At 45.5% G+C, this 72,089-nt stretch overlaps 3 protein-coding genes and 1 pseudogene across 3 annotated transcripts in view; 1 reads left to right on the top strand and 3 right to left on the bottom strand.

Annotated features, from left to right (window-relative positions):
* Positions 1-14,948: 14,948 nt before the first annotated feature.
* On the bottom strand, positions 14,949-27,812 carry LOC119431235 (lysozyme c-1-like). Its single transcript, XM_037698715.2, has 6 exons — positions 27,668-27,812; positions 21,846-21,987; positions 19,954-20,045; positions 17,185-17,248; positions 15,716-15,791; positions 14,949-15,066 (listed from the first exon to the last, which is right to left on the bottom strand). The coding sequence occupies exons 1-6, from the start codon at positions 27,737-27,739 to the stop codon at positions 14,952-14,954; spliced, it is 561 nt and encodes a 186-aa protein (XP_037554643.1). The 5' UTR covers positions 27,740-27,812; the 3' UTR covers positions 14,949-14,951.
* Positions 27,813-29,157: 1,345 nt separating this feature from the next.
* LOC119437902 (U2 spliceosomal RNA) lies at positions 29,158-29,301 on the top strand (annotated as a pseudogene).
* Positions 29,302-29,900: 599 nt separating this feature from the next.
* Positions 29,901-52,511, bottom strand: LOC125944167 (uncharacterized). Its single transcript, XM_049664458.1, has 7 exons — positions 52,466-52,511; positions 45,581-45,728; positions 41,854-41,953; positions 40,787-40,877; positions 36,343-36,466; positions 30,738-31,014; positions 29,901-30,269 (listed from the first exon to the last, which is right to left on the bottom strand). The coding sequence occupies exons 1-7, from the start codon at positions 52,509-52,511 to the stop codon at positions 30,108-30,110; spliced, it is 948 nt and encodes a 315-aa protein (XP_049520415.1). The 3' UTR covers positions 29,901-30,107.
* Positions 52,512-57,724: 5,213 nt separating this feature from the next.
* LOC119447251 (uncharacterized) overlaps positions 57,725-72,089 on the bottom strand; it is a 17,149-nt gene continuing 2,784 nt past the window's right edge. Inside the window, exons 4-6 of the mRNA XM_049664383.1 lie at positions 64,284-64,529; positions 59,294-59,504; positions 57,725-57,852 (exon numbers count right to left, since the gene is read on the bottom strand). Coding sequence (XP_049520340.1) covers positions 57,729-57,852; positions 59,294-59,504; positions 64,284-64,529 — 581 coding nt within the window. The 3' untranslated portion in view covers positions 57,725-57,728. The remainder of the gene's footprint in view (positions 57,853-59,293; positions 59,505-64,283; positions 64,530-72,089) is intronic.

Genomic DNA, 72,089 nt, shown 5'->3' with positions numbered 1-72,089 from the left:
CACCTACGACAACGACGATACGACTGCGAGGGTGTAGCCGAAACGACAGACGGACACAGCAAACCTAGTTTAAGATATCCTGGTGTTGAAGTAGGTTGGCGGTGCATCAATTTCCTAAAGGAAATGCCCCAGGATATAATTTTTGTTATTATGTTGAAGACGACATTATGATGGTTTTTGCGGGATGATCTCGGCTGGTGGCAATGCCGCGAATGCAGCGTTTGCTCATTGCACTGCAACGCTCATACTACTGCCAGAGTTTTCTTAATAAAAAAAAGAAAAGAAAAACGCGCCAGTGCCACTTCACTATAAAGTCGGCGCTGTCATTTTTTATAGTTTGCGCGTGCACTCTCACTTCGCGAAGCGCAAACGCAGTAAGTAACTTGGCACACATCTTCATGTGTCCAGGAGCAGTCGGTTATCAAGCTCGGTTTCTCCAGAAAGGTGCTCAGGCCGTCCTGAGCTGCGGTCGAGTGGGCATCTGGGAATCAAAAGAAAAATTCTAGAATGCGACAAAGCGGCAAGAAAGAAACGGCCCCTCCATTTCGGCTGTGTAGCAAGACTAGCTATACGAACCTGCGGCTCGTAACTAATTGGCCGAGTGGTCTAATGCTCTCCTTTCCAAATCGGTAAGTGGGGTAGTTCGAATACTAACGATTGCAAAACGAATATTCATGGCGCGCGATAGCAACGCTCAAGCTGTTAGTTTCTGTGTGTCTGTCTCCTTTTAATTGTAGTTCATGACGCTCCATCCTTCGTCTCGTCAACGTTTGCGTTTTTTACAAGCCAGCGAGGATGCATTTTCACTTTCACTTACCTACGCTGTTCAAAGTGTACTTTTATCGGTGCCTGCTGGAGAACTTGCCTATCTGTGGGATTGGCAGCTGTCAGATGACAGCTTCCAATTCCACAGATAGGCAATTACATTAGCAGCTGCTAATATTAAATTTTCGAGTATATTACTCTCGTTGTTTTGTTTTGGCCTTGCTGTGAGGGGGTCGACGGGGAGGGGGGGGGGGGGGAGGAATTGTAATATTGTTTTCTGTATGCCTTTTTTTACATTGCGTGCACCTGGTCTATTGATCACTTCATTACGAGTTCCGGGTATTGCGTTCGTTCTGCTTGTGTTTTCAGCGGACTCTTTCTTTTTGTATAGTCCAAAAATTTGAGAATGAAAGCGAGCAAGGAGCACCGAGGAGGACGGAATGTTGATAGCACTTAACCTGGTCGGCGGGAACCAACATGGAGGTGCTTTGGCTGTTTTGTCGTGCACGTGATACCTGCGACTCGCCTTACAAGTTTTCCATGCTCGTGTGCGTGCGAGCGTAACTGAATAAAAGTGCTGTCGAAGCTGGCTTCTCCACAATGGCGGTCTTTATGAGGAGAAGCCTACATCTGGGATCTCCCTTCGTTGTACAAATGACGCAGATCATATAGAAGGTATATTATGCCTAAGGGCAACTTTCGGGCGGAATATATATATATATATATATATATATATATATATATATATATATATATATATATCGAAAGTCTACAAGTGCGCGCAACCTAGTGTTACCAGTGTAAGATGCGCATGACGCATACTAACGCCGATAGCGGTTTGCAGCGTCCGGTAACAAGGGACAACCATGAGAAATGGGATGTGTCAATACATAATGCACGCGGAACGAATGCTCATACGGTTGAGTGGAGGTGAGCAGAAAATTACTTGCCCAAGTAGCAAGGCGTATCCAGGCCTTGCGAAAGCAATCGGAAGATTGCCAGACTACCGAATGCAGTGGATGCGAGTCAAAGGTTTTCTAAGGCTATGAAGGGAGGTTCTGTGCAGAGGGCTGGAGTTGGAAAGGCATATGCTACGCTGTCCATTATTTTGCACAGGTGTAGTGCGAAAAACTGGCAGAATCTTATAGGTTAGATCCGATTAGATTCTGGGGGTTTACGTGCCAAAGACACAATCTGATTATGGGGCATGTCGTAGTGCGGGGGACTTCGGATTAATTTAGACCACCTAGGGCTCTTTAACGTGCTCCCAATGCACGGGACATGGGCGTTATTGCATTTCGCCCCCATCGAAAGGCGGCCACCGCTGCCGGGATTTGATCCCGCGACCTCGCGCTTTGTAGCGCAACACCATAGCCGCTAAGCCACCGCGACGGATGGTCTTACAGCGAGTAGCTTTATGTGGTTTATGACTCGTTTTTTTTTTCGTGCGCGCGCAACTCATTTCGCTGGTTTCAGGTTACATCGATCGCACTGCTTTCGATAGTGGCCCGTCATGGAATGATGCGAGTCGTTGAATCTTCGTGCCGGTATATGGTTATGCTTAAAGGAGAACCATCCTTGGTGGTGATGCAGTGTACCTTTACGTATGCCTTATGCATTAATTACTAGCCAATCATCACCATCATCATCGTCATCATCATCATCGTCATATCTTTATGTCCACTGCAGGACGAATGCCTCTTCCAGCGATCTCCGATTACCCCCATCTTGCGTTAGCTGATTTCAACTTATGCTTGCAAATTTTCTAATTTCATCGCACCACCTAATGCTCTGCCGTCTTCGACTGCACTTACCTACCCTTGGCACCAGTTCTGCAACTCTAATAGACCATCGGTTAACTGTCCTACGCATTACATGGCCTGCCCAGTTCAAATTTTTCCTCTTAATGTCAACTAGATATCGGCTACCCCGTTTGCTCTCTAATCCACGCCGCTGTTCCTGTCTCTTAACGCGTTACGCCTAACATTTTTCGTTCCATCGCTCTTTGCGCAATCCTTAACGTATTCTCTAAGTTTCTGGCCCATGCGCTAGCACCGGTAGAATGCATGATTGCAGACTTTCCTTTCAAATATAGCGGTAAGCTGTCGGTCATTATTTGGTAATGCCTGCCGTATGCGCTTCGAACTATTTTTATTCTTTTGTACAACTCCTTTTCATGATCATGGTTCTGTGTGAGTAACCGACATAGAACGTATCCTTGTACAGACTCTAGAGGCTGACTGCCAATCATGAATTCTTGTTGCCTTGCCAGGCTATTGAACATTGCCTTCGTCTTCTGCATATTAATCTTCAACCCTACTCTTACATTTTCTCGGCTAAGCTTCTCAATCATTTGTTCTAATTCATCCCCAGTGCTGCTGAGCAGGACAATGTAATCTGCAAACCGCAGGTTGCCGATTTATTCGCCGTTGATGCCCCACTCCTTATCCTTCCCAGTCTAATAGCTTAATTACTTCTTAATTCTAAGCAAGCAGCGACTAGCATTGGAGAGATTGTGTCTCCTTGCCTGACCCCTTTCTTGATCGATATTTTCCCGCTTTTCTTGTGGAGAATTGAGGTAGCTGCGGGGTCTTTATAGAAATTTGCTAAGATACTCACGCATGCTTCCTGTACTCATTGATTACGCAATGCCTCCACCACTGCTGGTACATCTACTGAATCAAATACATTTTCGTAATATATGAAAACCATACAGAGAGATTGGTTGTACTCTGCAGATTTTTCAATTACCTGATTGACGACATGGATGTGGTCCATTCTAGAATACCCCTTCCTGAGGCCAGCCTGTTCTCTTGGGTGATTGAAGCATCACCCAAGAGTGGGCTTGGCAGCAGCACCTCAGGCACAATGCTCAAGAACCATTTTGCTTCATTGCGCAGGTTTTGACCCTTGCCCGCACAACCGTTTTATCTCGGTGAGGGATTCTGCCGATCTCCTCCTTACGAAGCAAATGACGTTGGCTACGAGCATCCTGCACGAGCTGATCTTTGCTTGATCAACGACCTCATCGTGACTTCCGTCAGCGTGTCTGCGTCTGCGCCATCAACAGCAACGTCACATCACGGGGACACCATGGCCTATATAAGAAGCTTCCGCATCGCCGCTTGCAACCATGGGGCTTGCAGCAGCACCTCGGGCACAATGCTCAAGAACCCATTTTGCTTCATTGTCGGCAGGTTTTGACCCTCTTGCTGCCCGCACAACCGTTTTATCTCGGTGAGGGTTCTGCCGATCTCCTCCTTACGAAGCAAATGACGTTGGCTACGAGCATCCTGCACGAGCTGATCTTTGCTTGATCAACGACCTCATCGTGACTTCCGTCAGCGTGTCTGCGTCCTGCGCCATCACAGCAACGTAACATCACGGGGACACCATGGCCTATACTAAGAAGCTTCCATCGCCGCTTGCAACCAGTGGGCTTGGCAGCAGCACCTCAGGCACAATGCTCAGAACCCATTTTGCTTCATTGCGCAGGTTTTGACCCTCTTGCTGCCCGCACAACCGTTTTATCTCGGTGAGGGATTCTGCCGATCTCCTCCTTACGAAGCAAATGACGTTGGCTACGAGCATCCTGCACGAGCTGATCTTTGCTTGATCAACGACATCATCGTGACTTCCGTCAGCGTGTCTGCGTCTGCGCCATCAACAGCAACGTCACATCACGGGGACACCATGGCCTATATAAGAAGCTTCCCATCGCCGCTTGCAACCAGTGGGCTTGGCAGCAGCACCTCAGGCACAATGCTCAAGAACCCATTTGCTTCATTGCGCAGGTTTTGACCCTCTTGCTGCCCGCACAACCGTTTATCTCGGTGAGGGATTCTGCCGATCTCCTCCGTACGAAGCAAATGACGTTGGCTACGAGCATCCTGCACGAGCTGATCTTTGCTTGATCAACGACTCATCGTGACTTCCGTCAGCGTGTCTGCGTGCGCCATCAACAGCAACGTCACATCACGGGGACACCATGGCCTATATAAGAGCTTCCCATCGCCGCTTGCAACCAGTGGGTTGGAAGCAGCACCTCAGGCACAATGCTCAAGAACCCATTTTGCTTCATTGCGCAGGTTTTGACCCTCTTGCTGCCCGCACAACCGTTTTATCTCGGTGAGGGATTCTGCCGATCTCCTCCTTACGAAGCAAATGACGTGGCTACGAGCATCCTGCACGAGCTGATCTTTGCTTGATCAACGACTCATCGTGACTTCCGTCAGCGTGTCTGCGTCGGCGCCATCAACAGCAACGTCACATCACGGGGACACCATGGCCTATATAGAAGCTTCCCATCGCCGCTTGCAACCAGTGGGTTGGCAGCAGCACCTCAGGCACAATGCTCAAGAACCCATTTTGCTTCATTGCGCAGGTTTTGACCCTCTTGCTGCCCGCACAACCGTTTTATCTCGGTGAGGGATTCTGCCGATCTCCTCCTTACGAAGCAAATGACGGGCTACGAGCATCCTGCACGAGCTCATCTTTGCTTGATCAACGACTCATCGTGACTTCCGTCAGCGTGTCTGCGTCGCGCCATCAACAGCAACGTCACATCACGGGGACACCATGGCCTATATAAGAAGCTTCCCATCGCCGCTTGCAACCAGTGGGGTTGGAAGCAGCACCTCAGGCACAATGCTCAAGAACCCATTTTGCTTCATTGCGCAGGTTTTGACCCTCTTGCTGCCCGCACAACCGTTTATCTCGGTGAGGGATTCTGCCGATCTCCTCCTTACGAAGCAAATGACGTTGGTACGAGCATCCTGCACGAGCTCATCTTTGCTTGATCAACGACTCATCGTGACTTCCGTCAGCGTGTCTGCGTCGGCGCCATCAACAGCAACGTCACATCACGGGGACACCATGGCCTATATAAGAAGCTTCCATCGCCGCTTGCAACCATTGGCAGCAGCACCTCAGGCACAATGCTCAAGAACCCATTTTGCTTCATTGCGCAGGTTTTGACCCTCTTGCTGCCCGCACAACCGTTTTATCTCGGTGAGGGAGGGATTCTGCCGATCTCCTCCTTACGAAGCAAATGACGTTGGCTACGAGCATCCTGCACGAGCTCATTTTTGCTTGATCAACGACCTCATCGTGACTTCCGTCAGCGTGTCTGCGTCGGCGCCATCAACAGCAACGTCACATCACGGGGACACCATGGCCTATATAAGAAGCTTCCCATCGCCGCTTGCAACCAGTGGGGTTGGCAGCAGCACCTCAGGCACAATGCTCAAGAACCCATTTTGCTTCATTGCGCAGGTTTTGACCCTCTTGCTGCCCGCACAACCGTTTTATCTCGGTGAGGGATTCTGCCGATCTCCTCCTTACGAAGCAAAATGACGTTGGTACGAGCATCCTGCACGAGCTCATCTTTGCTTGATCAACGACATCATCGTGACTTCCGTCAGCGTGTCTGCGTCTGCGCCATCAACAGCAACGTCACATCACGGGGACACCATGGCCTATATAAGAAGCTTCCCATCGCCGCTTGCAACCATGGGGTTGGAAGCAGCACCTCAGGCACAATGCTCAAGAACCATTTGCTTCATTGCGCAGGTTTTGACCTCTTGCTGCCCGCACAACCGTTTTATCTCGGTGAGGGATTCTGCCGATCTCCTCCTTACGAAGCAATGACGTTGGTACGAGCATCCTGCACGAGCTCATCTTTGCTTGATCAACGACATCATCGTGACTTCCGTCAGCGTGTCTGCGTCGGCGCCATCAACAGCAACGTCACATCACGGGGACACCATGGCCTATATAAGAAGCTTCCCATCGCCGCTTGCAACCAGTGGGGTTGGCAGCAGCACCTCAGGCACAATGCTCAAGAACCCATTTTGCTTCATTGCGCAGGTTTTGACCCTCTTGCTGCCCGCACAACCGTTTTATCTCGGTGAGGGATTCTGCCGATCTCCTCCTTACGAAGCAAATGACGTTGGGTACGAGCATCCTGCACGAGCTCATCTTTGCTTGATCAACGACATCATCGTGACTTCCGTCAGCGTGTCTGCGTCGGCGCCATCAACAGCAACGTCACATCACGGGGACACCATGGCCTATATAAGAAGCTTCCCATCGCCGCTTGCAAAGTTGGCAGCAGCACCTCAGGCACAATGCTCAAGAACCCATTTTGCTTCATTGCGCAGGTTTTGACCCTCTTGCTGCCCGCACAACCGTTTTATCTCGGTGAGGGATTCTGCCGATCTCCTCCTTACGAAGCAAATGACGTTGGTACGAGCATCCTGCACGAGCTGATTTTTGCTTGATCAACGACATCATCGTGACTTCCGTCAGCGTGTCTGCGTCGGCGCCATCAACAGCAAACGTCACATCACGGGGACACCATGGCCTATATAAGAAGCTTCCCATCGCCGCTTGCAACCAGTGGGTTGGAAGCAGCACCTCAGGCACAATGCTCAAGAACCCATTTTGCTTCATTGCGCAGGTTTTGACCTCTTGCTGCCCGCACAACCGTTTTATCTCGGTGAGGATTCTGCCGATCTCCTCCTTACGAAGCAAATGACGTTGGCTACGAGCATCCTGCACGAGCATCTTTGCTTGATCAACGACATCATCGTGACTTCCGTCAGCGTGTCTGCGTCGGCGCCATCAACAGCAACGTCACATCACGGGGACACCATGGCCTATATAAGAAGCTTCCCATCGCCGCTTGCAACCAGTGGGCTTGGAGCGCACCTCAGGCACAATGCTCAAGAACCCATTTTGCTTCATTGCGCAGGTTTTGACCCTCTTGCTGCCCGCACAACCGTTTTATCTCGGTGAGGGATTCTGCCGATCTCCTCCTTACGAAGCAAATGACGTTGGCTACGAGCATCCTGCACGAGCTCATCTTTGCTTGATCAACGACATCATCGTGACTTCCGTCAGCGTGTCTGCGTCGGCGCCATCAACAGCAACGTCACATCACGGGGACACCATGGCCTATATAAGAAGCTTCCCATCGCCGCTTGCAACCAGTGGGCTTGGCAGCAGCACCTCAGGCACAATGCTCAAGAACCCATTTTGCTTCATTGCGCAGGTTTTGACCCTCTTGCTGCCCGCACAACCGTTTTATCTCGGTGAGGGATTCTGCCGATCTCCTCCTTACGAAGCAAATGACGTTGGCTACGAGCATCCTGCACGAGCTCATCTTTGCTTGATCAACGACATCATCGTGACTTCCGTCAGCGTGTCTGCGTCGGCGCCATCAACAGCAACGTCACATCACGGGGACACCATGGCTATATAAGAAGCTTCCCATCGCCGCTTGCAACCAGTGGGCTTGGCAGCAGCACCTCAGGCACAATGCTCAAGAACCCATTTTGCTTCATTGCGCAGGTTTTGACCTCTTGCTGCCGCACAACCGTTTTATCTCGGTGGGATTCTGCCGATCTCCTTACGAAGCAAATGACGTTGGCTACGAGCATCCTGCACGAGCTATCTTTGCTTGATCAACGACTCATCGTGACTTCCGTCAGCGTGTCTGCGTGCGCCATCAACAGCAACGTCACATCACGGGGACACCATGGCCTATATAAGAAGCTTCCCATCGCCGCTTGCAACCAGTGGGCTTGGCAGCAGCACCTCAGGCACAATGCTCAAGAACCCATTTTGCTTCATTGCGCAGGTTTTGACCCTCTTGCTGCCCGCACAACCGTTTTATCTCGGTGAGGGTTTCTGCCGATCTCCTCCTTACAGAAGCAAATGATGTTGGCTACGAGCATCCTGCACGAGCTCATCTTTGCTTGATCAACGACATCATCGTGACTTCCGTCAGCGTGTCTGCGTCGGCGCCATCAACAGCAACGTCACATCACGGGGACACCATGGCCTATATAAGAAGCTTCCCATCGCCGCTTGCAACCAGTGGGCTTGGCAGCAGCACCTCAGGCAGAATGCTCAAGAACCCAATTTGCTTCATTGCGCAGGTTAGTAACTACTTATCTGCCTACTGCTACCGTAGCGACAACCGCTTTTTGTTGCTGCTGCCCAGCCCACTATGTAAAGAGGTTTGTGCATACCTTTTTCATCCCAAGACGATCTTTTAAAATGCGGTGATCTTGAAGCAAACCCAGGCCAGACATGACTGATAGGGAAATGCTCCAGCGATCCTTCTGGGTCAAAATTCCCTGACGTCGTCTGTCAGTGACATTCTTGCAAAACAGCTCTTGAAGAAAAAATAGATGGCTTGACCGAGAGAATTAAAAGTTTAGAAGACGAGGTGCAACTATCAACACCGTAAAAACAGAAGTAGAGCATGAGGTCAACAATTAATAAACTTGAAGCCACTGTGTCACACCTTTAAATAAAACCGAACGACTTGCAAAATAGAAGCCGTAGGAATAACTTACTTATTACGGTAAAAGAAGAAGAAAGGGAAACAGAGGCTGAACTTACGGAGGAGAAAAAAAAACATCTTAGCGAAAAACTTGGAGTTACGATAAAGAGCATGCAAGATGCCACCGAATAGGGGAGATCAAACAGGAATCGTCCTGTCATTATAAATCTACATGGCTACCGAGAGAAGACTTTAATAATGAAGGCATGCCCGAAACTGAAAGGTTCAGAATATTCAGTCAGCGGACTACTCGAAAAGAATTCGGGATGTCAGAAAGAAATATGGCAAGAGCATCACAGGAAAAAATAATGGTGATAAAGTTAAGCTGGTTTTGATAAGTAAGCATTAACGGTGATATGTTTGGATGGGATAAAGCAAAAAACAAACGTATACAATGACACCAGAATGAGACCAGTCCGGCATTCAAAATCCTCAACATAAATTGTCGAAGCGCGTCAATAAAGCTGCAAAACTGAGGGCATGCTTTCTCCATGACACAACGTTGCCATGCTTACGGAGACGTGGTTGAGCAGTGAAATATTTGACAGTGAATTTGTTCCTAAGGGCTATAAGGTCTTTCGGTGTGACCGCGACAGAAGAGGTGGAGGAGTGGCCATTGTTTAAAATCGGCAATACAACTTTTTAGAATGCCCGATGCACAAGATATCGAAGCTGTCTTTTGCAAAACTACATCAACAAGGTCCGCTTCATCCTTGGCGTTTTTATAGGCCTCCAAACTTTCTGCTGCGGTACTTGAAAACTTGAGGGAATATATGCACTGCCATAAATCTGATGACAGAATACTACTTGCAGGGGACTTTATTTACCAAACATCGATTGGCACACCTTTCATTGTATTCTGCCCACAGTGTTGATAACACAATCTTTTGATATTGTATTCGCGTTTGACTGCTGCAAATGGTAAATAATTTCACGAGAGTACAAGGAGCCGGTAGGCTCAATTCTAGACTTATTTTTTAAGTGGTACTATCCGAAATGCGATAACCGTGAAGTCACAAATGGGATTTCTGATCACAAAGCTGTCCTGTTGAGCTTGTCAAATGTTACCCTGATCGCCAAAACTGTGTTCACTTTTTCCCAATTTTTCTTCGTGCTGATGATGAATCTATTCTAGATATGCTTTATTCTACGAGTACTTCAGAAACAGCACTTGTAATATAAATGAGTTATGGCTTTCCTTTAGGGAAATTGTCTCTGAATGTATTCACCGTTTGTTCCCAAAATTGCAAAACCCTCTGTGCACCGTAACCCATGGATTTCTCGTGAGACGTTACGCTTACAGCGAAGGCTTTAAAAGGTTAAAAAACGAAATCAAGAACAAGGTAACTTTAAAATCTATTGTGGAAGACACTTCTGAAACAACAAAACAGAAAATAATTTGCGACAAAGAAAAATATTACGGAACGATTCTGCCTTCATTTATTAAACATCTCCCGAGAGATTCTGGCGCCAAATCACACAAATATTCTTCCACAGTGGTTCATGATAGACGGCCAAATGTGTAAATGATGAGGCTGTCGTTTGGTTCTGCTTTTAACAAATTTTTCCATCGGTATTTACCAAAGATAAGTTTGGTTGGCCTTCCCAACTTTTCTACATCGCTTCTGCTATATCTGCGTTATTCTGAGAGCGGTGTTTTTAATTTGATCTTGAACGTTGATACTAAAAAGTAACACCAGGACCAGATAAATATACCAAATGCGTTTAAAGCGTTATTCAGAATGGTGTTAAGTACCTGTATGTCATATCACCAGATCTTACGCGATGGTTCCCTACCGGATGACTGGAGGACGGCCGAAATCAAACCTTTGCATAAATCCGGGAAAAAACACATAGAGAATTACCGACCAGTATTCTTACATCTACATCATGCAAAATTTTAGAGCAGATAATTCATAAACATATAATAGGTTTCTAGAAGAGCACAAGGTACTTACAGATTCCAACATGGTTCAGACATAGGTTCTACATGTACTCAATTAGTAAACTGTGCACGATCTCGCCTGCGATTAATGAAGGGAAGCAAACAGTATTGTGTTCATGGATTTTCGCAAGCATTTGACAAGGTGTCACATAACAAATTAATGCATAAATAGGGTATTATATAAAAAATGACCAGTTACTTACTTGGATCAGAGCCTACCTCTAACAGACACCAATTCGTCACCTTAAACAATACTTCTAACAATGCGGAGGTTGCGTCTGGCGCCCCAGGGATCTGTTTTGGGACCACTTTTTTTCTATATTTTAATTAACATTGTAGCAGATCTTTCAGTTTCCGTGAAACATTATGCAGATGACTGTATTTTGTATGAAAAGATATCTTCTGTTGATGATCAGGTGCGTCTAAATAAGACCTGGCAAAGGTCGTTGCTTGGTGCGAACAATGGCAATGTCTATTAATTTTGAAAAAACTGTTTTTATGAGAGTCACACATAAGAAAAAAACTCTTCAATTTGCATATAGTGTTGATAACATATCTCTATTAGAGGTAACAGAGTACAAATATTTGGGGCTATGGATAACCAATGAGCTTTCCTGGACGAAGCACATAGGTACTGTTATTGCAAATTCTTTGCGTAAACTGTTTTTCTTGAGGCGTTCACTAAAATCATCTACGTCTAGTGTTCGTTTATTGGCGTACAATTCCTACATTCGTCCGTTGTTGGAATATGCCGTAATTATTTGGGACCCATTCACTTTAACCAATATTAAAAAACTGGAACGTGTACAGCATAAGGTAGTTAGGTTTGTTTTTAATTCATATGGCCGTGCGTCTGTTAGTGAGCTCGTAAGACGCAGTGGATTACCCCCGGTGACTGTGCGCAACCGTATTTCCTCTTTCAACTTGTAAACGGCCATTATAACATTAACACTTCCAAGTTTTTCACTTACTCATCAGGCTATAACACAAGACGAAGGCACGCTTTATCAATAACTCCCTTGAACGCACGGAATAACGTTTCAAATATTCTTTTTTTCCTAGGACATAACAGACTGGAATAATCTTAATTCTGAGATTGTTACGCAGAATTCCTTATCAATGTTTGAAAAATGCTTGCAATATTATGAATTTATGTGAGTTATTTGCTTGTATATTCACTTGTATGTTTTTTTTGTGTTCTTCACCAGTGTTTGAAAAATGCCTGCATATTTGATGAATTTTGTATGTGTTTACATGCTTCCATATTTCTATGTACACCCACCCTGCTATGATCTGACTTCAGATCGCAGTATCTATAAATAAATAAATAATTAAATAATAAAGTCAAGCGTTGCCTTGTTTCTATTGGAAAGGTATCTTGGTGTTTATACAATACGGAAAGCAAACTAACTTGCCTATAATTCTTCAATTCTTTAACGTTTCCCTTCTTATGAATTAGTATGATGTTGGCATTCTTCCAACTTCTTGGTACACTTGAAGTCGTGAGGCAAATGCGTATAAACGGTCGCAAGTCTTTCAAGTTTAATACACCCTTCCCATTCTGTGATTAAATCCACTGTTATTCCATCTTCTCCCGCCGCCTTCTCCCGGGACCATTATTCACGCTAAAGTCCCTAGATTTCCTGCTCTTTTTTAAGTAGCGACATATATTCCGTCGGCCGCCATTATCTTCCTAGATAGCATGCGACTGTCAACGGACGCTGCTATCTACGCTGCTCGCAGCAGCGTGCAAGTGGAGAACAGTGTGAGGAAGAACATGGCTGCCGGAATGAGCGCCGCCCTATGAGATTCGTCGGCGGTGCTTCAAAGCCTATCGCTACTTAAAGAAAGCAAAAAAGTATCTAGGAGTAATTTTTGAGAGCTGACGCTACAAATGTTCTTCAGCCAACGCACGTGACTTTGACGCGTGCGCACGTTAACCGATAAGTGTAAATAAATACAGTTGGCTATCCCCGACTGAACTATCAGTCCGCGTCACCAAACTTGCTTAATTAATCACCCCAAATCGTTAAAGTGTGTGCTTCAGGGTGGCATACGTGCTTGCGGGTTTTATTTTAACCAACTCTCCTTTGGCTTGGCTTTCCTGCTGGCTACTTGCTTTGCGTGACTCGTAAACGTTAACGTGTGCGCAGATTTGAGGAATTTTTTTCTTTGTTAAATTTAGGCAAAAATGAGCATAAAAACGAACAAGCTTCCAGAAAAGAAAAAACACGTGAGCGTGAGCATAACATTTAGATGAATTTATTTTTATGAACACACAAACTGTGTGGAAACAGGTACACGTGTCGAGTGACATATAACACTGAAAATAGCAAATCGGAACGAAATGTGGGGAATACAACAAATATATATAACGCTATACGGTGCTTGCCATCGAAGACGCGCAACTCCACTATGCACAAGAAAACAGACAGCAAAAGCATTCTTCTCCCACAGTGAAAAAAATGAAAAAAGTTCTGATTTACTAAGATCTCGTAAAGGTGGTTCTACCATTTTCTAAATAGTTCTGGATAAAGTACCGTCCTTTACGCTTGGCCTGCAAACAATGCGTCCGCTCGAGTTTCTAGACAGAAGTTTCACTAAGGGGCGACATATGCATAGTATATCGTACATAAGCTTTGAAGAATAAAAAATAAAGAAGCGGAAGGTGAATGAACGTCTACGTTAATCCTGCACGATCTCCAACACAGCGAAAAAAAAAATTGCGTTACAGGATGCACGAGAGACAACAGAAGGGCATGTGTTCTTTGAGTCGTAACATCAGTCGAGAATGGTGAGAGCCCGTACATGCCAATGGGGGCACGGGCAAACCTAAGCACAAAGCCACAAACATCTTTATTTTTCGCATTCGACGCTCTCATTGAAAGCGATGCTTTCCGTAGGTACGTTGGCCTTCTTATATATGACGTCACAGTCAGAGCGCGCGGCTCTCCTGCTACCTGGAAGGTTAAATTCGATTCCGACGTCGCCGAACCGTTGCCATTGTCACCGGTTCATGCCACTCGGTGCGACGGGGGATAAGGAATACGAATACAAAAGAGACGCTAGCTTTGCAAATGCATGCTTGTACAGGTGACTTATGCACTTTGGCGGACACAATCTTAGCGAATCGGTGCAAAATCTACAAATACAGAATTCAAATTCGTGAACTTTTTCGTGCTAAATGTTTATATTTAGATGTTTAGATGCTTATATTTAAATGTTTATATTTATATTCATAGAAGCTCGAGGAAAAGGCAACTCCATTTTGTTTGATACTTCTATAGCACCCCTGTTACGGGATATTCATAATCAAATTATGCGCTAATTCAGTGCGCTAATTCTGCATACAGAGGTGCGGAGTCACTGAGAACTCTCGTGACGCAGCTTATTGTGGAGGAAATGAAAAATGGAGAAGCCAGTCTTGTTTTTGACAGCCGAGTGCAGGAGCGCAGCTGTTATCAGCTTCGCCCCGATTCTAGACTGGCGTATCAGAAGAGATAACATAATGGAATTGAAGGAGGTGAACCCCTACGAAATGTAGCCTCACAATACTGCAATTTTCACCTGCGTTGTGATCTTGAATATTTATAAACTTAATCCAACGGGGCAATCGGAGACAAAAAGCACTATGCCAAATTTGTTCTTCTGTTTCCTTTCGTTCGTTATTTTTTCAACCTACGTGAATAAACACTTGCGTTCGGCCACTTCAGTCACTAGAGCATAATCGCGAGGATTGACGATGGGCTCCTTTCTCTTCGTCAAGCAATACAATAAAGTGTTTATCAAAATTCACTGTGCGCCTTCAATTTTCAACACAGATAAATTGTTAAACAGTGCCACGTCTGGGTAAATGAATCGGTTAAAATAAGTTAAACGATGTCCTTTCTATTTCCTCCCGTAATTCCAGAGGACTGAGTTGACGGCTCCGACTTTGCCGGAAATGCATTCGTTTAAGTAATTGCTGTAGTTGACTCCTCTGCAGAGGCCCCTCCACACGGCCCTGCAAGATGTTGGGATAAAAACGTATTAACGTCGCAGACAGACTGTTTCAGTGCTTTATCACTTAGTAGGGTTGTGCGAATATTCGTAAAATGCTCAATAATGAATCGCATAATGTTCTATTCGGTCCGATATTTGAATCGAATAGTCAGTTTTTTAAAATACGAATATGTTACGATTCGTTTGCGAATAGTTTAAGTCCTCAAGTGCGCGCCATCAAACGTGGAATTTGAGCAAAAAGTACGATCAATTTTATCCCGGCGGCAGTATAGTAGACATAAAACGCGATAATTTGCCCAGTGAAGCCCGCTATACATCGCTCAGGGAGCTAGACGTTTTATTCTATACCGCGATCATTTGCACTCTTCGAAAAGTCCTGGGTGTGCGTACGAATTTCCTTATTTCGTTCCGAATGCTCAATTCGGACTTGTAATAAACAACGCTTCGTATAACGTACATTGTTATGACAGAAACTTGCGAACATTGTGAATACGATATAGGACGTGAACATCGCTTGATATTCGATCAGATTCGATTCTGGGACTATTCAATTCGTATTCGATGCAGTCTCAAAATTACTATTCGCACACCCCTATTACTCAAAATAAATATCTGAAGGTGCACAACTGCGTTAGGTGACACACACTTACCAGGCGGAGAATCCGTGCCTCTTATAAATGAGGCGCACGCATTCAACGTCGTCAGTTATGTCGTCATCCTCGAGGTCTGTTGAAAAGAAAATAGTTTCACATGAGGAACAAAATTTATTGCCATTCGCGTCGTATCTGAGATGCTGTTTGGATAAGTGCGGCGTTCATTTTTCACCTAAATCGGCGTTTTAAATGTTTTTATTTGTGTGTTGATACCTGAAATGTCGCTAATTTTAGTGATGTTCTGTAAAAAATGTGAGATATACTGGCGGTTATTGCGGCTATTAAGAAATAAAGTCTGCAGAAGGCCTACATCACGGTCGCTTGTTGCCCACAATGCGCTTCCGACTACACACATTTTGTTGTTGGTTTTTATTGCGCAAAAAAAGAACAGGAAAAGAGCGTAGCGAGGAGCACACCAAAGGAAGCAAACAAAACGCGCTATTGTCAGTACAAATGTATTTCGTACAAAATTTGAACAGTCATTAAGAAAGTGCTTTTCTTTAAACTTTTCGTTGCAGGTGTGGGTAGTTGAACAGGAGGAGCTGTCTAAAAGCATTAAGGAATAGCTGACATTAAATGAAAAAAACTCTCCTTTGATGATATAATGATCTATTTATAGCCCGGAAAGCGTCCACCGCGGTGCGCTGTCCAGAAGAGCGGCGTTCTCTCAACCTTCCAAGAACGTTTTTATGATACCAGCTAGCACTTTTGGCTCTGGGGATATCCTTATAATCGGTATTACTTAAATAATCACAAACGATATATAGTTACTGGTTAATGTAGTCGCTTATTTATGGTTAAAACAACGTATTGCAGTATAGCTTACAAGACGGCGACCGCCGTTGGCTTGAACATATCATCGGAAATATTTTCTGGCTACAGACCTGGGCGCACTGACATGGCCGCTATTCTTGCAAGCAACCTTTCAATGCTTCGAAACACTTCGAAACAAATTCATAAAAGTAGTTTTGTTGTTATTTCCGCGTTGAAACATACAGTGACTGCAAAGGCAGCGCTGCGTCACACAGGTATAGGAGAAAATATTTGAGTCCCTGAAATGACCGAAAACCGTGTATTTCTTTGTTTTTGTTTTCTTGTTGTTATAATTGATTTGGATAATTGAGTTCCGCTTGCCGAAAGGTCGGAAGCTAACATAATAAACTCAGCTAAATAACAAATAAAGTAAGCTAAGCAAAATATTTTAAAAAACTAACTAAATATTTATTTGTTTCTTTCACTCTGATTCCCATCATTTCGAATGCTCAAGCTATAGAAACATAGTTTGCGTATGTTTATTGCGACAGCGTGCTTACGCGAGTAGCCTTGTTCAATCGGCTGTAATAAATTTTGACTAACAAAAGAAATAGCAAAACTCGCTCATTTTTACGGAACACAAGGTCACTTATGATGGAGAGCTAGCTGCTGCATGCAAGGAGGCAGAGTGAATTGAGAATGATCTGCGTTACCGGCGCAGTCAATGTAGCATTCGTTCTTAGGTCCAGGCGGGCTGCACCAGTACCGGTCGTTGATCTGCAAGAAGGCAAAGAGAAGACGGCGTGTTTGTACCGCATATTATTTTTCACCGCCGGTACTTTCACTAGCTGTCACTGCTGTTTGAAGCTCAAAGTGAAACCTGCTCTGAAACGCATATCGTAACAGATGAGAGATTTCTTTTTCTTTTCGTCTGAAGATACACGATCTCAGAACATGGCTTCGGATTAGGCTGTGGAATACGAAGGTGTTTGAACTCCGGGCACACGAGTCACGTACAAGTGCGGATCGACGTTTGGAAGTCGCTGCGCGGCAGCTGTTTTAAGCGAGAAATTTAAGTTTTAAACGAACGTGAGTAACAAACACTTTCGTGTCACTGACCACTAATTACGTAAGAATCGACAGTTTGGGTTCTTTTGAAAGCCAAAACGTCAAGCACAAATAATTTTTAGACTTTTTTTTTCTGCCTTCGCTTCACACACCTTATGAAAAAAAAAAAATCCGTCTTTAGCGGCTAAAGAGGCTTATTAACAACTACAACGAATAAACTATGGAAGAAGGATATTCTGTCTCCTTGCACGTGAAATTATTTGGCCTTTTCTCGAAGCCTATAGTTTCTTTTACTTGATACGCCGCGCCCTATATATCCGCTTGGTTAGATTATACCAATCATTCTGGACATAATAGGAACGAAAGAATGACCCTCCCGGATCTCGGCTGGTCTCGTATTCCGCTCGTGTCTCGTCGACAGCGTCGCGTGATAGCATACAGACTCGCTGAGCCGCTCAAGTCACCACCGTCGACCTGAGTGCACCTTCGGGAAAGAGATTTTGCTCACAACTTGGGTACGTTGGCGCTAAAGAGACAAGTGCACTTCCCTATATATCAATATATTTCCAGACAACGAGAATGCTTCTTGGCGTCATAAGCCATGACAGGATTCGCTCTCATTATGTAGTGATTGCTACGGGTGTTTTAGTGCAAGCAGAAATAAAAAATACAGAATAAAACAGGTTGCACACACCAGCTCCCCTCAGAACGTAACGACTTTGATCTTCATTAAGACAGCGTGTCCTCAATGTGGCCGCTCATACTTTCGAGGAAATCTTAATCTTTCCATTGGAAGCAGATACAAGAAGAAAAAGAACGATCGGCCCATTGTAGACAAAATTCACTGTGATAACACCTGTGCTGGGCTTGCGCGTAATGTTGAAACACAAGAACGAAAAACAACGTACTACAGCTTGCCTCATGATCAGGTCGTGGTTTTGTGGGGTAATTAAAATCCCATAATTTAATTAATATTAGCAACAACCACCCACCTTGAATGACGCATTCAAGTCATGTTTCATCATGTACTCCACGTATTGGTGGAGCCTAACAATTAGTGTTATTATCAAGGTGTTCGAATAGTGAAATTTTCGAATCTAATTGGATATGGATGTTCGAGAAATACAACCTCAGAAAATCTACTCGAATTTCGTGTATTTTCTCATTTTTAAACAAAGTGAAATGTAATGATTTCGCGGGGTCAGTTTCGTTAAAAAAAAGCTAATATTGCATTATATAAGACAAGCATGTAATGCCATTTACATATGGACGTCCGGTCAACTAAGGAGCTTGTAAATTATAAACTGTTTTCGCGTATCTGGTGCTTCGTGATAATAACATTAATGAACAAAAAGGGAATAACATGTCATCTGATGCGCACAGTGTTGTGTTCGCTGAAGGAGATACGCGTGATACTGTGTACTGCACCACATATTCGCACGTTGTTTTAAATGAATATATACGCATGGTCAAAGTGGCCGAATGATAAATTGCCTTGCCTAAACCAAGACAACGAGTCGTATGCCGCCAAGAAGCGAGACATGACTGAGCAGAAGTTATGTGCCCGTGAGTTCACTCAAGAACTGGTGTCTCTGCGCAACAACCGCGGCTCCCCTGCAGTAAAGTCATTGGGAACAATCACCACTTGCACCAGTGATTTTCTCTGTGGACTTCTATAATTGTTGCATTGTTGGCGATCATTCATATTCGAACAAAAACAAATATTCGTCAGCTTCGAACAGTAAATCCTCGAATTGAGTACGAATCGAATTGCAAATACTATTCGATTCGTATTCGACCTTGCGAATATTCATACAGCCGTGGCTTTTACACTTGTAGAATAAATTTTGTTTACAATAGGTCCATTTGTCGATTCTGCATCTATACTTTCAAAACGAATTACTCGTTACTGGTTGTGTAGAGCTAGTAATTATCTCTGTTCTTGTAAGCAACGTACGGAAAGGGACTATAGTCTGAGGTGCTTTACTGTAGGTATCACGAGATCATATCGTACTTAACAGTGTCAAACACGGGACACTTGTCGGTTCTGTCTTGAACGGTTCTGTCTTGAAAGACAGAACCGACAAGCATCCTCGTTCCTAGTTCCCCGCGTCATGTTTGGCGCCAAAATACGATGTGAATAACAACCATCAACTCGATCAAACTTTCACGTTACCTAGGATTACTCTGTGTCGCCCTATAGATAGACCATATGCAGGATACACCAAAAAATGTATATACTTAAACAGGTATATGATGTGTTTTCTGCGCATACGTGCTTCCCATTCATTACGAATCGGCATGCGTGTGAGAATGACAGCAGCGATGACGCAGCTGGTGGGCGCCACTGGAGGTCATAACTCGGGTGTGTGCACCAAGTTTCTTAGCATTGGAGGAATAGTGTGCGTGCGTACCTGGAAGAGACCGTGGTCTGCGCTGCCGTCCCAGTTCATGTGGCCGACTGCGCTGCTGTTGAAGAGGCTCTCATGCTCGGCGATGCACACCCCTGCGACAGCGTTTCGACAGGCTTCACTGACGCCGCTATGTCGGACGAAGAACGATTAATTGCTTACATCTGTGAGCGAAACAGAAAGCAACGCTGCAGCCAGAAATTTATCCTGCTGAGGAGCACAGGTGTAGCCGCCATATCACCGTTACTGCTTCCCGCTCTTGGAATAGAGGACAAGGGATGGAGGAAATCTGGCCTTCCACCCGGGATCGGTCACATTAAGGCGAGGGGCGGGATGAGGGGGGCAATGCGTGCCTGACTTGCGCCCCCTCACCTCCGCCTACCCATCCTCCCTCTTCCAGCTGCGCCCCCCAGAAAGCATGCAGGTTGCATGTTTGCTGTTTGTGAGCCCGTGCAACGGCTGTTTCTTGCCGCTGCTCGGGCTTCTATACATCGTATCGGTGATCATGCACTGTCTCATGTGCTGTGTCGGTTTATTCCGGACCACCAATTCCATCATTCATTCTGTGGGCTCTGACAGCCCACGGAATCGCATAGCCAACTTTGATCTACAAACAACGCAATGCCGAGGTTGAATCGCTATCCAATTGCATCTAAACGCAGCAGTTTTCATTACTCGTGTATGGTAATCACGCTATACAATTGTTGATTTGCGGTGTCAAAACAAGAAGCTGCCCGATATTAACAGAGCATACATGATTCAATGCCATCCCAGCACGTTTTCTTATGAAACAAGAGGTCAAGAGTCCGTGCTAACTCGCCGTCGTAACGTTCCCGAAAATTCAATTGGCCTGTGTAATGCAAGGGTTATTTTGAACGATTATATTTCATCTTTACTATCCCCGCTCCGGTCTACCGTTCGATTCTGATGATAAGGTAGGCGGGGCGCTACTCGGGCACATGATGAAGCGCGAAAAGGAAAATAATTGAACCAGAATTGTTGCATTATTTCGGACAGCGTCAAACTTGGGCCGCTATTTTGTAGCGATGCCTTTCCGATGCTAATGCCTTTTCGCGCTTTTCGTGCTTGGTCAGTGGTCAGAGCGACGGTCCGCTCACGTTATCAACGGGATCAGCCGGCCGTGAGCGGTGGATGATAAGGCGTACTAGTATAGAATAAAGCATAAGGCATCGCTACAAAATACCGGTCTTGGAGTGCTTGGCCGCGATTCTGTACCAATGTCTTCTGCCCAATTCTGTCACTGTTATCATCCACCGCTCACAGCCGGCTGATTCCATTGAGAACACGGGCGGAGCGTCGCTTTGACTAGGGTGCCTTGCGCGCGCGCTCTGACGAAGCCCGAAAAGTGCGAAAAGGAATAGCATCGGAAAAGGCATCGCTACAATATCGTGGCCCTTACTTAAACATGACCCTCGAAGCTCTTTTATTGTCAATCAAGCACTCAACGCAAAAGTAATATACACCCACCTATTTCTGTACAGTCTGTCTCTTTTTAAAAAATAATTTAGTTATTATTATAAGTATTGCTTTTTTTTAGTATTTTCTAGTTTGTTATCTCCTCACACGTCGCCCTCACCTACACGTTGTAGCGCCTCCGCTCAAAAATACACCCACCAAGTTTTAACAGCGGCGCCCCATCAGCGATCGCAGCTTGACCCGCTGAAAGAAACAACGAATCCGGCGAGGGCAATCCAGCTTTATACGAGGAGACCATGTTTCGGAACCACGCCTTCGGCAACTGTAGTGTTAACGACCGCAACGACTGGTCTAATGTACTTACCACCAGCCCGGCTAACGGTCATCGCGCGTCAGCTCGGCAGCCACCTTTAAACACTTGTACAAGAGTGAAAAAGTAACAAGGGGCGTGGGCTCACACTGCGGTATCTGGTCTTCGGGGAATCCGTGCACATAGAGAAGCTCCCGTGCCAGCTCGCATTTCTCGAACACCTTTGCCCAGGAGCAGGGAAGTGCCACCAGGGCGGCCACGAGTGCGGCGTGGAACAGCATCTGCAAGCACTAAATGGAGACGATCGAAGTCGTGCAATGCGCGATCAGTGACAATCGCGTGCGCGCGTTTTATGAGCACGCAGGACGAAATGCCGGACTAACGGGTAGACCGCGAGGCGGACGTGTGCGACGTCTTAATAAGCGCGCTCCAAGTTAAGTCTTCCACGACTCATTGGTAGTCTGCGAGGGGCGAACATCTCCGCAATCGTCCCGGTAGCTGCGTGCCCGGCCGACCTTACGAGTTGCATCTGCGAGAAGGGAAACAACATTGCGCGCGGCGTCACTGGGACACCGTGCGGCACGTCGCGCGATATACGTATAGCATGGCCTGAGTGCACTTGCCGAGTCAGTGCTCGGGCGACCGCGACCGCAGGTAATCGGCTTATCCTCGTTTGAACTTGTTTCTACAGAAGCCGGTTGGGACAGGATGATGTATTGTCTTGTCTGGCGCCGATATATTTATACGACCGCAGGGCCTTGAGTAAGTGACTTAGAAACGGGGAGTCCCCTTTACGTGATCTGAGAGGCTGCATATTCCCGTGGATGTGATGAACGGAGAGGTGACAGGCGAGTCGTTTGCCTGCAGCAGGAGCGCCCTGGTGACCTACGACACTACCATTCATTGCGCCACGCACGCTAAGGAGATATTTTGCTTTCGCGACTACGAAGTAACGTTGCAGATCACCAGCAGTAGATCAATGTCCGCCGTTCTGCTACTGCGCACGTATAGTCGCGGGTTTGATTCCCAACAGCGGCCACCGCACATCGATGGGGGTGGACTGGGAAAAAAAAAAAAAAAAAAAAGTTCGTGTGCTTAGATTAGGCGTAATAAAGAAGAGGTCGAAATTATTCGGTGTTCTCCATTACCGTGCTTCCCATAGAAGAGCTAAGGTTGGAGCTAAGTGAAATGCGCGATTGCGCCACATGAACGAACATCGGAAATGACGTCGTGTATGTGTTATTTCCGTCGTTCGTTCTTGTACCTTAGTAGCGCGTTTCACTTCATCTTCCTATGGTCCATAACGCCATCAATCGATCATATATTGCAGATATTTGAAACTTAACACCCTCCAACAGGCACCTACGTGATCTTCACGATGTTGTTGCGCTGCCTTAATCGTGCGTGAGTAACGCTACTCAACAAATGAAATTTCTGAAGTCCTTGAACCTCACTTAGAGTGTTAAAATACGGCAAGGAGCGCCTCTTTTTCTATCTCCAGATTGACTCGCTGTGACAGTTTTTTTTTTTTTTTTCTTTCTTTTTGCCTCATGAGGACAAACCTTGAAAATGTCTGTCCAGGCTCTGAACTTGCCGCTTCTGTCGCGTGCACGCATACACAACTAAATTTCGAATAGCGCTTATTCTGCTCTGGAGATTTGCAACAAGTATTGTATGCGTTAGCACATCACACACAACTGGCGGAAGTGCCAATCCCCCCCCCCCGTAGTGTGCCAACAGCTAAAGAGCTTAAAAGTGCTAGAATATGACTCAACCAGAATTTACGACTCCAAACGTTGTCGCGACGAGCAACGCAGCTCGTAGACATACAATCACCTGGTTCTTGCCTCCGAATGTACTCGACCTCTGCCCGCCTTCCGATTGTCTAAAGTGACTTCAGATTGAGCTCAGCTCGCCAAACCGAGGTTCCTACGAAGACTTTCGTCACTCTATCAGTGGCTCAGCTAGCTTGAGTCACTTCACCGCAAGTTAAGCGGTCGCAAGTGTACACTGCGGAGTGCACCGCCGCCTCTTTATTTTGGCGAGTCGCTGTCAGCGGACCCCCCCTTGTGTGACAGACGCTTGCGCGGAAAGACCCGTATCACGAACCACGCACCATGTGGGCATCAAAAAAAAAAAAAAAAAGGGGGGGTCGTTGTCGAGGCGTTGCCGATACGCTGGCTGGACAAGTGAGACGTTTGCTTTGACGAAATTGCTTGCTTAGCTTAGGAAATGACTGCTTTCTGCCACGAATGCAGCCGAAATATAGCAACAAATAAACAAATACAGCCGAAATCGCGAGAAAAAGAGGGGGAAATATTAGAAGGTTGAAACATCAATGTGATCATTTCCACCCAGCCCAACCAAAGCTATTTGTGCCACTACGCACACAATTTGTCGAATACCGCTATTCAACTCATAATAATAACAAAAATCGACAGCTGCAGCTTCAAAACCGAGCTTCGAGAATGCTACTTCACAGGGCTCCTTCGTTACACTTTTTTTTTTTTCCTTTTACCTTTTTCAGATACTGCGATAAAATAAATGTCCCCATGCTTTAGGAAATATACCAACGGCTTCTGACAGAGTTGTGCATGTGGACATAACTATACTATTATCCTGGAAATTCATTTCAAGTGGATGCGTCTTGCAAACTCACCGGCTACAATCCGTAAATTGCAATATGTGTCGTCGTAATTGTTCTCAAGAAGTTCATTATCAATTCTTGTTAATTATGTGTTTCGATGTGGGTCAATTTCTCGTGCTACTAATGTCCGCCTTTTCGAATAACCCAGCTCAACGATAAGACTTATGCTACCTGCCACAGACGATTTTTAAATTTGAGTTTAATTTTGAACACCCGCTATAATATATGTTCGGTTTGAAATATTCCTCGCTTTCAGGGTATCATACCAGAACTAGATCGATAAAAGAAACTTGAAAAGAGAGAGGGAGAGAAAGAGAGAGAAAGGCAACTTTCTTTTTGTGAGAGCGGGTATAAAAACGGAATGTCGAATATTTTTTTCTTTCTTTTTTTATCTATAGCGATTTTCATTCACACAGACTGCACTTGTCGGAAACGCACAGCGATAAAAGTGGCAATGAACCGTCTGCACTACACCGATGATTTGCGTATATCATTGCCCTTCGTGAGACAAGCCACGATCAAATGTTTCGGATAAAGTTTTTCCTAGAGGGTCGCTTTTAACCATTCCGTTTAGTAAGCTTACTCAAGCGACCGAGTCGACTGGAAACTACGCTTTTTTAACAGCGGAGCTGTTTAAGCCGGGCGTAATGTGTCAACCGCGAACGGAAAATGTGGGCCGATCCTGGCGGTAGTGCAGAAAGGGTCCAAGCGCAATGGCCTGGCTAAGTCTAGATAAGCATGGCCGGGACTACTTAAGCTTAGTCAGTCGTCGATATCCAATCAATAGCTAATCGATAATCGATCAATAATAAATAAATACCGGAAAATACTGGGGATGACTTCGTAGTGCTTAGCTTAGCCCAAATACGTGGCCAATACCTTGCGATAGCCAATCGATAGCTAATCGATCAATAATCAATAAATTCCAGAAAATGCTGAGGATGACTTGGTAGTGCTTAGCCTAGCCCAAATACGTGGCCAATACGTTGCGATAGCAATCGATAGCTAATCAAAAGCTAATAGATCAATAATCAATAAATTCCGGGAAATGCTGGGGATGACTTGGTATTGCTTAGCCTAGCCCAAATACTTGGCCAATACCTTGCGATCGCCAATCGATAGCTAATCGATAATCAATCAATAATCAATAAATTCCGGAAAATGGTGGGGATGACTTGGTAGTGCTTCGCCTAGCCCAAATACGTGGCCAATACCTTGCGATAGCCAATAGATAATCGATCAATAATCATTAAATTCCGGAAAATGCTGGGGATGACTTGGTAGTGCTTAGCCTAGCCCAAAAGCCAGGACTAGTTAGGTGCCGACCAGCTCCGCTGTCTCTTTAGCATTGCGCCTCCAGTGCAAGCTACGCTATTTTTTTTTTTTCTTTTTTCTGTATGCGCATGCATGTGCAGTTTCGAGCATTTACTTTGTTGAATTAGGCTAAATGCTCACAGCGACGTTTCACGATGAGCACGGGCATAGCGCCCACAAAAGAAGTATAGCAGACAGTTATTGCGATATTTTAACGAAAGGTGATACGTTGATGCGCCAGAGCACTGCCATCCCCGATGTCACTTGGCCACGTTGTCGGGAGGGATGCTCCTACGAGCATGCAGATGTACTGTCTCACTGCGCGAACGTGAGATTGCTGCGGGGACTGTCACACTCGTCGCTTCTCAGTGCGCCGATTCGAGTTATTATGCCAAACAAAAGTGTATGCTCTTTTATTCCTGTCATTATTTGTCAGTAATACACAAGAACATTAACAGGTTCGAACAAGTTTGAAGCGTTTCTTTCTTTCTTTTTCGCTCAGAAATTGAACCGGAAGTGAATCTTTTCTAAAAAAAAAAAAAAAAAAAAAAAAAAACTAACGAAAAGGAAAATCTAGCTCAACAGCCTGGTTGCTTTCTATTGGTACAAGCTCTAGTGGAAGGAAAGGAGTCGCACTTTTAGCTTCAGAGACAAGAATTGTGCAAGCGTTGAGTCACACGGAAAACTCTTCAAACGAAAACGTCAGCCCTGCAAATAAGCCTCGCATCTGTGATATCGATATCGCTGGTCGAATATGCAATACTCAGTGGTTCACTTAGTTTTTTTTTTTCCTTATTTTTCTTTCTGTCTACCGGTCCATTGCGAAGATGTCTTTACGCAACAGCGTGAAGAATTCGACTAGTAGGTGACAAGAAATAACAAGGGGTGGGAGGGAGGCGGTGGAGATGAGACAAGGACAAGAAACATAAATATTTAAGTACTTCCCTCTCTGTCACCTTTTCTTTTCTGCGCAACTCGCACACTCGCCATGTTTTGAATAAAGTTACTTTTCTCACTACAGACGCGACAAAACTCTCGTACACACCACACACACACACACACACACACACACACACAAAAAAAAAAAAAAAAAAAAAAGCCGTACAGTGCACGTATAAGTAGCAAGAGACCCGAAGAGAAAGTGTGACTTATTTTGCAATGAACGTTACCTATGTATAGCTGCGAAGATTAATAACCACATGAAGGGTTTGAAATGTTCTCATTATGTGTGTTATTTTGTTATAAATTCTTCTTTCTAGCGGGTGCTAACCTTAGGTACTAGCTATACTCAATGGAACACAGCTACGCTAATATTACAATAAGTTAAGCATACTCACTCAAGCAATGAACTTCAGAAGAGTACAGACTTGGACTTGTGGGTGCATCATTACGGAAAGAAAACAGCATACAAGCAACAACGGGGACCAAGGCAAAGAGGACACCACAGCGCTTTTCATTTCTTGGTTGATTTCTTGTACTCAGCGCTGTGGTGTCGTCTTTGCTTTGTTGTTGTTTGCGCGCTGTTTTCTTTCAGCACTCAAGCAGTCAGCTTTAATTACATTGGTGTTCGAGAGGTCATTCGAATAATGAACTTCCTGGCACTCTTCGGAAAGTTGTGCGGACATACAGCGTCTTACTTGCCAGTAGGCATTGGTGTTTTATGAAGTACAAAGCGAAACCTTCCAGTCCCTGAAGAAAAAACTACAGTGGCGAACAGCGACCGTTTTCTTTCACAAATGTGGCCAAAAAAAAAAAAAAAAAAAAAAGGAAAGTGGCGCCAGTAAAGCACCACATGCTTAACGGCACTCTGAATCTATACGTGAATCGGCATGTAGGCAGCGCACTTCTTCCGATCCGATTAGCGCGCTTTGTCCAGTTACTGAGCCGTTACGGTGATAGCACTGCACGCCAATAACGCCTCAGGGTATCGCATATATTACAGCGCTGTCCGCTGCCCACGGCGGATTAATTTTTTTCTTTCTTTCTTTCTGAGCTGACAGGAAGCCCACCTTTGCCGAGAGTCTTCGAAGACGCGCGCCGAAGCCATCCTCCTCCTGCTGCCGGTCGCCCGTTTTATCCATCTTGGCAGAACCGGCTCGAGCGCGGGGCCAACGATGATATAAGGGCGCGCGGCCCGCGGGTTGTTTGCAAGGAGGCATCCATGCCCAATTCGCGTAGCGCGCGCTTTCGCAACGCGCGGGATTATCGGTTGGAATTGCGCGTCACGTTCTGCGCGTTGCAGCCCATCCCCTCCAAGGCCGGTGTGCACGAAGGCCTCCTGGTAGCGGCGTGGACGCGCCGGCGCACGGCCAGGATCAGTGGCCGCGACCGGCGCGGCGCGCCTTCCTTAAACGGGACGATGTGCATTGTTGACGCATCGAGAGCTTTAATCTCAAGTCTGTGCTTTCGCCGACGATATTTCGGGCAATAGGCGTGGGACTTCAACGAGTATACCGAGAGCCACCGATTGTCCCCTCCCACCTCTCGAGTGTCGGCCGGTTGCAGAACATGTGGCGGTTGCTTGAAAGGTCGGCGGAGGGATAATAATTACCACACGGCACAGATAGCTCGTGCGAGTCAGTGCTACACATGCGCGCTACTAAAGCAGGGCGTGTCGCGCGAGCCGGGTTTGTGTCGAGAAATCCTCGTATAGCTCTTGAAATATAACGCTACCTCCATTTTTCGATGGCAGATACTTGTTGCGCACCTCATAACTAGCGCACGAAGTGCCCTGATGCATGAAATTTTCATTCGGTTATGAACTTATTTGGGGCCTGTGATTGGATTTTAAAACCTTCAATGGTGGTATTTGAGGCCTGCGCTTACGTACTGTGGTGGAATCCCTCGCCCCTCGCCTCTAGAAAAAAAAAAAAATTAAGTAGCCATTCCACTCTGTGAAGGTTGATGACCAGCCAAGCTGTAGCGCATCACACAGGGTTAGACAAGGGTACATGTATTTATTTTCATCATTTGGTAATGGTAGTGACGATAGCTTTGTGATTACTGTGATATACACTGATTGGTTCTGTTACAACCTTAGACAGATTCTTGGCCAATGTTAAATCTATACACGACCGTTGTTGAGCAGTTAACAGACTTGGATTGGTGTATAGCACTTCAAACCAAACTCTTCTAGCACAAACTGAGTGAACCATTTCTTGTCTGGTTTTGAAATATCCACACTGAAGTCTCCAACAATGATCACAGGGGTAGAGTCATCACGGCTAACCCATGAAAAGTGCGTGTCATGGACTTCTCGATGTCACACTTGGGCGTGCCTTGAGATATATACACAGTGGATATCACAATTCCCTCTTTCATCTGTACGACACAGACATACCCACAGTCGGTGGCCATTGTATACTTTTGCGAGTCAAAGGCGTACGGTTTTACGTACATTTTGTCCTTCGCGTATATGGCAACGCCTCCTGCTCGTGAGTCATGTGTTGTTCACAAATGATTCCAGTATACCATTATTATTATTATTATTATTATTATTATTATTATTATTATATTATTATTATTATTATATTATTATTATTATTATTATTATTATTATTAGGGGCGGAGTGCTTGAAGCCTGCTTCACCTCCGCCGCGGGTCGGTCCGGTATTGCACATCCTCCGGGATCGGCCCACGATCACCTTTTTTATTGTTGACGCACAGGTACGAAAAACACATGGAACCCTAGCCATTGCGTGTCACTACCCGGGAAATGTCTCTCGAACACGCAGACATGCAAGGACGCAGAATACTATTAACCTTAACTTCTGTAACCTAGGGTCAGCAGAGGGATATCCTTAACACGGCATAGACACATCTGTGGACGTAGGAAAACACCGAATGCCCCGCTCTTTCTCTCATCGTAATTTATTGTCTCTCCGCCCGTACACGACTGATGCATCATTTCGTGTCAACGCACAGCTTCCCCTCGCGGGGCACGAAAACAAGATAAGTCATGGCATGCCACACGGCGACCCTAAACCCATCATTTATCGACGGCTGGCCAGACCAAGGATGCTACGTGGTCTCACGTTATTTACGACCTTCCGTCGTGGCCATATTTTGGCATCCTCCGATGAGGGGGGAGAGAGAAAGCGCTCTCCTTCGAAGACATTACGCGCGTTCTCGTTACGTAGGCGCGGCCGGCTTGGCTTGATCCCCTGCGTAAGTACACCGCTCGCTCAAAAAAAAAACCATAAACTTGCACAAAGCGGGATCCCGGAGTTACGCGTAAGCTGACCGGTTGCGCCAAGCCGTGGAGTTGGAGAAATTAATTAGGCAAAACAAGTACCCCTCGTGGAGTCGTATTTATTTACATGAGCGGAGCCGTACTGTCGTTCAGGAAGCGATGAGCGGTCGCCCATCGGCCTGTTGGGACGGGTTAAGCAGGCGGACGCGTGGTTAACCCACTTGTCCACAGCTTGCGCAACACGCATGGCGAGCGGCTCATCGACAGAAGAACCATATGCAGTAGTGCTTGTCGCAGAAGTTCTCGCCGATGTTGTTCACGCGGATCCAGAGGCGGCATACTTGAACTATTAGGCAGAGCACCGCCAACGCCAACAAGGCCACGGTCACGTGGATGGCACTGTAGGAACTGTTGGCTTCCTGCGGCGGAAAGCATGATTGAACAGCTGAGAGAAGGCAACAACGGGAGGTAAAGGGGAGGGTGCGAGAGTTCTTCGGACAGCATAAACACGCTTCTGCATGGTTGGGGATTTTCGAGTAATACGTTACTCACAGTATGGGAGCATCATGTTTTAAATGACATGGCAAACGAGAAGTGAAGACCCGAAGTTGCCTGCACGCCGTCCAACAGCGTGCACTTGTTACGCTTTCCAGTAAGATGTCGCGCGAACGCTTTCTGTGCAAGGTTGTGTTCTCTTTGGACTGTTCCTCGGCCATTTGAACGCGTGATAGGTGCTGTTGTTGTGGAGATCCACCTTGTGGCGCTCTTCGAACTCGGAAGACGTGGATGACGTGACTCACCCTCCGGCACTTTGGCGTATTATTAAGTGAACCGGAAATGGCCCGTAGTCATCGCTGGTCGTGCGCAGTTTCGTCTGCTATACGTACCTGTCGGGCTGGGACGACACGCTCAAGAGGGACATCCTGCGGTCGCGGCCGAGCTTCGGAGCGCGATCTCCATCGCTCCGACCAATCGACCGCGGGCGCCGCCGGCCGGTCCGCCTCTTTCCCGTCCGCACGCCGTTCCTCCGCACGCCGGTCCTCCGCACGCCGCTCCTCTGCATGCCCAGAAGTCCGTTCCGGGGGCGTCACGTGGGGCACTGCGGGAGATGGCGGGAACGGCCGCTGCCTGGGTTTCTCGGGCGCCCTTAGCTGCACGGTGTGGCTGCGAAGGAACGCCGCACGCGGAAGACGCACAATTCCTTAAGGCCTCATACAATGTCGTTCAACATAATTTCAATCACCAACAATTAAAGTATAAACGAGAATGCGTCTTCGTATTTGCCATGTTCGCCAGTGTGTGTGCGCGAAAATGGCGTGACTACGACATATAATATCGAAAGTTCTGACCAGGGGCGTATTTATGGGCCAGTCTAGGACGGTGCGGCGAGCACTTTTTTTTTCTTTTCTTGTTTACCGTCGATGAACCGAGTGTTTGGTCTATGACCGTCAGAATAAGCTTAAGCCAGATTAACAGGCGAATAAATTTATGTGTTATACGTGTAAAATTTTTATATCCTATCAAATGCTGATTACGTTCCTACGGTATACGGGTAACCTATTTTTAAAGGGATATAATTAAATACCTTATGAATAATTCAAACCTTCTAACGCTCTTGGAAAACCTTGAAGCCAAAGATGTCGTCCAATGCATTGTAGTCTTTTTTTTTTTTTTTCAGATAATTCAAGTTGCATTGCACGTTCATTGCAATACGTTTGCCCGAAGCGAAAGTATGGAACAGTAAACTCTTTGAAGGTATCATTGCTTATACAAAATAGAAAGATTACACCGAGAACAGCTGAAAAATGATCAGGTTTCGACAAATTCCAAACAAATCTAAGTAATTCGAAAATACGGCTTACAATTAGAAAAAACAGACAGTGGTATTACTAGTTGAACATAACAGTTTAGTATCCCCCCCTTTTTTTTTCTTGTGGGGAAGTATCAGGTAAAAATTAAAATTGGATTCTGGGGTTTTACGTGCCAAAACCACAATCTCATTACGAGGTACACCGCAGTGGCCGAAGATTCAGTAATGATTCTGACAACCTGGTGTTCTTTAACGTGTGCACCTAACCTAACACGAGCGTTTTTTTTTTTCTTTCTTTTTATTTCGCACCCTTTCGAAATGCGACCGCCGCGGCCGGGATCGAACCCGCGTCCTCGAGCTTGGCAGCGCAACGCCACAGCCCTTATTAAGCTACCACGGCAGGTAAAGTATTGGGTACTCAGTGAGTGTGGTGTATGGGAGGGTGGGGGCAGTGTCGGCTGTTTGGAACATGTTGTTGCTTTAATACATGTTCTTGGAATGCCACGCGTAACACGGTTATCTGGAGTCCTAACATATTCTGGCTGAAAACAACTATCTAAAGCAGCAAAAGAAAGAAAAAATACAGACAGCCTCAACTCCAGTCGTCACCTACCTAAAGTGAAGCATTCTTGGTGCGAGTAGCTCATGAACCGTGTGTGTCCGTGGTGTCCGTGTGTGCGTGCGTGCGTGCGCGCGGCGTGTGTGGTGTTGTGTGTGTGGTGTGTGTGTGTGTGTGTGTGTGTGTGTGGTGTGTGGGTGTGTGTGTGTGTGTGTGTGTGTGTGTGTTGTGTGTGTGTGTGTGTGTGTGTGTGTGTGTGGGTTGTGTGTGTGTGTGTGTGTGTGTGTGGTGTGTGTGGTGTGTGTGAAGTGTGTGTGTGTGTGTGTGTGTGTGTGTGTGTGTGTGTGGGTGTGTGTGTGAAGTGTGTGTGTGTGTGTGTGAAGTGTGTGTGAAGTGTGTGTGAAGTGTGTGTGAGTGTGTGTGAAGTGTGTGTGTGTGTGAAGTGTGTGTGTGTGTGAAGTGTGGTTTTTGAGGTTAAAGACCAGCATGTTATACGACGAAATGATGTTATTTGCAGTGAATTATAGACAGGTTGGATATTATATACACATATTTACATGCAGTGCATCATATATTGTCACGAGACTGCGCGCAATGGGACAAAGACGACGTTGACCACTGGGGTGAAGAAGACGACGATTGAAAATATTGTCTTTCCGCCATCTTGCGCAAGCGCTGCAAGATGTATAACATTATATATATATATATATATATATATATAATTTTTTTCGAGCTTTCAGTGGTGATCAATAAGTGTGCTGCTGCACTCGTGGTGTTTCTGAAACGCGCCAAACGCCTCAGCGCGCTGGCTTACCCGCGAGAAAGGGTGTTCTATGCCACTTGTCAACGCATGCGTACGTGGCTTGGTGGTTTCAATATCAGGCTTGCTTGATCCTGTGTTCGAATTCTGCCGTCGGACGATTTTATCAATGTTTACTAATTATAATTATGTTTTAATAATTCTAACCCCGTACTTTGCTGAGAATGATGAGTTTGCAAGGTTACAAAGCCGTTTGAAGCCAAAAGGACGAAGTTTAGGTAAAAGCGTTGTACTAACCATCATTCCCATGGAGGAAGGAAAAAAAAAAACAAACTGAGGAGAGGCCCTATCCAGTCCGCGCGCTAGGAGAAAAGTGTGGAGGCAGTTACGAGGTATTTTTTGGCTGTAGCGGCCATGCTGTCGTTACACTATGGCGGTTTTGATATGGTGATGTGTTTCGTGTGTGTTCTGCTCCGTCGGTCTCGTACCGCGGCAAAGGCGTCTTGTGTGCAGGATTGCGTTAGTCTCCGTGTTCTGCTCCGCTGTGTTATCTATAGGCCGTGCTCTTCTGGCTGCTGTTGTGGCCAGGTGGGACTGGGAGAAGTAAAAAGTGTGAAACGAGCGCGCTTGCAACGCCGTACATCACGTGCCACGCCACGGACGAAGGACGATCTGGGAATGCATTTGCCGTCTTCGATGGATTCATGCTAACATGTCATCATGCTTCAGAGTATGTACGAAAGTCGCCTTGCAGGTCAGTGACAGATTTGCAGTGTTCTTGCTTCTGACAGTGGACGATGCACTTATGGCACGCAAAACAGGCATGTGGACGGATGAGAAAGAAGCGGCTGCAAGGGCCGAACCCTCCTTACTGCAGAAATCTTATCTGCGTACTCGAGGGGCGCAGGGAAGTGAAAGTTTGGGAATGCGGTGCAAGAGTGAACAAGGCTCGACAGGAGAACGTACGCCTACTGAGCCGTGCCCCCACATGGGGGGCAGAAGCCAGTGTCTCTTCTCCTTCCATCAAAATCACTATATATATATAATATATATAATTATATATATATATATATATATATAGAAGACCGTACGCCTGCGCGCACATCAAACGGCTGATGGTCGCACGTAGGCCCGGTCAACGCGCTAGCCGCACGCATACGTACGCGCGTCCTCTTCGGCACCGCACGGTGGATACCACAGAACTTTGCTTCCGTGAAGCTTCACTTACCGTGAGAACAATATACCTCAATCAGCATTTAGTGTATTTAAACGCGTAACGACGTTCTGTTCTGCTGGCCTCTTGGTCGGCGCGCTGTGGCTCGTCACATTTCCGCGGTGAGCGGCCGCCCGAAACTTGTTCAATAAAGCTCAACGATTTCTATAAAGCCACGACCAGCATACGTGTTTGTTATCATTAACTGCATAACGGCTAGCCATTGTCGTGATGTGCGTAAAGTGTGCTGCCGGTCATCGTCTTTGCATTCTTGCAGTGGAGTGAGAATGCACAGATTTACTTTCAGAAAAGCCGACCAAAAGTAGCGGGAGACCGGCCTCGCAGTCTAACTTGCGAAGTTCATTATGAACTCCTTTCAACGCTATATAGAGCGCAATACTCGGACGAAATGACTTCGGCAACGGTATCGCGATGGTATACACCGCGATTGGATCCGTTGGTCGGATCACTAATGCGCGCGCACGTGCGCGCAGCCCGGCGTGGTTGCGCGCCGAAGGCGAGAAATGTAAACAAGACAGAAGAATCGGGCCCGACAAGACGGCGGAGCAACGCTAATTTCCGGCGTCATGCACTGAGCTTCACAAAGAGTGACGTCAGTGCCTCTCCTCAGTTTTTCCTTCATCCGTTCCCATGCTGGCGGAATCTGCATACTTGCAGCTCCCGTAGCTGACTCTATAAGCACCACAGTTCCCCCTTGTAGTTATTGTATGAAGCTCTATGCCTGCAGAACGGCAAACTCGTAAACTACTTGTTAGCTGCACCGTTCTTAGATCGCGCCACCATCCCGGCCGTTAAAAGCGTTCGGCGTAAGAGGCCAGATACGTGCGAAAAACTGCCTCGAACTCGGCTAGAAAGGTTCGCCTAAAAAAAAAAAAAAATAAAGTATATTCATGCATACACATATGAATTACGGCTAGATGTAACCTCAATGACATCCGCGTTAGCTAAGCTTAATTACACGAAATGAACCGTCCTGTCTTGACAACAGCGTCCACTCGTTTGTGAATTCGCTGAGCTCTGAATTCTCGTACCCGCTGGAGTAGCGTCGCTAAACTACGGCTTTCTGTTGCTTGTCCGCAAAGGCCACATTCAGATAGGGTCAGAATCGCAAATGCGCTCGTGTACCGGCGTTTTGTGTGCGCGTTAAAGGGACACAAACGACCAGTACGAAATCAATTTACACTGGTCAAGTTTTATTCTCATTCTTCTCAGCGGGAAAAGGTTGATTACTAGCTGAGAAAAATGGAGTCCAAATTTTCATTCGTGGAATTTCCTGCCGAAACCGAAACGCCGGTGCACCTGTGTGCCGTCACGGAGTTTAATGCATATTCTCGTACTACTTGGACAGCTTTGGCGCAGGGAAAGTCTTCAAGTCTTGGTAGATTGGGGTCTTTTGTTCATCTAGAATGCAGTGCCATCCTTCTTTATCGATAAATAGGTAATAGGACCCGAGCAGACGCTGCCATAATTTATGACGTCACTAGGTGCTGGTGCGGAAACATCAAGATGGCGTCGCCACGTGTTTTGTTCTGCCGTCTTTCCTGCATTGCCACGCGTCCTCGCACGGCAAGAGTTACCTTTGTGTTATTGCAAAGCCGCAATTTATTAATACAGTTTACCATGACAATCATTTTTAGTGTCCCTCCTCAAGAACTCAAGAATGTCAAGATTGATACGAAATCCTTCACTACACGGCGTAAATATAGTCTGTGTTTTTGTACTTTATACTTCATCACTCAGTCTCAGTCTCGGTATCTATCTTTTCTATCTTCCCTTCTCGCTCGCGATATCCTTTCGTTACATGTCTGCTTACGCGTATATTCAACGCCCTTTGCTTGACATCCGGTGCCTATTCACCGAAAATTTTAGCCCGAGGCTTGTTGTTAAAAAAAGAGAGAGAGATTTCGTGTGTATATATATATAGGAGCCACATTTTTAAACGATTCCTTCACTTCTATTTCTCTTTAGTCTTTATCATCCGTCGCGCTGAGCTGGTGTTACAAAATTATTGCTCGGGTGAATAGTGTGGCCCACGTTTATTGTGTTTGGCTTGCACGCGACATCGAGGAGCAAGCAGAGCAAGGCCCATGGCTGTTCGTCAATATCTCGTGCCGCGGCGCATCGCTCACCGGACGCGCGACACCTTGTTGGCGGGCACCAGGCGCCACTTATCCTCGATCACCTTGTCGCTGTTGGTCGGGTTGACGCGTATCGCCAGGATCTCGATCTCGGCCTGCTCGGGTCGCCTCGTGCCTGCGTCGTGCAGCGCGCGCCTTCAGGTCGCGGCCCCGCCTGTCTATACGCGCGGTGACAGAGCTCTCCGATTAACTTGCATAACTAGTGCTTCATACAGAGACCGGTATCCTTCAATAACCCTGTTCGAACATATTCGGCGGGACAAAAGATTGGAAATGACGGCCAGTTTTGTCTTTTTTAAAGGGATTTCTCACCCAAATCACTGCGTCAATGACGTCGGCGTGCACGTCACGCATTTCGAAGTATTTTCGTGTATACTTGCTCCATTTTCGTGCTGGAAAAGTAGCCAAATGTTATCTGGTTGATTATTTTCTTACGTTCAAGTGCAACTCCAATCTTTCTTTTTTTTTTTGTGAACAATTAACCAGACACATGCATACGCTCACAAAATCCATGACGTGACCAAGAAAAGGTGCGGGAATTTCAACGTGGCATCGCCACTTGCGCGTTTATCGTTTTTGCGTCGTCTCTGGCTTACCAAGGCTTTTCTCGCTGTTGAGACGGCACTAATTGGTATTCCAGTCTAAAACGCTTTAAAATTTATCCAGTGCTGGGCGTAATCGAACCTGCGTCACACAGGTTCCTCAAGCACGACAGCAGCCCGACGCTTTGCGTATACGGGTGCGCGAATATTCAAAACTTTCGAATAACGAATCGACTATTGTCCTGTTCAATTCGTTCCTCGAATCGAATAGTTACTATTCTACTTGGCCCTCGGATGGAGTAGTCGCCATTCTAAAATCTGAATAATTTCGAATAGCTTTTCGAATACTTCTCGCATTTGATTGTACACGATGACACATGAAATCGAGGCAAAACTGCCATAACTTTCATGCTAACCACAGTGGACATAACGTACTGGAGCACGCTGCGTTGTTCAGACTGCCAGACTTTTCAGGCTAAACACGATCACTCGCAATGAAATGTTGTTGGCACTATTTATGGATGCAACACCTGTGTCATCTCATCGTATTAAATAAACGTTTCATTCCAACATACTCGATACAAAAGTGCCAGTATCCGCCAAGATCATTTGAAATAAAGGAAAATTGCTTTTTTTTCGCTCTGCCTTTGCCGCAGATGACACGCATTTCCGGTTTGGTCTCAAAGTTATAGACATATATTTAATTTCGCCCACAAACCTGCCTTTTGAAACTTTATTTTTAAACTTTTATTTATTATTATTTAAACTTACTAAGCGCATGACCGCGTATGATCCGAAGAACCCTGAATTTGCCAACAGACTGCTTAGTTGTTCATCATGTACCCTAGCTTTGTGCTTTTCATAAAGCATGCTTTATAAATGTACAGTGTAATGACAGAAAAATTCTAATGCTGTGCATACCATAATGTGCACATTTTTTGATAATAATGGTGAGAAGGCTGCACGTTTTTTGTTAGCTATTTAAAAATTATTCGATATTTCACTCGATTCACTTCTGGCATTATTTGATTCGTATTTTATTCGGTCTCAAAAACTAATATTCGCACACCCCTACTTTGTTGGGCTGCGCCACGAACACCCGCGGGGAGTAAGGGATTATTTCTCAGTGTCCGCACGCACCGGCGCGCCTCGCATCTCTGAGGCCACGCCCGTACTTCGTGTGCACGGCGCTAGATGGTGCAGCGTGTCCAGAGGGAAGTGCGAGAGAGGAGCAAGGCTGTAGAACACGCATTTCGGCTATTCGCATAGTTGGACAACCATTGTAGAAGAGTTCTCCCCGAATTATTTTTAAAGGAAATTATCTAGAGCGTTCTGACGCTTGCCAATATTTCTTTTTAGGTTGGGAATATTCGCACCTTCATTTAAAGCAATAATAAGTGCAAAAATGATCATATCAGTACTTCTTTAATGAGAGCGGTCCCGCAACAGTGTCATTCGTCCAACCGGCCAGTGCATGCAACTGTCACCAAGGCAACATTTTTTTTTTTTTTTTTACAAAAGCCCTAAAGGAGGCCGAAGGCACTTTCGTCAGAGCGCTTACAGTCACAACTGTTCCAAGACTGTTTCGCGAAGCCAAACGGGGCTCCTACCTTGCGTATACTACTTTGCTTGCAGCCTTCATAAGACGCTCTTTACAGCATCAGCAATCCACGTATAAGCTTGGCAGCAAAAAAAAAAAAAAAAAAAAAAAAAAAAACACGTTCGTTATAGTCACCAACGTCAATGTCGAGCGTTTGTTTCTGGGACATAGGTAGCAGAAATCTTTGACTTTCAATGACTTGGACTTTGCCCAAACATTTCGACGAACCCTTCCTCGCTACCTCCTTGATATAACCGAGAATCGCGGTATACGTTCCCGGAATCAGCAAAGAGGTGACTCAGAGACGACGTGGGCTTGGGCCTGCGCACAATGGTATAGTCGAGCTGCGGCTGCGTGCGTGGCTGTGTCCTACAACAAGGCCGGCTTCATGTAGACCACCTGACAGCGCGCACTGATAGTTATTCTGTATCTAGGGGGAATAGTCGATCGATTCTGCATAACTGTAGGAGACGAGTGCGAAGCTGACGTGCTCACCCACAGCAGCATGCTCGATCTTCACATTCCCAGTTTTCTGTTCGCCGCGGTAAGCATCAATAAGGGCTACGCATTAAAACTAGTAGAAGCGCAAGTTTTACAATGTTTTTTTTAAATGAAATGTGAAAAAGGCGACTAAAATAACTCGCCCTTATCTTGTCGCTCGTCCTGAAATTCATCGCGCGCCCCCTGGTCGGTTTTCTTTGCTGTTGAACGTGGCGTATTATTCCACCGTCCATTCTGCAGCCCGTTAGCCTTTTCAGCCCATTTGAAAGGGTCTCGCATAGTCGATGCGGCTGTACAGCAGCGTTTTTGCGGTCGATAAGTTATTCACTATGACCACTATGAAAATACGCAGAAAGCATTGATAGCGGCAGTTTCAAGATTAGCGTTATTTCGTTGTTTTTACAGAAATATTTTACCTGCTCTTACGATCGTGGATAACAAGACAGATAGCACGCGGGAAGCAGACTTCCACTGCGAACCTCCAAACCAGCCTTTAGAATTCAATCTTTGTTTCAACTATATACACGTTTAGTTCACTTCAGCCGCCCCCCCCCCCCCCTTTTACCCTTCCTTTTTTTTTTCCAGGAACGTACACAATGCACATGTCCAAAAATGCAGCAAAAAGTGAAACAGCAACAATGCGAAGATCCAGACATGGTAAGTGCTTGCAAAGTAGAAAGTTGAGTGCGCCCACAGGGTATGCACTGATTCTGCATATCTGTAGTTTTCTACGTCCAATCGGAACGTACTGCATATGAGCTCACTATATGGCAATTGTCGTACTGAATGGTATTTAAACGTTCCCAGCGTGCGAACTCGGTATAGTATATATCTTATTCTTCGGCAATGCTAAATTTAGGTATGGTGCATGAAGCGATAGGCGAGGAGTGATGCGAAATCGAAGAGTGTGCGGACTTGTTTTACTCCATGTTTCCCGCGTGGAGGTCGAACAGTTGTTAGCAAAGTTGCCGTAGTTCACGAAGTGCCAATAAACAAGTGCCGACAGATCGGAGGTCCATGCAGGGCAACACGAGCGTATAGTAAGTGGATTCTCCCGCGTATGCATGCGATTCTCTGAGCAAAACTTTCTGATAGGCTGTATAGCGGTTCTGCATGTTCTTATAGCTTAATGATGACTTCATTAAATCAGGCTCACCTGCAGTGGCTCACGTGGAAGTAGGCGCTTTGCAAGAGCACCTTAAGAACGCATATATATCCACATGTTCGTGACTTCATAAATTATTTTTCGTTTTATTTCAGTCGTTCTTTGTTTTAATTAGGAAGCTTCAGCTTCTGCTAGACTGAGATTTATGCGATGATAAATATTTCAAGTGGGCACGAATCGAAGGTTCGAAGCCAAGTTCAAGAACAAGCACGTTGTCGAGCGGCACTTGAGACCTGCATGCACACAGTGATATTTTATTTCCCTGCGGTGGTGGGCTTGTGCAACAGTGTGCTCAAGTACTACAGTACCGTATAGTCTCCAGCGGCTGCTGGACTCTTCGGTATAGTTACCTAACTGTGGTCCTCTCTGGTGGTGCCGTCCTGTCCGCATATAACAAACAACAAACGACGAGCTCTATGGTTAAAGGTGGGGGGCAAGAACAGAGGCCCGGTCCTCGTACTTTTGCACCTGGTGCACGCAGAGCTCCTAAATCGTAACGCCAGGTGGCTGACGTCAGCACTCTCGGTGGTCAGTCAGCCGGCGTTATAATTCAAGAACGGCAACCGCACTTCAGGTCAGGTACCCGATGCTTGTAAGGCGATATTCCTTGCAGCGCGTTGGACTCACTTGGACGCACTTTGAACTTGAGTGGCACCTTCTCGTTAGGCTTGAGAACGCCGTGGTCGGGGTTGAACTGAAGTCCGTTGGCTTTAGTGATCTTTAAAGAGAAGAACAATTCCCGCGCCTGTTACCGTGCAAAACGCAAAGCGACCTTTCAAGAACGCGCACGCACGCTTTATGCGCAGCGGGGCGGTATAACCCCCTGGCTCAGCGGCAGCAGCGCTACACTTTTGCGCTTTTCTTAGAATTATGCCAGCATGCTGTGGTCAGTAAACTTGCCAGTCGTTACGCCATTTAGTTTTGTTCGCGCTTGAGGAGAGCTAATTGCTTAAAACACCCACCGGTCAAAACCTCTCAAACAATATACTTAAATATAAACAAGATTGCAAAACAGTGCAACTAATTCTCATAGGGATATGTACCTTTATAAATTAGGCTAGTCGCATTCTGACGCTATCAAAGGTATTTTCTCAACAAATAGCACTGAATGACATATATAGCAAGTACCAAACATAGAAAACAAAGTGAAAAGTAGACTGCACGTGTCTTACACCAACCATATAATTGTCGACCATCAAGGCGTTGTTATATACCGCGGCTCTACCGTCTCCTTACGGTTGAACCACCTATAGGGGAATGGCGCAGGCATATGCACCTCCACCAACACCTCGTCTTTGCGAGCAGCCATTATGCCCGCACCCTGTTCTTGGTGTAATACATCGTAATATACGGCAAGTGTAATAGCTCGAGTGAGCATCGACTGTCGGGTACAGTGCAACCTTCAGCCAACGACTTTATTGGCCCCGTAGAGGATCAGGTGCGGAGGCACCGTCGCCGCCGCTTCGATATATGCACTACCACGCTCATCGAGCTCCATTTCGGAGGTAAACGAGCTGCGCGAACGTGTACTTATTGAATAACACAAGGAACGCTCACACACTGGAAGTTGCGCCATGGTGGTACCCGGGCGCCACCTCGAACCATGCAGTGCTCTAATAGGGTGCAATGTACGATTTCAGGGTGCGAGGCATCATTTGCGAGCGTGAAGTCAAACAATGAGCAACGAAGATTACCCTGAAGGCCACATCGTACGCGCTCCCGTTGCCCAACTCGCAGGCTTCGTACTGGAGATCCGGGTCGCTTTCTTTAACTCTGATGAAAGAGGTCGATTTGCTGAGGAGTACAAATGTCAAGGAGTTATTAGAAAAATCAGAAGCTATATCGCGCATTTTTTTAGACTATACGGAGTTTTAAAAAAATCGATTGTAGTAGATAGCATGATTCCTCGAGTTGGATTACTCGAAGAGGCGGACATTTGTTCCAAGAATTTCTTCCAAGTCACTATGCCTTACAAAGTCACCGTCAACAATTCGCAAATTGCAATATCTGTCGTAAAGTAATTAGTTAAACTTTGATTAGTAAAGCTTTCTTAATTAGTGGATTATACATTTTTATACTGTAGTCATGGGCGACTTCAATGCAAAAGTGGGGAAAATGCAGGCTGGCGAGCAAGCAATTGGCAACTACGGCATCGATTCTAGGAACACTAGAGGAGAGATGTTGGTGGAATTCGCGGAAAGGAATAGGCTCCGAATAATGAATAGCTTCTTCAGGAAGCGCAGCAACAGGAAGTGGACCTGGAAAAGCCCTAATGGAAACACAACGAATGAAATTGATTTCGTACTCTCTGCCGATACCAGCATAGTGCAGGATGTAGAAGTGTTAGGAAGGGTAAAGTGCAGCGACCATAGGTTAGTGAGGTCTAGGATTTCTCTCAATTTGAAGAAAGAAAGAATAAAATTAGTCAAGAAGAAACAGGCAAACCTAGACGCAGTAAGGGTAAAAGCAGACCAATTCAGGCTGGTGCTCGTAAACAAATATGCAGCTTTAGAACAGGAAGATAAAGAAAACATAGAGGTAATGAATGAAACTGTAACTAGGTTGATTTCAGAAGCAGCAATTGAAGTGGGAGGTAAGGCAGGCAACCAGTAGGTATACGCTCTCCCAAGGAACAAAGGACCTAATAAAGAAACGGCAAAACATGAAAGTGTCAAACTCGAGAGGTCAGATAGAATTCGCTGAACTGTCCAAACTGACCAACAAGAGGAAAATAAGGGATATCCGAAATTATAACGTGGAAAAGATTGAAGAAGCAGTAAAAAATGGACGCATCATGAAATCAGTGAGAAGAAAACTAAGCATAGGACAAGGCAAAACGTATGCACTGAAAGATAAGCAGGGTAATATCATCAGCAATTTCGATGACATAGTAAAAGCAGCGGAAGAATTCTATACTGACCTATACAGTTCCCATAGCAGCCAAGCTACTTTCATTCGAAGTAGTGATGAACAGGATACAGAGGCCCCTTGTATAACTAGCGATGAAGTTAGAAGGGCCTTGAAAGACATGACCAGGGGAAAAGCTGCTGGAGAAGATGGAATAACAGTCGATTTAATCAAGGATGGAGGAGATATCATACTTGAAAAGCTTGCGGCCCTTTATACGCAATGCCTTACAACTTCAAGTGTACCAGAAAGCTGGAAGAACACCAACATTATACTCATCCACAAGAAGGGAAGCGTTAAAGAATTGAAGAATTATAGACCCATTAGCTTGCTCTCAGTATTGTATAAAATATTCACCAAGGTAATTTCAAATAGAATCAGGACAACACTTGACTTCAGCCAACCAAGAGAACAAGCTGGTTTCAGGAAGGGATATTCTACGATGGATCATATCCATGTCATCAACCGGGTAATGGAGAAATCTGCGGAGTACAATCAACCTCTCTATATGGCTTTCATAGATTATGAAAAAACATCTGTTTCAGTAGAGATGCCAGCACTCAGAGGCATTGCGTAACCAAGGAGTACAGGATGCATACGTGAATATATTGGCAAATATCTACAAGGATTGCACAGCAACCTTGGTTCTCCACAAGAAAAGTAGAAAGTTACCTATCAAGAAAGGGGTCAGGCAAGGAGACACAATCTCTCCAATGGTATACACTGCATGCTTAGAAGAAGTATTCAAGCTCTTAGACTGAGAAGGCTTAGGAGTGAGGATCAACGGCGAATATTTCACCAACCTTCGGTTTGCAGATGACATTGTCCTATTCAGCAACAATGGAGACGAATTACAGCAAATGATTGAGGACCTTAACCGAGAAAGTGTAAGAGTGGGGTTGAAGATTAATATGCAGAAGACAAAGACAATGTTCAATAGCCTGGCAAGGGAACAAGAATTCAGGATCGCCAGTAAGCCTCTAGAATCTGTAAAGGAGTACGTTTATCTAGGTCAATTATTCACAGGGGACCCTGATCACGAGAAAGAAATTTGCAGAAGAATAAAATTGGGTTGGAGTCCATACGGCAGGCATTACCAAATCCTGACTGGGAGATTACCACTGTCGTTGAAAAGAAAAGTGTACAATCATTGCATTCTACCGGTGCCAACATATGGGGCAGAAACTTGGAGGTTAACAAAGAAGCTCGAGAACAAGTTAAGGACCGCACAAAGAGCGATGGAACGAAAAATGTTAGGAGTAACCTTAACATACAGGAGAAGAGCGGTGTGGATCAGAGAACAAACGGGGATAGCCGATATTCTAGTTGACATTAAGCGGAAGAAATGGAGCTGGGCAGGCCATGTAATGCGTAGGATGGATAACCGGTGGACCATTAGGGTTACAGAATGAATACCAAGAGAAGGGAAGCGCAGTCGAGGTCGGCAGAAAACTAGGTGGAGTGATGAAGTTAGGAAATTCGCAGGCGCAAGTTGGAATCAGCTAGCGCAAAATATGGGGTAATTAGAGATCGCAGGGAGAGGCCTTCGTCCTGCAGTGGACATAAATATAGGCTGATGGTGATGATGATGATGATGATGATGACTTTTTTATTTATCGTATAAGTAATGTCCGCCTCTTGGAGAAATCCAGCTTAAGGATCAGAATTGTGTTATCTGCCGCGGGTAGCCGAATTAAAAAAAGATGCTGTATAGCCTAAAAAAAAAAGAAAAAAGGAACTCCTGGTATATGCAAAAGACAACTTATCTACATAATATATAGCTTATAGACTAATTAAAATTATCAGAAACAAACAAACAATTCGTAATTACATTCGCACGAACCCTAATTATTCGCCAACTCGCTGCCTAAGTCTTAGGCGATGAATTCATCAATTTCCCTCGGTCTCGATCTGGCAAAATTCGGGACGAGACAAGTTCACAGAAACGTCTCGGTATGTCCAAGTTCTCGATGCGGACAATCGCATATACATGCGACCGATCTCTCCACGTATTGGTAGCAAAAATGTAGTCGGTCAGAAGTGTTTATACTGTCCCTTTAAAAGAAACAACAACAACGAATTCATCAAAACCGATTCGGAAATCTTCACTCGCGTGCCTTTGGGCTTAGAACCTCGTCCTTAATTAATTAAATTAAATTCTGGGTTCTACGTGCCAAAGCCACTATTTGGTTATGAGGCACGCCGTAGTGGGGGACTCCGGGTTAATTTTGATCGCCTGGGGTTCTTTATCGTGCACCCAATGCACGGTATACACAGCGTTTCTGCGTTACCCCCCCCCCCCCCCCTCATCGGAATGCGGCCGCCGTGGCCGGAATTCGATTCCGCGCTCCCGGACTAAGTAGCACAGTGCCACAGCCACTACGCCACCACGGCGGCTCCTTAATTAATAATCGCCTTCGTATAAAAAACACGACGGGGACAACCGAACAGCGAACGTGGCAGACAGACGAGCACGTCGGAGGCGCGGGTGCCGGCGCGGTGGTGGACGCTCACCTCACCCACGTCTGGGGACCCTTGGGCTTCTTGTCCCTGTCCAGTATCAGCGCCTTGTACTCCCAAATGGTCTCCTCGACCTTGTCATCTGCGGGCGGAGCGCTGCGGTGAGCGCCGCTGCGCGCCAGCTTGCAGGACACCGCCGCCACTCACTGCCTGTCGGCATGCCGGCGACCGGGGCACGGGCCTCCTCGAAGGCCGGCGACCGGGCGAAGCATAGCGGTGCCGCCGCGACACCGTCCGCCCACGCCGTCCGCCGCCGCCGCTGCTGGTGGCTTCGCTCTCGCGCCGTCGCCCTGTGGCGGCCGAGCCCTATTCTCCCATTCACCGCACACTGGGTGTAGATGTTAGTGGCACATACCCACTCTGGGAGATCGGGCAAGAACCGGGTGGTTCAATATAACAATAAGAGAGAAAAAAAAAGAATTATAAAATTATGCAAACAAAATTTGTGAATATGTATACATGAGAATTAATAGATAGGTTCTAGCTCATGATTTCAATAGGATGAAGGAATAATTGAAAACAGAAATACAGCTAATCTAATCGATTTTGTAGATATACGACGAAACCGTAAGTTCTGATTTTGTAGTCTAAATCTTTCTGACCCTGCAATAAAATCCTGGATGGCATCGCAAACCTTCCTGTCACTTTGCCCAAGGGTCGAGAGACCCAAAGATAGTAAATTTTCAACATTTATGTCTAATCTAAGAAGGGGGAACGGTGTTTCTAAGATTTTTTTCGCACTTCAGAATATACTTGTCAATCAATGAGAAAATGATCTATTGTTTCATGTTCCCCGCGAGAGGGACAGTTGGGTGAGTGAACCAGACCAACTCTGTGCAGTTAAATATTTAGAAATGAAATTCGGCAGCGTAGTCTAGTGATTGCGACTTCAAGTGCTTGCGTTTGACAGAGTTTACTATTCTAATAATGCGACAAGTGCTGAAAACCTGAGGAGTTTGTTAAAGAAGGGGCGGGAAATTCACGGAGCGTCATTCGTCTCCGAAATCACGTCCCTATGATGAAAGCTGATGCCGGTAGGATTTGAATGACAGGGCCATTCATGGACGCTTTCGCCAACCAATCGTCCATTTCGTTTAGAAATGGGCCCTTATGTCCTGGTACTCAAACCAATCTAATCAAAGCTAAATGAGAGGGCCCTAACGATTTGAAAGCTTGCAAAACCCGGGAGTCGTCAGAAGCACTGACGGAGGAGCACAGATACAAAGAGTCCGTCACGACCACTGTGGAACGTGTTGATGTATTTAGTTCACGGAGAGCTAGAATTACAGCTAAAAATTATGCTAGAAAAATCGGTACAAATTCTGAGAGGCGAAGAGCAAACGACTAATAGAGAATTGGCGAAAACATTCCAATTCCACACTTTTCTTCATTTCGAAAAGCGTCAGTGGCGATAACTGTCTTGATCGGTATGTGCAAAAAGTAATCATTAAGCTAGAGCGTAGATTTATAACATAGAGCTTAGATTTAGATAGAGCTCAGAAAATAGAGCTTAGATTTAAGATAGAGCTTTAAGATAAAGCATGCGGTAAGATAGAGCATTTGCATTCTTAGGAAAAATATAATCTAACTGAACTTTAATGGAATTGGTATTGCAACAAACAGGAGTCACTGCACGAATTAGGACGTTTAACTAATCTAGGAGAGTTTGCATAAAATAATTTGAGGTGTTTGGAATCGCGGCCAGTACAAGCCAAAAAACAAATCCGGCTGGGAGATAGAAACTGTTTGTGAACGCCTTATAGGGGATTCATATAGCCTTAAAAATGACTGTACAGCAAACAATCAAAAACGCGTAACATGAGAAGGATCCATATAGCCTAGCTTCCAGATTGAAAACTGCATTTGCTAAAATTTAGGCAGCCCTAAACATTGTCGCAAGGCCTGCCTCTCCAGAAGAACAAGTGGGCAAAGTTTATATGCAGGAGCTCCAGAGTACAACACGCGTCCGAATTCCAATACCGGGCGAACATACATCCGGTATATTGATAGCAGCGTTCTTCTTCGCATTCCTGATCGACTATTGCTCAGCCTATGTGGCAAACCAACCGCACGAACACCCTTTCCTACAATATAGTCAACGTGCGCCTTCCAAGACAGAGAACCGTCATATATGACGCCAAGATATTTGACAGTCTCTACTTGTGGGATGATATCTAGATGATACGAGAGATAAATATATATGGGGTCCTTTAATGGAAGTGCAAGCACCGAGCCCTCGTTAACGTTGAGCAAGAGACGCACCGCATCAAGCCATCTTTCTATAACAGGCAAGTATGTCTGTAATATTTGATAAAGTTTTTGAATGTCATTTGCCGACGAGAAAAACGCTATGTCATCAGCATACACGTAAGTATGTACGTCATCATGACATGGGATAGAGCTCATTAGAATATTAAATACGACTGGAGAAAGTACTGCCCCTTGTGGAACGTCTCTTGCCTGCGCGTACCTAGCCGAAGAAATGCCGCTTTGGAAGCAATAAAATTCACTGTTCCTTAAAAATGCTGCAATTCATGCTTGAAGGTATTTGAAAAGTTAATGGTCCGAAGCTGATTGAACAATATCACATCCTGCACTCCATCATATGCTTTTGAGGTGTCTAGAGTGACTAATGCCGCATACTTCCTTTGGCGCCGTGCCAATTGCATACGGCTTTCAAGGTCAATATGGAGCCTGCCATATTGAGCACTGTGATCTGAAACCAATTTGTTTCGGACTCAGGATCGATCGCACATTAAGCAAATTGATCACACAAATATTTACAACTCTCTCAATCAATTTTACGAAATTTGAAGTTAACGCGATCACCCTAATATTGTCTAGCACATAACCGTCCCCCGGCTTTTTAAGCAAGGGTATGACCTTGGCAATTTTCCACTCCAGTGGAAGCCATGCCCTTCTGACGGAATAATTGATGATGTCTAATAAATAATATTTGTGATTATTTATTGTATAAAATTTCAAACATGGACGAAGTGATTCCATCGGGGCCTAGAGCCGCTGGCTTAGCAAGGCATCTGATAATTCAGACCTGGAGATTTCCGTGAAATCTTGCTCAGTTGGTGATACCAAGGCAGCAAATGGAAGTTGAAAAGAAAAGCGACGTTCTAAACCTCTAGCGATTACCTCCAATGAAAACATAACTGCGGATTCTGCGTTCATCGGCCGCGGAATCATTTTCTTGGCGCGCAGAAAGCTAGAAAGTGCGCGTTTGTTATTTGATCTAGAAAGAAATTCACAGTGCTGAATGTCGTACTCATCCTTTGCCTCCAACACTGTGCGTCCAAAGTACCCGCAAAATCCAGTTTTGAGGGCATGGATTATGTAACAGTTTGTTCCAAGCTGCCTTACTTCACCTGCAGTCATGCGAACAATCATTATTCCACCAAGAATAATTTATTTTAACTGATTGTACCACAAATTCAGATTTTACCCTGGAATCGTTTAAAATCGAAAAAAAAATGCTCAATGCTTTCGATTTGAGACTAGCGTCAGTCAGGGAAGCCAATCAGGATCGCAAGGAATTTTGAAGTTTACGGTTATTTATGAAAGTATGCACATTAGAAACTCAGGAGGTTACTGGACATACAATATCAAAAATGACCGGTATGTGGTCACTATTTGTGGCATAATCAACAGTAGACCAGGCGGACAGTCTAGGGCAGAAGCAGCCTGACCTCTGATGAAAGTATAGGTCGTCCTGAATTTACTCATGTAAGATTGTTGTGCTAGGACCAATCCCACAAGCGAGTGCCACTCTGGTCCGTTTTTAAACCCCATGTAATATGATGGGAGTTAAAGTCTCCCGCCAGTAAAATATCCTTCCCGCAAGTAGTAATTGTGGTATCCAAAAGGCCGTGTCCTCAACTCCTGAAGGAAAATATGCATTAGCTATAAAAAATGTCCGACAGGCCGGAAGCCTTATGTCTAACACTAGTATTTCAAACTCGGGGGACATGAGCTTTAGGGCTATCTTTACCTAGGCTAATGGCAAATTCTGGATGACATCTGTGTGGGTAGACCACCCCCTCTAGAAGATTGATCAAATCGTAATGACCTATAATTTTTTAAATGAAGATTTCTATCTGAGGTACGCCAAGTTTCTTGTAATAAGATTACATCAAGATTTAATTGAACGGTAAGACAGTGTAAATCTGTATAAGCAGCAAATATTCAACGACAGTTCCACTGCAATACTCTCACTTATTCTATTTTGAGGACAGTATTGAAGTAGAAACAATAACCTTCTCCAAAATGTTCTTGAGAACTTTACTGGGTTGAGACTTTTTGAACTTATTATGAGGGGACATAGAAGAAGCTCGGTTCAATGGGGACCGGCTGCGTTTCTGAGCCCGTGCGTCGAGTTCAACGTCTGTGGAGACGTGCACGTGTGTTATTGGCCAGGGTTCGACGAAGACTCAGAGGTCTCATGGCTGTTTTCAGAGGGAAACGCGCCAACGTTATTTATATCTTTCACTTCTCTATTAGGTGGCAGTTTAGGAGGTCTCGGGAGTCAGTACTGGTGTTATCTGCAGAAGATTAGCAATCTGGGTACTGACCACTTGAGATAAGCATTAAGAGATGCTGACTACTAATCGCTCCATTGCGTTTGTCATTGCTTTTTCAACTGCAGCGTCAATTGCCTGCAAAATAGACGCGTCTGTGAAATAAGGTACGTGATGTAACGCCAGTGTAACCATGAGCCCTCTCCTTAACAGTGGCCGATAGCTTCTCTCCTAGAAAAAACACTTCCTTTTGTCAATCATTTCTAACACCTGCATTTCTTGCTCTTGAGCTGGACAGCTTGAATAGTCAGCGGGGTCAGTCGGGTCGAGAACTTGAGGCAGACCTAGATGTAGATGTAGAGCCTTGGAGTTAGTGGCACATACCCACTCTGGGGGATTGGCCAAGAACCGGGTAGTTTGAAATAACAATGATAAAGGAGATTTATAAAATAATGCAAACATAAATGTTGGAATTAATATATACGCACATGAGAATGAATAATTAGAATATATCACATGACTTGAATAGAATAGAGGAATAAATTATGACTAAAAAAAAAGAAGTAAACAGCTAGTTATCAAATTTGTAAAGATATTTCGGAACCCTAAGCCCCGATTTGCAAAGGTATGTTGTTGTAGCGCCTCTTGCATACTTCGTCGTTGCCATGCCAATAACCAGTCGACTGCTAATCCTTTCATGAGAAACATGAGCGACTAGCCACTCAATATACCTAGGCTCATGGTAAGAACACATTAATAATTTAGTTCGAACTGTCGGGCATTCTCTTGGTTTTTTTAAAGCGTAATTTTTACCCGCCGTGGTTGCTCAGTGGCTATGGTGTTGGGCTGCTGAGCACGAGGTCGCGGGATCGAATCCCGGCCACGGCGGCCGCATTTCGATGGGGGCGAAATGCGAAAACACCCGTGTACTTAGATTTAGGTGCACGTTAAAGAACCCCAGGTGGTCCAAATTTCCGGAGTCCCCCACTACGGCGTGCCTCATAATCAGAACTGGTTTTGGCACGTAAAACCCTATAATTTAATTTAATTTAAATTAAAGCGTAATTTAAAACATCTGAGTAAAGAAGAAGAGGAAGCCGCACATAAATCCGATAATTGTTTTCCTTCAATCACCCGATTCTTGGCCAATCCCCCATAGTGAGTACGAGCCACTCTCGAAGGCAAGCAAGTAATCATATGTGTTGCTTCTCTTATAATTCGCAATACTGTATGGGATCCTTTTCACAGTGTACATGTCAATGCTCTTGAACACATACAATCTGTCGCTGCAAGGTTTGTCCTGGGGAAATTCAACCGGCATTCAAGCGTTGCGAAAAAGAAGGAAGATCTCGGCTGGGTTTCCCTAGCGGCAGCGGCGCAAGAATCTGCGCCTTAAGCTCTTTCATTCAATATACCACAATAAATTGGAAATTTCCGCCAGAACGTATCTTGACCCCCCACATTATGTTTCATCGCGCAAATACATCACGTAAGGTTAGGCCGTATCACTCCAGGACAGACTTGGTGGTGGTGGTGGTGGTACATGGTGATAATGATGATTATGATCGTCGTCATCATAATGACAACGATGATGATGATGATTTACATTGGCATCCCATTCGAAACAGGGCTGCGACAAATAGTTACCTAGCCAGCTTGAGCTATAACCAGGCATTATATACATGCATATAACAATCTAGCACTTTGCCTATATCTCTCCTTGGTCTTTTCTCTCTTCATTAGAACCTCCATCTATATATTGTGGTACATGCCTCTAACGACTCTGGTTCTATCACTTTCTTCCCTGCTTTTCTTTTCTGCCAATACTCTAAACGTCTTAAGGGTGTAACAGCACGCACGCACAGACGGGGACAGAGTGAAGAAACAACAGGACACTCTGTCCCCGTCTGTGTGCGATGTTACCTTTACCAACAAGCCCACCAAGCCATCCTTGTGATCCAAATGTCTCTTGCTTATCTCGACTGCTGTCCAGGTATTCCACCAGCTTTGGATCCCGCGCTTCTGGGAGGTGAACGTTCCCCATACAGGCCTTGCTGAGCGAAAATCTTGACTTTCTGTGCTGAGTCGTTTGTGGACTTTTGCTGCAGCAAACACATGCCTCATCCTGTTGCGAATATTTGCTCCGCTATGTTTTCGTCCTCAGGCAGCCAGCTCGGGCCTGTAATAGCAGGGCACTGCCCTTTGTGTTATCGTACATCTTTTCCCTCCTGATTTCTTTCTTGCTGTATTTGTAAATCTCCATGGTCTTTTTTTTTTTTTTTTGCATCCAGTTTACCGTCTCCGTTTCTCTCACTTTCGTTTTGATGAATCTTGGTTGTCGATTTACACTTACAATCACCTTGTGCTTGGTTGCCAACTTTCTCGACGTCATCCTCCATTACGTGTCTACGCTTTTGAGGTACGGATATTTGCGCACTTTAGCCGCCCATTTCTTTTCATGTATGTTATTGAGTCTTTATCCAAAACTTATTTTACCCTGCGCTTCCCGGACTTCAAAAGAAGCCCAAACCCATGTCACCCTGCAGTGCCTCACTTGTGGTTTTACCGTGGGCCCCCAGTGCCAATCGGCTCACCGACCTTTGGTTCACTTCCAAACCCGACGAGATCTCTGATTCCAAGCATAGAATGGTATTTGCAAATATTCACGCTGGCACCATTACCTTACATTATATAGAGCATCTCCTTCTAGCACCACTTAGTAGTGAGTGAGTGAATAAATAAATAAATAAATAAATAAATAAATAAATAAATAAATAAATAAATAAATAAATAAATAAATAAATAAATAAATAAATAAATAAAAAAAAAGATGTCGCAGCTTCACCTGAAAGGCGAAGCATCAATTGCGATAGCAAATTTGTAGAGAGCTATACGGAGTAATGATATTAGCTTTATCAGCTGTATAAATTTGGACATCCAGCAGCACCGGCAACGCGCAGAACTGTTGTCGACGCCGTCGGCGTTTTTCCCGCGTTCGCTCAAAATGCCTGCGGCGTTGGTGACTGTTGCCGGAGCCTCTGATATAAATAGGCATTTGGTGCCGCAGCTAAACGTCGTCTCCCTTCCCTCCCCCTCCCCCACGGCCTCTCGCGCGTCGAAAGAAGGCGCGTTTGCTCTACATATATGATGATTGTAAAGGAGGAAAGAGACGCCTACTTCTGCAGCCCTTAAGGAAGCACGGCGCAGAACGCGCGTTTGTTCTCCGCCGTGCGTTCACTCGCCGTGAAAGAGCGCGTCCCTCGCGCCCTTTCACTCGCACATACAGCGTTCGGCGGCGCGCGGCGACGATTTCATCTCGATTGACGTCATACGGAACCTCACGGCGACGGCGACGGCGATGGCAACGGCGACGGCGACGGCGACGGCGACGCCGACGGCAGAAATCTGCTTTTGAGTGTCCATATAATTGCTATCGCAATAATAAATAAAAACTGCCGAACTAAAACAGCTTATCGGTTAACTTGGCGCCTGTCGCATGATAAAATGCGGTGTTCGTGAATGCCGGTCTGTGGCCTCAACTCAGACAGCAATATGCCAAGTGGGAACGTGCCGCACATACGTATACAGGGACAATTCATGTTCCCTGGGTACATCGTTTATGCACTGCCGCTTTGGCCGACGTACGAGTTGCCGGCGATTAACAGTGACTGGTGCATTGCAGCGATATTTCACGACGTGTAGCGCTCTCTGTACTTTATATTAGACAACCGCCTATGCTCTGCGGTGTCAAGACATCTGTGTTTACCACGCCAAATAAACTTTCGCAGAGCACTTTCGTGGGCGGCAAGCCGTACGTCGGCCAAATTGCAATTCATTAAGAGCGATTTCCATACGATGAAAATGGAAACACACGTTGGCTGAAAACTTGGATGCTATATATAAAGAATGAAAACTTGGAAGCTTTCACGCTGTCCATCAGTGTTCTTCTACTCGGGGTGCACGACGGTTCTTATGGTGCATGTCCATACTGACAGCACGAAAATATATGGGCATCTACGAGATTTGGTCGTTTTCGCCCTGCCCACTGTCCAGACAGTAATTTTTTATAACGAGGCACATGTGTAGTAGAAAACTTCGATCTCCACAAGTGATAAGTCGAGTCCATAGCTCGTGCATAGTCCATAACAACGAGACACAACAGTATCATTATTTGTCGGAAGAAGCACACAACGTGGACAACATGCACAGGTTGATGCCATCGTGCCATTTTTGAGTGATCACTCGTATAGCATCAAAAATGCCCTCTCGAACGGTAGCGCTCGGAAATGGGAGGGCTAGAAGCCTAACGCGCGGTGTAAGAGATCTGGACATCATAGAGCATGGAGTCTCCAGAACGATAAGGGCGACGTTGGCAATCGTCCTGATAGCACGCAAGCTCGCCAGCCACGGTTCCCGCATGTCGTGCACTGTCATCTAGCGCAAGCTTGAAAATCGGCTCGTTAATTTTAAACAAACGGTGTAACTCAAACTAAACATTAAGGAATCACACTTTGCCCCTTGTACCAGAACTATTCGTATGTGTACTCCACCGTACCGAAAAGTTCCCTCCCAGCTGTCCAAAAGCAGTATATATTGACAGTACCTGTGCGAAATCTGAAATGGTTCTGAAGCGGTTATGATAGTCAAGGAGGTTTGTCACACTTGCGACTTCAGTCGTGATGATTATCTTGGATGGGTCACGCCCTTGCTTGAGCAGTGCATTGAAGCGGGCGTCTAGTATTGGGGTAGGCCTCGTGAACAAGTATTTCACGTCTAGTATTGGGGTAGACCTTGTGCACAAGTATTTCAAGTCCCTTGATTACTGAGAGGACAACAAAAAAATTTGACCTAAGAAACTTGAGCTTGTTAAGTATAGATCGTGCACAGCATTAGGTGTTCACACAGGGTCCCTTGAGCTTCCCACATTTCTTGCCTTTGGCGTCATCGCTCCTCATATGTGACAGAGTGGCGTGCCAGTATACAAGGACAAATCCGAGATTCGAGGCAAGAAAATCACCGAGAGAGACTCAGAGTCGAAAGAGACCCGATATTCATGCCCATACAGCTAGGCATATAATTAGGCCGAACTTACGGTGTAGGTCGCACGAAGACTTCAATGGAGCTGGCCGGATGTGCGATCAACCTCGCCTTGTGGGTACGCATACCCTCGTACAGCACGTTCACCGTATTTACAATAAACTTCCTCGACGGCGAGCAGCCAGTGGAAAGAAGCAATTGTTTCCGGACCATGCAATCTTCTTGGAGAGAGAAAGGAGCTAGGCGACTGCGTCGACTGGAAATAGGGGTCGTGCATTGCCTGCTTGGCCGACGATATTCGTGAGAGTACCAGACGCCGGGAAGGGAGATAGCTAGAATATAGCGCCAACCTTTCCTTTTCTCATGCATAACGAACCACTTAGTAGTAGTTATTTATAAATAGAAAACTATTGACTTCTTCCCAGCTCCACGTACCCATGTTTTTGTTGTTGTTTTTTTCTCCTTCAAGCCTGCGAACAGCATGGTTCCCCTATGCTATTCCTTGATATCAAGGCTTGTTGGTTTCTGTTGTCGTAGTACCTGTGTGAGCTGCTTCACTTTACGAGCCTGACATCTAATACCTGCTCCCTCCAGAAGCCATTATAAGCAAAGCTCTTCAGTGCGCAGATATATACTAGAACCAGGATGTGACGTCCCTCTAAGCGGTAGAGATCACAGTTACCTTCGTCGAGGACATATTTCTCTCAGAGACGACGACTAATATGTGGTCTTCTTAATATGAGCTTAGATTAGTTGCAGTGATCACGATCAGTCCATACACCGCGCGTGTGCTCAGCGTTATTTAATATTTTGCTCTGCCTGTGATCGAGCTCTCAACGGGTCAGGTCATCATCATTTAATAACCCTTAAATGTTGGGGTAACATAAGACAAAGCCAGGAAAATAGTCATATGATGTGAAGTAACAACAAAAAAATTACTTAGGTACTGACTACAGATGCATTCCTTGTTGAAGAAGTTAACAGCACTGCGATAAATGCTTCGTTTTTATGAAGAAAACAAATAACGACGCTGAATTGTCTGTCCAGTTTTATCGCGTCGTTATTTCCACAGCGCTGTGGAAAGTGGACTGCGCCGTCCAAACGGCTGGCGAGGAAACGATCCGCTGGACTATCGTCCGTGGGTATAAAGTGCACGTACCACGGCTGTCACGAGTGCTCTTGAACAGGTGCTCACGCGAGCTCACAGCATTCTAGAGGACATCAGATAGCTCTCGTTGAAAAGGTCTATAGACGGTGATTTGACCCAGTAAAATATGCCGTCTATAGGTCTTGCTGCGGTGTTTTATGTTTCGCTTACTGGCGACCTTTAAATTTAGACTAGAGGACGTACCACGGTGGGACTCCGAAGTGCTCCCACATGCACGCTGCACTATACTGGTCTCTAACGAGCGTCAGGCGCCGGTCCCAAAACCCGCGTGATAGCTCCGGAAATTCAGGTTAGCTGGTTATTCATGAGAGGGAAACAGCAGCACGTAAAAGAATGGACATGACGAAAGAGACATATTTTGTCTTATTTTCGTCGTGTTCTTTGTGTTAATTTTGCGAAATATAAATTACAACAAAAGTGGAAAGAAAAGAAGAGGTAGGGTGCGCAGGCTCTGTAACTGACCCGCACGACTGTAGGCACCTGAACTGTCCCGTGAATTAAAAGAGTGGGCTGGATAGACAGCCCCCTCTGGACAGGTAATAGGCGATTTACTTGTTCATTTGGGTATATTCACAGGCTCCATGTACAAGTATTGCGTATCGTCATATTGGTGTAACATGTGAGGCTATAGCCATTGTGCAAACAGCAGAGTACGGTTGCGCATACGCATTTATAGCGTCAAATCAACACTAAATCAGGATAAAAATATAAGCTATATACCTAGATATATTACGCATCTGGAATCGCTTTTATCGAAATCAGTGGTTTCGCACACCAGTGCACAAGCTACATGACAGCGAAATATTGGCGGTGACGCCAGCTTCAGACTCTTTAGGAAGCTTCCTGTACGTGACGCCGCAGATTGCGGCAACGTTCAATTGACTATATATATATATATATATATATATATATATATATATATATATATATATATATATATCATTGGCAATTATTAATGGAAAAACTACACCGAATTCGAGAGTGAAATAATTGAGAAAACGGCGCAACATCTGCTGCGTCACGCAACGCCGTCATCGCTGCCGTGGCTTAGCGGGATTCGCGCGGTTTCCAATAGTGAGCTTTTCCGATGTTTACAATGGTCCCTTGTTTTCTTTTTCTTTAAAAATTGAAATAAACGGGTCCGATTGTGTCACAGCAGTAATGTAGGATTTGCCTGGACCTCTATATAGCGCCAGCAAAAATGTGTACAAAGATGCGCATGGTATAAAGGCAATATTTGTGGACCAAAACTGTAAAACGCCCCAAGCGCGATAGGAGGCCCCCACACGCGGCCAGGGTCATGACAAAGTCGGTCTGTGCTCGGAGCACTAAAGAAATTTCTCCTGTAGTGAATAAGAGGCCCGAGCGGCCACCTAATTTATTGCCAGATGCTGAGGCCCGCCGAGGATCATTACTGGGCACTGCGGGAGCGTCCAATGACTGGATGGTCACTCTGGGAGCGATGTAATGTGTCGGTGTTGCTGCGTTGCGAGTCCGGCTCTGAGACCCCCCCGTCAGCCGGGTAGTGACCAGATCTGCGATCAGAAGACATACGCTCAGTCACACGGCGAGCGTCGAGACGCGGCATCCAGCGTGCACCAGGGGCTGCCTTCGTATACGATTGAAAGACCTAACTGAAATAATGTTAACGCCACGTAAAGTGTGAGCAAGTAAAAAGTAAAACACATCATTACCGGCGCTTACGCGAACTCAACAGAGTCTGATCGAGTTCACGGTATAGGCTATTAAAAACTGCTTGTCGCATTCGTGCGAACACTCGCCTTTCGGGTATATAGAGAGAGCCGCGAGGCGGACCCGGTGTCAAGCCACCTGGAACGGTGGGTCAAATCTTAAGATACGCAGAGATTGTGAAACCGGAAGTGCTTCCTGAATTTCACTCGCACTGGACTGGCCAACTTCGGGGAGAAGTGAAAAGCACGCGCACGTATTAATGCGAACGGACGGGCAAGAAGTAAGCTTGTGAATGCTACCTTCACAAGTGGTTTTCCCATGTTCACTACAAGAACACTGATCGAAAGCACCTCGTCTATAGACGACGTTTGGTGGCTCGGAAGGCAAGCTTCAGGCGTTGCGACGAGTTCACTTTGCGCCTTTTCAGTTATCAGAGTGCGTTCGCATGACGAGGGCTTCATAGTTTCAGGAAGCGCTCCTACAGGAGTGCAAACTGTGCTCCCTGGTGCGAAGATATAATGTTATAAATGTGCTGAGCGTCAGAAGCCGTGTCAGTCTGTCACCTGATGGCTGCTAAAGCGCGACGAACTCGTTATTAGGACTTGACCAGGTCAATCAGCGGATAGTGTCCGGACAGAGACGAGGCGACACAGAACGAAAAGCAATACGTTTAATTACATCGCTCCGCGGTAACTCGGCGTGTTTAGCCACCTGAAACATCCCCTTCTCCGAACCACAGTTTGAGGAACTTGGCATCGGTTTTTGGCCACGTGACCACGTCTCGAGACTAATGTTCGTCACAGAGGCGAGCCGTAACCGCTGAAAGTTGCTGTCCTCGGGGGCCTTCGTGGGTGCCGTGCGAGTCACAACGAAATTCAACCCGAATGGAAATACAAAGTACAGCACTTTTTGCACTGTGTTAGTAATTGAAATTACTGTGTGATCGTAGCGCAACCGAGCGTTAAATGCTTTCTAATCTAGTTAAGCTGCGATTGAACGAAACCCTTGTCACACGTGGTATTAAACCCTTGTCAATCAATACCAGCGTGGATATTAAACGAAGGCTCCTTGTCATCCCTAATCTTGCTCTTTGTCTCGATCAAAATAAACAGCCATAGCGCGGATACCCTGACATCAGTCGCACAAGAACGAAATACAGCATGCACCGCACAAGTCCGCCTCGCAGAAAGCAATCTACACAATACGATGCACCACGGATCGTCTCCGCTAAATACGAGGGCGCAGAGAAGACGTTTCCAATACGCGAGAGTCAGTGGAGCTCACCTGGACCCATCTGAGCCAGCGACGCTGGTCGAGGGAGCCGCGGGCCCGCAGGTGTTCATGTTCTGCGAGCTGTACTGGCTGAACAGGGTGGTCGCGCTGCCAGCTGCAGTTGCCGGCCGCACCTCGTTGGGCTCCAGGGGCGCCAAGTCCTCGGCGCCCTCGGACGCCGCCTTGCCGGCACGCTTTTTGCCCCAGCGTTTCTGGAGGCCCGCTGGGCGCAGCGATGGAGCGGCAGCCCGCGTGAAATGCCACAATCTCGTGGCCCACAGCCATTAGTGCCGTGGTCGACCACACGCACTCAGCTATTGCGCAAAAGCTCAAGATGCGCGGTAGCGCGATCGTCGTGCCACTTGAAAAGAAGTTTGCGCATGTTTCGAATCCTCGCAAACATCGATCAGTTTTAACAAAACAATCTTTATGAGAATTACAAAAAAAGAAGAATCCTCTTACTTTAATATGTCGCCAACAATTAATTTCTCTCTGATGTAACGGGGTTTAAATATTTAGGTTCGACATATTCAACTTGTAACGAACAGTGCATGCCGTAAACAGTAAACTGCGTTTTCTTCGAAACGCACTGAAAATGTCCGCACCTCAAGATCACCTCTATCGCCTGTTAGCATGCAAGTCAGTGATACTGCCGATATTTGATTATGCTGCCATCATTTGGGATCCCTTACACTAAAACAAATACCAATAAACTAGAAAAATTGCAGGAAAAACGGTACTTTGTTTTGATAGTTTCGGCCACGCAACGATAACTTAACTTTTGTCGAAAGACAATCTACTAACCCTTAGCCAGAGAAATCGCTGCTCCCGTCTGAAGTTCATCTACTAGTTAATTAATATGCATTGCAACGTTGATATAACGAAACTAATTCAATTCTCATCTGGATACGCCACCGAGTCAAATTTAAGGCATGACCTTTCAATAACATATTTTATAACTAGAAATAATTGTTTTAAGTGTTATTTCTTTCTACCAACTGTTATTAAGTCAATTAACTAATCAATAGTGCAGTGATGGCGCCGATACTAACATGCATCGAGTTTAGTCTGACTGATTTACACGTTGTCTTGTGCCATGCTTATTGCAACCTGTGTAGTTTATTAATTTGTGCGAATTTATTTGTTTTATCGTGGCACTTGTGGAACCCACGTACTAAAATCTCCAAACAGGGTATCCCAGTATTAGTAAATAGATAAATAAAGTCGCAGAATTTCTACATAGATCTAGCTTTAGCAAGTTCTCATTGTCATCAGATGTAGCATCGATGAAAGAAATCATGGTGACACGGGCCTTAAGAAAGGAGGCGAAATTAGTAATAGGCTTCCCGTCATATCTTCGGAGCAGGGTCAGGTGGTCGAACAATACAGTTTCCTACAAAAATTACTACTTACTAATTATTACTGGTGTCTATACGGAAGCTGTGAGTATATATGGCAATTCAGTCAGCATTTCATTTCTTTACCTTAAAGATCCCACGAGGGAGTATTACATTATGGGAATTATGGACGATACATGGATCTACCTAAACTTCACAGATTCCTTCTGGCTTCAAGTGGCTTTGTGACATTGGAAACTGACAATTTGCAACATATTGCGTTATAGTAAATGCGACAGTTCGCAATGATTACGCATGTGCACATGTCCCTTGCTGTGTTTAGAAAAGTATGCGAGGGCTTTGAAACTTGGAAATATAAAGCGTAATAAATAACGTCACAAGAACGCCTGAAGCCCCAAGGACGAAGATCAGACAAATCCATGTACTAACCTGACCACTCCCATGGTATAGTTTAAACAATCGCGGCGCCAGAGTTCCCTCTAGTAATTTTTGTATGACACTCTGCGGTCCACAACATTCGACTGGCTTCCGTGAAACGTAACTTGGGGTAAGTTGCGCTACCAAACCCTATGAAAGTTGCGCGGGAATTGGCTTGTTAGCTTGACGAATATGCTGGCCAAGAGGCATCCACGCTGAGGCCGTACGAAATAATGCCTTTCTTTTTGACAGCCATGAGAAAATAAAAAAGAAATACAATTTCTTTTTTGCTTGAACTGCTGCCTTCGGTCGTCATATTGGATATGCAGTAGTGTGTATAGCGACTCGTTACCACTGGCGTTAGTCGGCTTGCTGAACTACGGCTTGCCGCCTCCATCTGGATGCAGCCGCCATGACGGGGTGGCGAACCCGCTACCTAAATCTCAGCAGCATAACGCTTTGTATACCACTAAGCCACTCCGGCGGGTACGAGGCCTCGTAAGTGCTACGCATTTAGAACGCATTTAGTGCTAAGGAGGCAGATTCAAACCCTACCTTCTTCAGGTCAAAATATTTTCTATCAGTCTTGAAAGGCCGATTATTTTCTCGTTTCGCAATTAGCCACGCGCAACATGGTCTCGCGTTTCGCACAGCACTGCGTCTCGACTAACGTGCTTCGTTGCCGACTTATAGCGCGGAGCGAATGATTATTTCGCGTAACACGCGGCTGAGTTCCGTTGCAGATGGAGCGGTGCAGAGGCGTACGTGCGCGGTGTGTGCAAACAGCCACCCTCCAGGAAAACTGCTGCGTGCGCCATGTTGTCTGGCGCGCTCACCGCTCTCAGTTCAAGGCGAAGATTGAGAAAGCCGCTAGTCACGTCTACAGCTCTTTGGCGGCAAACACAGAAGCACACTTTGTGCGACTGAACCAATATTTTTTTTTCTTCCTCTTTATTTTTTTTTTTTTCTTCTTTTAAATTAGAGACTTTCTCGAATGTCCCGTATTTACTTTGGTCCTTTAGCTGGCAATCATGGTCTCATTTAATTTCCTGCAAAGCACTGCCATCAGTATCCGTGTGAAATGCATTGTTCGGTGTTTAGTTTTCAACTTTCTCGTGACAGCGAAGCAATTTTCGTGCTTGGTAACTACATTTGGTCATTTGTGCATTGTTCTGTCAAATGTACTGAAAAGAAAGTACAGCGTTAAATAAAAGGACAGTATATAGAGCACTGTTATGAAACACATTCCTGTTCAGAACACGCAATCTGGCACTGTCGAGCGACATCAATGGATCCCATTTGTTTTCGGAAAGGAAAGGAGCTCAGCGCCGTAAAGTGACGCACGTGAATAGCAAGACCACCACGCTAACCGATTCAGCCACTGCCGGTTCGCACGTGAATGGCGACACTCCGCGAAGCGTCGACCACGCGGCCATGCAGCACATAAGACCAGCACGCGAGCACTGCATCTGGCATATCACAGGCGCTCGTTCGCGCTAAAGCAACGCGCTATTCAGTTTGAAATAAGTAGGCGGCACCGTGCAACGAAAGGTGCACACATTTCCAAGAACTGCCGTGGCGCGTACACCACACTGGACATCGCGTGTTGATGCGTGGCGAACGTCGAAGCTAACGTTTTTGTGCTTGTCTGTCGCACGGGATTGAAAGTTAAGCGGGCCTGTATACGAACGGTGCAAACGACGGTGCACAGGTGCCTAAGTACCGCTATATACTGAACACCAACACGCCGAACGCTGCACTTCGATTCTGATTTTAATTTAAAATAAATAATTAACGAAATTAAAAGGAAAGAAAGGAAAGGGCACCATGCCAAGCACCTGTTTTGGGACAGGATCGCGCATGTCGCTACAGAGGCCCGGAGCGGAGGCTTGGAAAAAGCGAAGTGCCGTGAAGAATCTGAGGTGCGACGCGACGAGTGCGCACATGGCTTCCATATTTCAGACGGGAGCTCCGCGTCCGTATTGCTTTCGAGAAGTGACGACAAGCTTTCATGCGATCGGCGGACGGAGTATAGGCGCTACGGGGTTGGGTAGGGCTTAGCGATTTACGAAAAGTAGCAAAAAAGAAAAAGAAGAAAGAAAGAAACGTCACTTGACGTTGAAGAAATTCTACAACCTTTGTGTCGAACACGTCTCAAGCATGGGAAACGCGTATACATGTGCGAGTGTCCTTGCGGGTGATCATATGACAGATGCTCACGGGAAGACGGAGAATTGGGGCATGGTTTCGTAGCGATGCCTTCCGCTCAATTCTATGACACTGTAATCATCAACCGTTCACGGCCAGCTGATCCTCTCGATAACGTGGGCGGAGCGTCGCTCTGGCCTCTGACGAAGCGCGAAAATCGTTAAAAGCATGAGAAAAGGCATCGCTACAATATCGCGGCCTTGGAAGTGACCAACAGTGCTCGGAACGAGTGATGTCTCAGGCTGTAGCCAACGTCTCGGCAAGGGGACTTGTCTTCGTCAGGACGAAGAGACGTCACTCGTTCGAGAACTGTTGGTCACTATACTTCAGTGTAGCTAGAAATAACACAGCGATTGAACCTTATAATGAAAACGCATTGAAGAAAACCGCTCTTTACGGCAGAATTAAGCCTGCAGAAGACGCATTAAACGTCGCTCTTTCTATCGACAGGACCCACGAAGACTACACAACGAGCGTGTACAATGAATTAACAAAAACATAATTCCTCAACAAATGATAATGACATCTCAGAAATTTTGGATTTATTCCACAGAGCCTCCATGCACACCTTTTTGCTACTACAAGCACAATTTTCCCTGGCACGACCAGTGAAGTCAGCACTAGCCCTGTATTCGCACTGATTTTCCTTAAATTATACTGTTACAGCGTTCGACAACTTTCTCTCTTACATCATACTCCACAAGTATTTACCTCCCTCGCGAAGCCGCCTGTGATGGAATCAAGTCACGCATTGACCTTATTTTTTTTTTGAAACTAATATGTACAATTAAGTTCGCACGAAACTAAATTTTCTTGCACATTGCGCATCAAGGCATATATTTCTAGGAACATATAGCTGTGAGAGGAATCTAAAAAAAAAAAAAAAAAAAAAAAAGATAACAATAAGACGTTCTTTTACTTTTGTATTCTGGCGCGCTCCAACAGCCCGTGTGGCGACTTAGCAGCGAAGTGGCAATCGCATTCGCATAACGAAAAGGGCGGAAGTAGGCTGCGCGCACCTCGGAAGTGGTTGATCTTCTTGCGGCTAAAGAAGGCGCGCAGTGACTGCGCCCAGCGGTCGACGCGCTTGCGACGCGCCCCATCCGACTCGGGCCTCATGTGCGACGCGCCCTGTCGGTACCAGCGCTGGATCTGACGTGCCGCGCGCTCCTGCGTCAGCAGCGAAGCACCCTGCGCGTCGTCCTCGGCCGGCGCTTCCTCGGTCAGCGGCCGCGCCGCTTCCAGGGACAGTTCCTCGCTGCACACTGCACGCGCAGTTTGAACACCCAGCTCAGCAATACTGCACAGTTTTCACAGCAGTCTGCCGAGAGAGGAATGAAGTGCTGTATTCATACGCTAGGTCCGGCGTTCACGGAACGGTCCTTGCCACTCTTCCCCCATAACGTTTTTGACGCCATGGATGAGAGCCGGCAAGAGTATCGCGACACTGGGCGTTGGGTATAGCGATCTGGTCCAAGAATACTGAAGGCATTGAAGCCGATGGGAATGCTTGGATGCTCGGCACTGTTTTACTGTTCAATAAGGTCATTAATTTGGCGATTTGGTGATTCATCATCTCAAAAGAAAAAATCACCGATAAGTGACGGTTACTGTGCAGCGAGACGGGCATTCGCTGGTCTACACTCTAAGAAGTATACCCCGGGGAAAACGGGAGTAACTGCACAGTTAGACCAAAAAAGGGCACTTTCGTCCCTCAAGGGAGTAACTTCAGGAGTGTGCGTGGCGTGTGCAAATTTTGGAGAGTGAGTGTATGATGCCTGGTCCGAAAGAGAGCAACGGCGAGGACGAACTGCAACAGTTACTCCCCATGCCCTTTGCTGTTTTCGTCCGTCTCGTGGAGTGATGCGGCGAAAGCGGTATTATCTATATATATCATGAATAGTTGGAAGTTCGTATACTGTCTACTGAACTAGATGTAAAGCAGCGCTTTGCATCTTCATGAGAAAATTGCCTGAAATTTAAAACGTGTAATCTGGAAGAGGCGTGCACTTCGTGTGCGTGCTCATATGTAACTGAACGATACACATTAAGCGCGCAAGTCATAGATGGATTGCCAGATTTTCTTGGCCAATAGTACCTAAGGAGTCACTTTCGTTCCAAAGAGATTATGAACTTAACTGAAGCGATATGTGTAGCTCAAAAGGAGCACGCTAAGCGATAGAGAAGTTGTCCTTCTCTGTCGTCTTGCGTGCCCCGTTTGCGCTCGCTACGCGAAGATCACGTAATGTCTCAGTTTAGATCACCGTAAGAATAATCGGGCAGCTTTCTTTATGTAGTCGCTTATATTTGTAAGTATGCGCAACGTTAGACTCTCCCCGCATAGCATACACCAAATGCCGAGTCTCTTCTATATTGCTGCGCCTGCGCTAAGGTGGTTAACCTCGTCTCGGTAACCTGTCTTGTCAACTGAGCTGCCATGGTGAAGTGGTTAGAGTACCCGATTTGTGAGCGAGAGGACGTGCTTGCGGTCGCGTTTTTTTTTTTTTCAGCCCAGTCATTTTTTTATCAGCGTATAAATGGCTAATTTCATTAATTCCATCTTCGAGGAGCATCGGAAATAATAACCGTTTCTCCCTTGAGGAGCATCGGAAAAGAGCAACTGTTAGTCCTCGAAGGAGTAACCGCATGGGGAGTAATAGTTCATCCCCTCTCACTTACCCCCTAAAGGGAGGAATGGTTGTGGCAAGTCAGTTCCTCCCCTAAAGGAGTAACTTCAATACCCTCTTTCCTCCTTTTCTTCTTAGAGTGTAGGTTAAGTGTTCTATGACCAGGTTATTCGTTTTGCTGGGAGTTTTTTTGTCCCACAAATCCCATAAGAAGCTATTCTGGGTTCCACTGCCTGCCACTTTTATGAAAACCCGCTAAAATCTATAGCAATGCGTTTAGAAAGTTGACCTCACAGAAGTGCGCCTTGATCCATCCAAATCATTTTCCTGACTCAAATAGTAGGGCACACCTTTGGTAAACGTCAAGTTAGGCTTTATTCTGTGAGTTCGCCCCCTTTTTTTTAGAGCAACTGCGCAGTGGAACCGCATTAAAATTCATTTTTATGGAGTTGTCGGCCGCTTGAGAGCAAAGAAACTATTCGGAGCTGTTAAGTAAACTAACCTATATTGAAGACAGTAGGGAACAGTGCAGCCTAAATTTTCAAAGAACTGCAGGGCAAAGAAGTTCTTTAAAGCAAGATTCAACATGAAAGCGCTTCTTCCCCCGCATGTTGTGTTTCGTACAAAAAATTGTTAACTTCAAAATATCGCGTTGGCTGCGCATTTGAGCGTTAATAAAACAAATCTGAAATGCCGAAGCAGCCGCGAAACAAAAACAAACATTAAAAGTATGTTTAATAGCGGTACCATTGTATACAGGACAATCCTGACCACATAGTCAAGATTTGTCTATATACATATGAAAAAAATATATGTATTAACACACACAAATACGAAGACAATGTCGTTTCAAAGCCTTTATGCACAAAACAACATTGAATAAACTACAAACCATGTCTCCCAACATAATTTAGCACCTTTAGTGCCACTACAACACTTAAAACACTTCTACTACCTAAAGTTAACGTAACGAAGTTACTTGAAATCATCGTAATTCACCAGCTTGCACAACTTCACATGTCTAGTCACCCGTTTGTTAAACGAATTCACTTGCGTAGTCAGCTTCCCTCCACTGTCTGCCGAGTGCATGAGCGGCAGCTGGGAGAGAATAAAAGCCATGGGGCGTAAAGAAAAAAAAAAAGGAGGTAGTTGCTGAACGGAAGTATCGCAGGGCCAAAGGGCAACGTCGGCATCGAGCACAGGAAATCCCCGAACGACAGATCGCGTCAGCACCAACGAGCACCGCCGTTACAACTCGTTCGCACCGGACAGCGTGAATGGCCGAGTAATTTTTGTGCTAAACAAGAAAAGTTCAATCATATTCATCCAACGTCACGGAGCTAATAACATATAGTGAAAGTCGTAAGCTGTGGCACTAAGAAATAAAGTCCTTGTAAGAACAAACAAGGAAAAAAGTATAGGAACCGAATGCCCTATCTTTTTCCCTGTAAAATGTAAAAATGCCACAGAAACGATGCCTTTCTGATGAAGTGCCACTCGCAGCAACAGAACACATCGAAGAGACGAGATGGCTACTAACAGGACGAGCAAAACACGTTCTAAAGCTGAGCCCGATGTCCCACATTCCTGCATATGAATATGTCCGTCCGCGAGAATATGTCCGTCTGTTTTGGGCTCTCGCGATGGTCGAAATGTTTTATTGGTTTTATGATGCGTCAACTACAGGTACGGGTTCTGTTGTAGAAGCTCGTCCTTCTACAACATGAACTCAGCTGTGCCTCCATTTTAGACTCAGACTCCGCACGTATAGATAACTTCAGTCATTGCCTCAATGAATGCGTCAACTTGATCAGGTAATGTTTCACCTTCCTAACCGTTCTGTCACGTTACCCACCATCCGTGATCCTCAAAAAGCTTTCAAATTTGAAGCGCGCCAGTGCGCTTCAAACACCCCGTCTGAAGTTACAAGCCCTGCAATAACTGGGCTGACATCTCCAGCTTTCATTAAATTATTTCTCCCTCTCTTTTAACCACAAAACCACTTTGCGTTTACTTTATGTCCACTCATATGGATATTATGGTGCGTGTTTGACTCTATGCGCATTTACGCAGGCGTACATGTGTGCGTGCGTTTCTATAGCTTCTTATTCGTGATTTCCCTGTGCGCGCTCTGTGTAAGAGTTGTACCGTCACGGTTGTAGTGACGGTAAATATGCCGGTGAAGATGAATCAATGCCGAAGAGTATATGCGAGTGGGCATCTTACGCGTAAGCCCACTTCCTCTGGTCTGTAGTCAAAGTAACGGCGAGCATTTCTTTTATAGATGTGTTTGCTTCCATATCGTAAGCGAAATTTGCACTAAAACGAACAAATAAAACAGCGAAGCACTTCCGACCATAGCGACGCGTTCGCGTTTTACTCTTTTTACATCTTCTTTTTGTTCATGTCCGTGACTTGGCCCTTCCGAGATTTGTCGTGATGTTATTCATCAACAGTTCGTGTGCACAAGGCGTGAACAAAGCTTGAGCTGTGACCAATTTCCTGCCGAGTGGCTCGTGCGTGAAACCAGCGATGTAGTCACGACGCAGTCGCAGCTGTTGTGGGCGTGTGTTCGTATCGTGGACAGGAATGCAAACGCCGAAGCGTGTGTCCGCTGTCGACGCCCGCTCCCGAGTATTTTCCAACATTCGCCGAGTGTTTAAATGCATGCCTTAAATCTCCCTGAATCCCCTTATATGGAATCTCTCTGAAATGTAACCCGGGTTGGAAAAAAAACGAAAAAAAAAAAACGGTTGCATTTCAAGTTTGTCAAATCTATAAGTTCATGTTAACGATATTTGTGTGCAACGTGCACGCAAAAAGTATGTCACAAATTGTTTGCAGAATGTATGTAAATAGATCTGTATCAAATGTAAATGAGCCTGCACGTCGAACGTCAACAGGAGAAATTAAGAGCCACCGTCAGGCCACACGCGGCCTTTAGCTCTTGCTCCTCTTTCTGTAGAAGAAATAAATAAACTGAACTGAACTGAAACCACGTTCGTGCGCACTTGTAGCCGGGGCTTGAAAGCATAAAAAGTATAATGCGATTGCGGAATATTAGAAAAAAAAAGAGAAACTTCTTTGTCTCGTCTTCGCTGACCATATTTTCGGACGCACAGTTTTCTATTTCCAATGTCATTTGCATTTCACTATAGTGTTCTGTTCTATTCTTTGATTTACGCAAGAACTCGTCCAATGAACCCACTTTCACCTGTTCGCGAAATTTTTCTCCCGTGGCTGAAAATTTGGCACTATCACGCGATTTTAAGTTACAGTATTTAACGTCCAGACACTGCTCATGCAGTGGGTCATAAGCAACGCTTAAGTGGAAGGCTCTGATCGGGTTTCTTTAAGGTACGTACGCCCAAAGCACACGAGCGGTACACGAGGCCGCATTTTCTTCATCGGAATGCGGCCGCTGAACCCTGAAAACGAACCGACGACCTCATTACACCCAGGGTCCTTCGTTTTCAGGTTTTATATATTTTGAAATTCGGAGTGTAAAAATTGGGTATTATTTTTAAAGAGTAAAACCGAGGGAGAAATTGAGTTCCTTTGTTTTTCTTGGTATGAAAACCGGGAACAAGTCCGGTGGTTGTTTTGTTTTCTGGCCGCCCAAAGTTCCGGATTTGGCTACTAACATTTACATACAGTTAAAACACAACGGTCTCCTTTTGGATACAAACTTTCTAGTTTAACAAGCGAAATCGCTCTCAAGAACGTGTAATGGCAAAGTGAGTTGCTCGCAAATCATGTGACAAACTCATCTCTACAAATCCTCATTCACAGGAATTATTAGCACATTTAAAATAAACTTCGTTTAGAAAAACAAGAAATGGAGATGGGTTTGGCGATCTCTTCTTTACTTTATTCTCTTCACTTTTTAGCAACCTAAGTGTAGGGAGTTCGAAAGATACTCATTCACAATTGTTGCTTTTATTTCCCATTTTGCACTTTTTACTCTTAACAGTACACCTGCTGATATAACTGAGTTTTTTTTTAATCTAATTTTCTTTAACATTACTGTTATTCTTTATTGGTCGTTTGCAAATAATCCAAAACATTCCCCTTTTTATTTCCAGGTTTCTGCAAAAATTAAACCCGCCGAGTGGACAACGCCTGCTTCCACGTAGAATTATTTTACGTTATTGTCACCCCTACTTCTTGGAAAAACTGTCAGCGTCAGGCTGACGCTGACGGTTTGAGTATAATACTACTTCGGGTAAAAAAAAAAAAAAAAAAAAATTACGTGAGGTGGTTGAGACATTAACGAAACGGGAGAACTTTCTGGCAACCCTATAGTTCGCCTGTGGTTCCGCCAACGGTGCACTGTTATAACACATCAAATTCAGTCAGCCGTAAAGGTAATACAAATATATACACTAGAAAGCAAATGTGCAAGATGGCGAAGGACGAGACTTCAGCCAGCTCGGCGCCCTAGTCGCTGTTCGTCAACGCTTGCGAGTCCCGTGCTTGTAAGTAATTTTTTTTTCAGTGCAGATAATTGAAGACACTATGAAGACTCTAAAGTTTGCCACTTAATCAGTGCGCCTGATTCGCACATTCAATTGTTGTTGACCGGTTCGAACCGGTGTCAACTGTTCCATTTTCCCTCAGAGTTGAACCGAAACTGAACCACTTGCACTGAATCTGAAAACGCACAAAAAAGTAAAAAAAAAAAAAAGTTCAACATTGTTGAGCATTTGCACTGCCCAGACTATTTTTCTTTCTATTACTAGCTATAGGATGCGATTATCCATTAATTTATCATTCCTTTCATTCAATTAATAAGTACATGTAATTTCCCCTATGCTGTCCTTGGTGTCTGTTAGCTTCTTATGATATGACTGATAAAAATCGGGTCTTCGGTTTCCTTTCTTCTCGTTCATTACATAGCGAGGCCTCGAATCCGGCAGCATTGATGCTTTCAGGTAGCATGTGTGAGTTTATTAACCAGTTGCCTTCACCCAAAAAGATCACGTACACGTGACGCCTGCGACAAAAAAAGGATGTTCCACATCCGCCATCAATGCCGTGAGGTGTGGCGCTGGCTAACACGCCCAGGTTTAGTTCTAGTCGATAAACATAAATACCCCAGAAAGTGGATGTGAAAACGGCGCCGCGGTAGCTCGTAAGAGCATCGCACGCGTAATGCGAAGACGATGGTTTCGTGCCCTACCTGCGCCTCTTGTTTTTTTTTTTCATCCACTTTCATTCATTTCCATGATCACTCCTTTCATTCAATTAATAAGTACATGTAATTTCCCCTATGCTCTCCTTGGTGTCTTTGTTTGTTGGCTTCTTATGATATGACTAATAAAAATCGGGCCCTCGGTTTTCTTTCTTCTAGCTATAGGATGGTATTTTATAACACCATACCTTGCTGTGCGATGCCGCTTACCTCGAAGCGTGACGTCACTGCTTTGAGCACTGATCGAAAGCAGTGAAAAGATCATGTGCTATTATCGTGTCCATTGCTCGTGATCCCGTTTGGGCTACATCAAATTATATATGAAACGACCAGCCCAATTAAAGCAGCCTTTCGTTCGCCATCTCATATTTCTCAATAACTCGACTTTTCCGCCGTGGGTGGAAGACACATAGTCCAGATGCAGCTTCTTCAAATTTAAATTAACCCTAAATTTAATAAAAACGCGATGCTATAGCCACGGAAAATCTGCATGCACAGGCGGCATATCGCTTCGGCGGATACAATTTTCGCGAACAATTCTAGTAATAAAACGCATGATGAGCAAAAATTTTTATGAAATTTTTTGCTATGACGATTATAGTTATCTTTATATTTGAAACATTACTTTTACGACAATCGTATTTGAAGACAACTTCGTTTTGTTTGATTCTCGTGGAGCGCTTCTGTTCCGAGATATTCATCATCACATTTGACAATCGATCAGCTGATTTCGCATTCAGGAGCGTGGATCACGACACCATGTCAAGCCGTATAAGGGAACGTCAACGGGAGGGAAAGCGAAAAAGTCAGTCGATCGTTGCTTGCTTTCGCCAGCCGAACCCAAAAGCACAACTGTTATCAGACTCGCTCAGCTTGCAAAACAATGCGTCCCACGCAGCAAGCTACGTCACAATGGGGGCTTGACGTTGTGCCAAGATCCACGCCCCTGAATGCGATATTACAGATGACCGAGTGTCAAATTTGATTACGAATATCTTGGAACA

Source organism: Dermacentor silvarum, chromosome 1, assembly GCF_013339745.2.
Source record: "Dermacentor silvarum isolate Dsil-2018 chromosome 1, BIME_Dsil_1.4, whole genome shotgun sequence".
Lineage (NCBI taxonomy): Eukaryota > Metazoa > Arthropoda > Arachnida > Ixodida > Ixodidae > Dermacentor > Dermacentor silvarum.
This window is presented reverse-complemented; position numbering and strand designations above follow the sequence as displayed.

Excerpts from the sequence above, each read along its gene's own strand:
- LOC119431235 (XM_037698715.2), bottom strand. The coding sequence starts at position 27,739 with ATGGATAAAACGGGCGACCGGCAGCAGGAGGAGGATGGCTTCGGCGCG. Across the intron at positions 21,988-27,667 it reads TTCGAAGACTCTCGGCAAAG|TGCTTGCAGATGCTGTTCCA; the intron begins GTGGGCTTCCTG and ends GTCTCCATTTAG. Across the intron at positions 17,249-19,953 it reads CAGACCACGGTCTCTTCCAG|ATCAACGACCGGTACTGGTG; the intron begins GTACGCACGCAC and ends GCCTTCTTGCAG.
- LOC125944167 (XM_049664458.1), bottom strand. The coding sequence starts at position 52,511 with ATGGAGGATGACGTCGAGAAAGTTGGCAACCAAGCACAAGGTGATT. Across the intron at positions 40,878-41,853 it reads CGTACGATGTGGCCTTCAGG|ATCACTAAAGCCAACGGACT; the intron begins GTAATCTTCGTT and ends TTCTCTTTAAAG. Across the intron at positions 30,270-30,737 it reads GTGTCGTCCCAGCCCGACAG|GAAGCCAACAGTTCCTACAG; the intron begins GTACGTATAGCA and ends TTTCCGCCGCAG.